Genomic DNA, 72,089 nt, shown 5'->3' with positions numbered 1-72,089 from the left:
TTCTTCAATATCATGACGCACGTCCTAGTTCATCTATTCGACGAGATTGTCATTCTGGGGCCCGTATTTCTACACAATATGTTCCCCTTTGAGAGGTCCATGGGAGTCCTAAAGAAATATGTCCGTAACCGCGCTAGGTTAGAAGGAAGCATCTCCATGGGCCATCAAACAGAGGATGTCATTGGGTTTTGTGTTGACTTCATTCCTGGCCTTAAGAAGATAGGTCTCCCTAAATCGCGGTATGAGGGGAGACTGACTGGAAAAGGCACGCTTGGAGGGGACTCAATAATATGCAGGGACGGATATTCTTGGTCTCAAGCACACTACACAGTTCTACAGAACTCTACCTTGGTGACCCCATATGTCGATGAACACAAGAACAGTCTGCGCTCCAAACACCCGGAGCAGTGTGACGACTGGATTACATGTGAACACATCAGGACTTTCAGCAGTTGGTTGGAAACACGTCTCAGAGGTGACAGCACTGTTTGTGATGAGTTGTACTCGTTGTCCAGGGGACCATCTTCGACTGTATTGACTTACAAAGGATACGAGATAAATGGGAATACATTTTACACGGTCGCCCAAGATCAAAAGAGCACCAACCAAAACAGTGGTGTCCGCTTTGATGCAGCAACCGAGAGGGGAAATGACACATATTATGGTTACATAATGGACATATGGGAACTTGACTACGGACATGATTTTAAGGTCCCTTTGTTTAAGCAAAAATAATTTTCATAAAGAACTTTTTTTTTAGAAACTTTAATAGCAAAAAGAATTATCATAAAGTAAAATAAATAAGTAATTAGAAACAAAATAAAATAAAATAAATAAGTTTTTTGTTGTAAGTAGAAACAAAACAAAATAAATAAAGCAAAAAAGAAAACAAAAAAACATGCAAAAAATTAAAATTATGCCACCTATTGGGCCACCACGGCCTGAATACGACTAGAAACCCATCCATGGGCCAGGATTCAGGCCCGCAGAAGGCCCAGAAGACCCACAGGCATGTACACAGAGGTTAGGCCCGTAAGCCTGCTTTAGAGAGTAGCTCGACAGCTCAGGCGCACCGCACCTTATAAACAGGTGCGGCTCTCTCTCAGCTAGCGAGGTGGGACTAAACTCCCACCACCACACCGCTGTGCAAGGCCATTGGTCCCGGTTGGTGGCACGAACCGGGACCAATGCCACCCTTTGGTCCCGGTTCGTGGCACCAACCGGGACCAATGCCCCCCTTTAGTCCCGGTTGGTGCCACGAACCAGGACCAATGCTCTCAGTATATAAGAAAGCACATAGCGTTTTTCAGATTCATCTCTGCATCAGTTCCCCCGCCCCGACGATGCCGCCAGGCTGCCCGAGCTCGCACCGTCGACTCCGCCGCCGTCCTCTGCTGCCTCGTCGACGCGCAGCCGCACCTTCCCCGAGCACGCCGCCGGCGGCCCGCCCCGACGACGCCGCGCGCCCCTGCCTCGACCACGTCGTCGTCGCCCCAGCTGCCCCGACCACGCCGCCGTCGCCTCTACCTCGCCCTGCCCCGACCACGCCGCCGTCGCCTCTGCCCCTGCCCCGACCACGCCGCCGTCGCCTCTGCCCCTGCCCCGACGCGCCGCCGTCGCCTTGGTCAGGGCCGGCACTACCCCCTTCCTCCCTGTTTTTTCTGCACATATATATGATTTTTTTTCCTGATTATATGTATATGTATGAGTATATGTATGTGTGTATATCTATTTATATGTCCTTTTTAGATCTTTTTTTTTGCATTTTTATAAAAATGTATATATGTGTATATATATGTTCATGTATATATGCAAAAGATAGATTTTTAGAAAAGTTAGGATTTTTTTCTGTTCATAGATTTTTTGGTGATATTAATTATTGTAGAATATGCAAATGTTTGTATATTCATATGAACAATGCATTAGGCAAAACCTTTACTTTTTTCGAAATTTTCTATTTGGACATTTTTTTTATGAATGAGAGGAAAAAGGAAAATAAGAAGAGGAAGAAAGGAGAAGAAGAGGAGAAATAAATAAGAAGAGGAAAAAAGAAGAAAAAGAAGAGGAGAAGAAGAAAGGAATAGAAGAGAAGAAGAAAAAATAGAAAAAATTCTATTTTTTCTTCTTCTCTCCTCTATTCCTTTCTTCTTCTCCTCTTTTTTTCTTCTTTTTTTTCTTCGATCTTCTCCTCTATTCCTTTCTTCTTCTCCTCTTTTTTTTCTTCTTCGTTTTCTTATGTTTTATCGGGTCTGTCGTCGTCGATATACCCCTCTCCCGATAACTTCAACACGAGGGGGGGTCGATATACCCCCTCCCCGATAATATTATTTTCCCATGTACGTATGTCGTCGTTGTCGATATAACCCCCTCCCGATAACTTCAACACGTGGGGGGGGGGGTCGATATACCCCCTCCCCGATAACATTATTTTCCCATGTATGTATGTCGTCGTTGTCGATATATATAACTCCCTCCCAGATAACTTCGACATGATGGACGGTCGATATTTATACCCCCTCTCGACTGTGATAACTTATACCACGGGAGCACCCCCCGGCCCTCTCGCTCGACCAAAACTCTCGAGGACACCCAAACCCTAGAAAAAAACGATGTCGGTCTCCTACCCCCTCCCGCCGCGCCCCTACCCTTGAAGTGTTGCCGAGGCCACCCCAAACCCGGAATAAGCTAGGTCTACGTTTGCACTAATGTATCCACCTGCTGTCATGTTTGTGTAATAATTGCCATGTTGTAATATTTGCAGAAACAATGGAGTACGGACGAGACGAGCAAGCAGAAGAGGTGTTGGGGGACATAATCTTAGCCGGAGGTGATATCTTGTCGTATCTTAACGACAATGATGGTCTGGAAGAACAGGGTGAAGAAGCAGGCTACGGTGATCGAAGAGTGGAGGACGAAAGACATGATTATGATGGCTCCGGTGACCCAATGCTGGTGCAAGAAGGAGCCCGTGGTGACGGCTCCGGTGACCGAACAGAGTCCGGCCAGGTAAATATATTAGTTAAGCCTGTGCTGACTAGCTAATTGATGCATTCATTCTTTTGGTATGTACACATATTAATTTAACTCGTCTTTCTTCTTTTTTCTAGCCCTCCAGATCGAGCACAACTTTGGTAAAGAGACGAGGCCCGAAGAGAAAGTTGCGCTCGGATGAAAGGTTTGAGATCACAGCAATCGCGCGCGACGGCCAACCGATTGAACCCATCCGGACAAAGGATGCATTTGCCAATGGTATAAGCCTAAGAAGGAAGACCCTGAGGTGTCTTATGTCAATGATATGCAGAAAGATGATCTTTGGACTGAGCTGAAGGCAAATTTCACCCTACCGCCAAAGGAGGATCCGGAGAAGCCAGTTAAAGAGCAATTGATCAAGTCTCATGCTCTTAAGAAGATGGCAGACCTATTCAGGAGGTGGAAGAATGAGCTGAAAACGTTTGTCGACAAAGAAGAGACCAGAATTCATCGTCCGGTATGAGAAGATCAGAGATCACTGGCCCGCATTTGTGGCCCACAAGACATCGGAAAAGAGTAAGAAGATGTCAGCGACAAACAAGAAGAATGCTGCGAAGAAGAAGCTTCACCATCGCACGGGGTCAGGTGGCTACCTCAAAGCCCGGCCTAAGTGGGCCAAGGCTGAGAATGATCTGCTTGAAAAAGGGATCGAACCACAGACAATGAACTGGACAGACCATTGCCGGACTTGGTTCTTCAGCGCTGGCGGAACCTTGGACCCTGTATCAGGGAGGTGCGTTTAGACGAACGAGCTTTTGAGAATACCAGTCAAGAAGATTCAGCAATATATCGATGCAGCGCAGGAAGGGACGTTTGTTCCAGACAGAGAGAACGACGAGCTCACAATGGCCTCAGGAATCCTGAGCACCCTGGACGGACACGAGGCACGCCAGGCTCCGTTCCGTGGAAGGCTGGTTTTCCGGACGCAGGAGGTTACAAAAGCCAGGAGAGGAGGAAAAAAATGGAGCAGACCCAAATTCAGAAGCTGCACGAAAGGGTTCAAGCGCTAGAGGAACGAGACGGCAATCGACATGCCGAAACTACCACCGAAGCTACCCCACCATCTCAGCGGAGAAGCAGCGTGGCTTCCACCGAGCTGCTTCAGCCGGAGCATGTCTTGACGGTTCCGTCTAGCTACCCCGTGGATGCTATCACGGAGTCTCAACATTGCCACCTTATGGCGCAATGGCAGAACTTCAAAGTCAAGGCGGCTGTTGGCTCTGTTTTACCTCCTGAACCCGGCGCAACCTACCACTTCCGGCCAATTCCAGAAGGATATGCTAGGGTGATGGTGGATGAAATAACGGAGGGATTTGAGGACCTCCAGCTTGACCACCCTACCGGTGAAGGGGAGACTCGGCTGGGTTTAGCTTTGAAGACTCCGTGCCTATGGCAGAAGGAGCTCATTAACCTTCCGAACTGGACGCCTCCGGCGAGTAAGGGCACTCCGCCGCCGCCTCCTCCTCCGGCGAGTGATCAGGGCACTCAGCCTCCTTCTTCGGCGCGTGGCGGCACTCCGCCTCCTCCTCCGCCTCCTCCTCCGGCGAGTGATCTGGGCACTCAGCCTCCTTCTCCGGTGCGTGGCGGCACTCCGCCTCCTTCTCCGCCTGCGCCGGCGTGCCAGAGCACCCAGCCTCCTCCTTCTCCGCCTCGTCAGCAAGGGCGGAAGAGACTCGCCGCCGCTGCGGCTGCTCCGGCGCGTCATAGTCCTTCTCCTCCGCCTCGTAAGCAAGGAAAGAAGACAGCCGCAGCCGCTCCATCTGCTCTGCCGATGTCTAGCAGTACAGCTGCCAGAGGCGGGAGGCAATACAGATTCGGTCCTTCTCTGAAGACTCCAGAGAAGTTACCATACGAGAGGACCGAGGAGGAGAACGCGAAGATCGTGCGAGCCGAAGTGAAGAACTTCTTTGAAGGGGTGAAAGGAAAGAAACATCCACCTCCGGAGGAGAAGGTAGATCCGGTGAAAGCGAAGCGCACTCTGGATGCCTTGACAAAACCACCAAAGTCTCCGCCGAAAGGCAACTATGAGCGCATTATTGCAAAGACATTTGTCGAAGCGGAGCGGTCGGGAAGTACTGTCAGTGATCAAAGGTTAAAAGAACGACGAGCTGGGAAAAAAATTGCCTAGCTCGGCGAACAAGCGAACCAATCGTGCCCCCCGCTCAAGGTGTCTAAAGACATCGTCGCTAATGATCCGAGGATGGTGGCCGGTTATAGCAATCTTGGAGATTACCTGCCCGACGATGTACATTATGAAATCATGGAGGTGGACGAACACAAATACCATTACGGGAAGCCTCTCGTCAAAGATGAAAGATCTCTAACAACGATGATGCGAAGATTACATGATTGGTACATGAAAACCTGCAGAGAGTCTGATGGGATGAATACTTTGACGCTGAGAGTTAAACCGGAGCATGACCTCGTTGGAATTGAACTGCTGAATGTTCCATTTGAGGAGTTCTTCCAGTTTTTCAATCAAAAGGCCCTCGATAAATCAACGATCACTTGCTACTGTCTGTAAGTAGTACTACTTCTGTCATTAAGTCTCTCTATATAGGTCAGCTCTTTCATTGCATGTATTTATAATTATCCTCACTATATTATGCAGATTGAAGATCGCCGAATTGAAGAAAAGACAAATCGGTGATATTGGGTTCATTAACACAAATCTCATAGATGCATATACGGTTGAAAAACATGCCAATGAAGCCGAGGCCAACTTGCTACGATCGTTGGTATTAAATCAAAACAAAGATATAATACTCTTTCCTTACAACTTCAAGTGAGTGTTACTGTCTTGTGCATATTCGGTTTCCCTTATTAGTCCAGGTTATGGCAATGTAATTGATGACTTATGCATGCATGCGCAGCTTCCACTATATTCTCCTAGAGATTAAGCTTGAGCAGGGAGTAGAAACCGTCTTAGACTCGAGACGAAAAGATCCCCAGGACTATGCGGACATGACTCAAATGCTCGAGAAGTAAGTTAAATCGATCATTATCCACCATATCAGCAACTTTGTTCATTTCCTGATATCAAGTAATTGTTTTCTTTGTCTGGCAGGGTTTGGAGAAAATTCACCACAAAAGCTCCGGGACTGCCGAAGAAGCTGCAATTTAGACACCCGAAAGTAAGTACTATAGTAGCATGTTCCGCACATCTCCTAGTGATTCAAGCGCTAGTTTCATCAATACCATTTAGCATGCTTGCTTATCAGTTAGATTGACCTCTATTTCTTGTAAAGTGGTTGTCGCAGGAACAAGGGAATGATTTCTGTGGATACTACGTTTGCGAGTCTATCCGCCACACGACCTGTGAGCGGGGCTACTCTGACGAACAATATGAAGTGTGTAAGCAATAATATTCACAATTTTATTTTATTACCATCATTTGTGTCGAGTTTCATTTATTCATATATATATGTATTGACCCCCTTCTTCAAATTAGATGTTTTGGACGCGGGATAAACTCCTAGCACTAGATCGTATGCGAGCAATTCAAGAGGAATTGGCGGCATTCTTCCTTGACCACGTGATCGCTGAAAACGGAGAATACTATGTGGACCCTGTGCTCTTACAGTTTAGTTAGGAGATTATATTGTAAGAGATAATTATTGTATATATGTAGCCGGTAGTGTCAGATAGATATACGAGAACTTTTTGTTCGACCAATCTCTCGGAGAGGTGGTCAATATCACTTCTCTCTGTATGCATATGTTCATGACGATCTTCTGTTTCCTTCATTTGCTTACTAGCTAGCGTGTCTAGTCCTCTCCATACGTATATAGTACGTAGCGTCGACCAAGCACGGAGATAAGAGAGGACACTTCTCTCTATTAATTAGCTAGCTAACACAATATATGAAACACCTAAATTAACCACCCAAAACCCCCCCAATGCATGGATGCCTATTGGTCCCGGTTGGTGAGACCAACCGGGACAAAAGGCCCTGCCTATTGGTCCCGGTTGGTGGCACCAACCGGGACCAAAGGCCCCCCTGCCTGGGCTGGCAGCAGCGGCCACGTGGAGGACCTTCTGTCCCGGTTCGTGTAAGAACCGGGACTAAAGGGTTAGGGCTTTAGTAACGACCCTTTAGTCCCGGTTCGAAAACCGGGACAAAAGGCCCTTACCAACCGGGGTAAAAGCCCCTTTTTCTACTAGTGGTTGCAACTGCCTTTTGTTACCATACTACCTGCAACTTGCTGAGACCTCAAAATTTGGAAGCTGGTGAAAAGAATATCAAAACAGCAGTTTTTTATTGCTATTTCATGATATGGTCTTATCATATGAAGGTAGCTGAAAAGGATGTCCCGCGTCAGTTGTAATTGGAAATTTCTTTGTGATGTCTGTTTTCAGGTTTAGCATGCTACAAATTATCTTGTGCTGATTGTAAGCAAACAATGCTTACATCAATTCTTCATCCTAGCTTGGTGCTGGAATATAAATTGTAGGTTCCCACATTTGTTGTCCAGTTTTTGAATGTTGTCTCATCCTGCTGTTTATTCACTCATCGTGCTCATTTATATTGGTATATTAGTGGGAAGAAAAAAATGTTTCTGTTAAATTCCTTCAAGATAACCATACTCACCTTCACATATACTGTTTTCTGAAAATAATTGAATCATGTACTGAACTTGAAATAATTATGTTCGTGTTTGTGTTTCAACCGGAAGCAAAATTCATTTCTGTTAATTCAATGCAAGGTAACCAGACTCACCTTTGCATATGTATTTTAGTTGAAACAAAATTGAACCATATCTACTGGGTACCGACAAGGGCATCTATTGGATCCTTCTGTTACTTTATTCAGTTTCTGTTGGCTGTGTTTCTCAGGAAAATTAATTTATATTGCTTCTCTGTCCAGATTGAGTTGAGCATATATCTACCTACCTCAGCCGGTGAGGTCTCTCTTCCTGCGCTGTATGACACATATTGGTTTCTTTTCCTAGGCTCGTACTTTATCATGTGTGAGTACCATTGCTGCATGTGCCTAATTGTTTATGTTGCTGAAAGCACACACACTCAGACTATGGTGTTGATAGATTGAAGATTCTAAAAGCGCATTGATTCAGAATTAACAAATTTAGGTCTTCCATATGGAAGTATGTATTATGTTGTTGTTGCCAAGATCTATCATTATAATTATTTATCCTTTTCTAGAAAATAAGTTCCCATGGCTATATGCGTTATCACTTCACAGGCCAACAGAATTATGTGTGGTTTCATGGACTCATTACCTTATTGATGGCTTTGTAGGCACCACGCAGAGCCTGAAGAGATGTAGGCCAGTGTGCCACCTCGCTCGCCGTCCAAAGTCACCGTTGAGCTACTTTCTTTGCTTCAGACGGTTCTTGTGTCACTACAGGTTTGTGATTCGTATCTGTCACCCATTGAAGTTTAGCTTTGTGTTCTTGGGTTATTATTTCTTCTCTTATATAATATCTCTTCAAATTTAAGAGGAGCTTGGTCTATTTTGTGTGATGGATTTTCCTTATTAGTAATGCCTTATGAGGATCATAAGAAGATTTGTCTTTGATGGCCTTTCTTTACAAGTAATGTTCTTGGGTTATTTGTCTCTAAGGTTCTATGGTGCATGCAATCTATCTATAAGGAGAGATTATTTCATTAGCCTCGCGTTCTTTTTTACTAAAATAGCAGGGCATTTTGAACTTGCAGTTCTAGGTTGCTTAGATCAAGGTTCTTTTTTTTTACTGAAATAGTAGGGTACGAAAATAAAATAAATAGCATGGTATTCTAACCTGAAGTTCTAGGTTGTGCATAGTGAAAAAATATTTAGTGTAACCAGCTCGTTCATGAGAACATTTAAATAGCTTTATCTATGTGATAGACATTTATTTTATTGAATATGCTTAGTGCATTGTTTCCGAGATTTTGCTACTAAACTGTATTTAGAAATAAATCATGCATTACTAATTCCGTAGTTGAATGGTTAATGGGCTCACTACAGGTTAATTCTACTTTTGTTTCATTGATATTTTATTTATCTTCAGGCACTACCAATATACTACACTATTACTACCACTATCTGGCAAACTTCACGAGTGATTACAAATTGAAGGTTATTACCCGGCAAGCAAATCCACCTCTGCATGTATGCTTGGTAGCTCATTCTGAAGTGACTTGCAATCTTTGCTTACTGAATTCTTGGTGTTAATTCTACTTCTGTTTGAGCATTCTGTGTTTTATTTGAAGCTTTGAATTAATGCAGCATTAGCTTTACTAATAAAAATTTGTTTGTCGGGTGCAGTTTGAACAAGCTTGCAACTAAAGTGTAAAATAAATTACCTACACAAAAGAAGGGTTAAATAAGGATGAAGGTTCACGTATTTGGGTTGCTGATACGTTGAAACTTCTGTTTTTAAGGGATTGTTGTTACTTCCCTTCCAATTTTAAGCTGGCAGTTTCTTATTTTTGCTTTCGTCTAAATATTGGGCTGCCTAGCAAATCAACTCTTTTGTACTCAACAATTTTGAGTTTAACCGTTAAATATGAATATAGTTTAGAAATAGTTTTTTAACTTGGACTATTGGTTTCGTTTCCTTCAGCCTTCGTTTGTGCTCCAATGGCAAATAGGCACATGGGGCGTGCCACCGCGCCGTAAATTTCGGTGGCCACTAAGGGCACTTTCGACATTTCACTTACCCCTATGCAACGTGCCTTCCTTCGATTCGTTGCTCTATCCCCAATCGATGAGACGCTGAGGGCTGCGGTTGCCAGCCCTACTGCTCCCCCTCGCATCTCTAATCTCTCGAGCGCCACCGCCAGCCACCCCAGCCCCCTCCCCTCCCGTCGGCCACCATCCCGCCCCTCTTCTTCTCTTTCCCGTCGGCTTCCTCTTGCCCCTCCCTGCCAGTCTTCCTTCTCTTGCATCTTCCGAAGGGTTGCAGGAGGAGTGGCGGGCCTCTTCTTGCCCTGCCGTAGTTCGTAAGGTGTTGTCCCTTTCGTTTCCGTCTGCCTTTCCAGATTAAGATGTGTGATGTCTCCTGATTCCATCAGTGCAGCAGGCAGCTAGAAAGGGGGGCATGACAGCATCCGGCGACTCCCAACCCTCGTGAGCTCGGACCCTCACCGCCTTCTTTGCTTCTCGGCCCCTCTCATGTTCCTCATTCACTACTAGGAAAAACCTTACCAGTAGCGCTGGCAGACGCGCTACTGCTACGGCGCTACAACTATTTTTTAGCAGTAGCGCTTGTTTGTCCCAGTGCTACTGGTAACTGAAGCTAGCAATAGCGCTCTTCCCTCCCGCGCTACTGATACTTATCTGCAGCGCGTGCAGCCAGCCAGGGAAACTGTTATTTGAGTGCTGCTGGTAAACTTTACCCCCACGCCACTGCTAACTTTTGTAGTTTTTTTTCATGTGTTTTTGCTTTGTACACATTTAAGCAGATCCAGCATTTATACAATAACATGCATATTCATTGAAAAGCAAGTGAGTCATTGATGAGCCAAAGTTAGTAGAAGTCTCGACATGTCTCAAGTATCTCATCATCATCAATCATGGTCGAACACATGTCTCGAAATAGCGTTACAAGTTATTAGAAGTTCCGAATACATGCAACTACATGGTCACATACTCATGTTTCATCATCTATGTAGACTATGATATGACCGCATAGAAGATAAGAGCGATCGCGATGAGCAAAAGCGGTATTATGTAGTAGTTTCTGTGGTGCTGGTTCTGAATCCCCTGTTGCGTTATGAATCTCAAGTAACTAGCTTCGGCTTCCGCATTGGTATCAAACCCTTTCTCGCTTCCGCCCGAGAAGCGGTACACTTGGGCCTGACACTCTGGCCACTCATCGTACACCCCTGGAACATGCCCTACATACACGGCATACCACTTCCTCGCCATCGTTGATCTATATACCTGTCAGAGATGCACATATATATATCATGAAGCTAATTCAACGAAACAGTTATGAAACAGAAGCAACATATATAGTAAACATAGTTAACAAATTTCATCATACCGAAACTAATTAACTAGAGCGCGGCACCATTTACATCTAATAGTTTCGTCGTACTGAGACATGCGAAGTTTCGTTGTACAGAAAGTAACAAGTAACTAAACAGACACATTGTTTTTAAGCAGTGCACTCTTCCCATCTGTCCATATCCGGCAGGGTGGACCAAAGCTTAGTGAAAGGCGTCATGTCCTGACGTTGTAGGGCAATGCGGGTTCGGACATCAGCTCGTGATATTGGGCTGTCGTATAACATCCCATTCTCTTCGAGGACATCTTTCATGATGATGGACGCAATTTCCTGCTGGATCCAGTAGAAATCATTTCGAAATTGATTATCCGGCACGACTCCAAAGGCTTCGGCCCATCTCTGGATATGGGTATCGGATGAATACTTCATGCAAAGTGATTGAACACCCCTTATGTACTCCATCATTAGATGGATGACGTAGAATCCATCATTCTCACTTCTTGCCAGTTGCTGGATGCAACAGAAGTTAGTCTTGTGGCCGAAACACAGCCCGGCCTTATTTGTTTTTTTTGCCATGGATGTAGCCACCCCGCATGCTGAAGCCCAGCATAGCTCTTTCCAGAACATACTTTATGTGTGTGTAATCTTTCTTCTGTATGTTCTTCTACGGGTCCAAATATAGAGCGCGGGAGTAACGCCGGTAAAGAACGATGAGAGCGGCACGACTACACCCCCTGCTGCGAAAATACATGATCAAGCAGTTAGCCTCCATGCGTGCAAAGTAATTATTGAAATGTGCGAAAGGATGTATGTGTTATAGTGGCTATCCGCAGATGACTTACCCAGGATGATAAGGTAGGAGAATCGTTTCTTTGTCCTTATTGCTGACCAAGAATTCTTCGATGTACTCACTCGCATATTGACGGTTGGCTTCGTTGATTGACAAGAAGCCCTCATGCATGTAGTATGGGTCCGCGACCGCAAGACCGGTGACTTTCTCTCTCCTGACGATGTAGTTCATGTGCAGCGCATACAGGCGGACGAACGTATAATCGAGTGTCCTCATTTGAAACATCTGGGAGATGTAATCAAATCACAGGAAGAAGAGGTCCGCGGGGCATGTGTGGACGTACAACTTGCAACTGCTCGGCACATGAACCTTATAGAGTGGGTATCCTGGATCATACGAGGCGACGAGGCTTCTCTCTGTCGAAAGCACATGGTCATGGAGTCTCCTGAGATCCCTTGTTATGGAAGCTAGTGCATTCGCCGGTACCATTGGCTCTCCCGCGACATGGATTAATGGCGCATGTTTCATCGGTACACTGTCAACCTTGGTCGAATGTGGCTGGCTGCTAGAACCCTTGGCAGCTTTATTGGATTCTCTCGCCGCCTGTCTCTTCCTCTGCTTCTTCTTGGTGGGCTCGGGTGCTGGTGGGTCTGTCAGACCCTCCCTGAGAAACACCCCTAGTGTGGTCGGGCTTAGCATTGGATGACTCTGGCTAATTAGTTGAGCTTGGGTGGAACCGGCATCTGGAGGTGTTCCCTGCGAAGATTGCATGAACAAAGACTTCTTGCACTCCCAAGGACGTTCCGGCTCTGGTACATGCATCTCAGATTCATATGGTTGACTCATTGTTACTTCGTTCTCAAAGGAGGTTTGAGATACTAGAGAGGGTCATCGGCCTCCTCCATGTCATGATCCATATCCTCTTCCATGGGGCAGATGGCATCATCCACCGGAACGGTTGGCCCTCCTTCCTCATGTCTCTCGATCTTAGCAAGCAGCACAGAGGATGGTTGTACTTGTGTAGCTGGTGTTTGATAATCCCCAAGTGCAGGGAATCATCGTAGCAATTTCCAAAGCTGGAAGTCATAAGTATGGAGTGTCGAACCCACAAGGAGCTAAAGGTAAGATCAATACTCTCTCAACTCCTATCTTCCACTGATTCGACTCTACGTACACCGAACGTTTGCTTCCAACTAGAAACGAGAAATAAAACTACGTTGTGGGTATTAAGAGAATAATTTTGCATGGTATCGGAGAGCTAAAATATAAAAGTAGGTGTTGTTATCATAAAGTTAGAATATATTACTAAATATTATAGATAGCGAGTGTGGAATAATGATGGATCGGTGTGCGGAATTGTCCTAGGCAATTGTTAACAAGATCGGTAATCACTATTGCAATTTCATATGAGGGAGAGGCATAAGCTAACATACTTTCTCATCTTGGATCATATGCACTTCTGATTGGAACTCTAGCAAGCATCCGCAACTACTAAAGATTATTAAGGTAAAACCCAACCATAGCATTAAAGCATCAAGTCCCCTTTATCCCATACGTCGTGACCCACTTATCCGTGTTTATGCTTCTGTCACTCAAGCAAAGCAGACAATAAGTAAACCATGGACATATTGCAACACCCTATAGCGGGAATCCGTCACCCTTGCGCGACACGGAGGGCACCATAGGACAGCGCCAAAATAAAACATACAACTTCATACCAATCTAGATCATCAATCAACCCAAAGACAAAGGATATCTACTCAAAACATCATAGGATGGCAAGACATCATTGGATCATAATATGTGGCATAAAGCACCATGTTCAAGTAGGGATTACAGCGGGGTGCGGGAGAGTGGACCGCATAAAAGAAATGAGGATGGTGATGATGATGGTGATGTTGATGAAGACGATCACCGCGGCGATGATTCCCCTCCCGATGGCACGCCGGCGCCACCGAGAGAGAGGAGGAGAGGTTCTCCCCCTTGTACTTCCTCCTCCATGGCTCCCCCCTGGATGGGGAGAGGTTCTCCCTCTGGTCCTTGGCCTTCATGGCGATGATGGCCCCTCCGGGATCCTCCTCCATGGCCTCCGGTGATGATGGCCCCCTCCGGCAGGGTCCCGAAGAGGGCCTAGATTGATTTCTCGAGGCTAGAGAGGCTTGCGGCGGCGGAACTTCCGATCTAGGTTCTGTTCTGGGGTTTTCTTGATTTATAGGAGGAGTTGGTGTTGATTTCACGTCAGGGGGGGCCTCGGGGAGTCCATAAGGCAGGGGGGCGCGCCCCCCACTCTCGTGGGGCCCACGGGACTCCCCTCCGGTAGATTTTTGTTCCAGTATTTTTCATATTTTCCAGAAAAAATCTCCGTTGATTTTCATCGCATTCCGAGAACTTTTATTTCTGCACAAAGACAACACCATGGTAGTCCTGCTGAAAACAGAGTCAGTCCGGGTTAGTTCTAACCAAATCATATAAAACTATTGTAAACATGGCATGAATACTTCATAAATTATAGATATGTTGGAGACGTATCAGCATTCCCAAGCTTAATCCCTGCTCGCCCTCGAGTAGGTAAATGATAAACGAAATAATTTATGAAGTGTGAATGCTAGCAAGTGCACAAGTTTGATCAATGATAATTTCAATCACCTTTTCTAGCATCATTATATGTCATAACAGTAGCTGATCTCATAAAACTTTTCATGATCAAGTAACAAGCTATTCACATGTTAAAGTATAGATCATAAATTTTCTTGAAACTAACAAACTATATTCTCATTCATCAAACAATTGCAATTCATCTTATTTTCAGGAAGGTTCTATGTCAGAGCTTTGATTTAGCAAACTCCACATACTCAACTATCATTTATTCTTTCACAATTGACTCATGTGATATTTATGGGTTCAAAGTTTTAATCGGACACAGAGAAATATAGGGGCTTATAGTTTCGCCTCCCAACCTTTTACCTCAAGGGTAATGTCAACAATAATAATTTATGAAAACCTACATCCAAGTGGATATATATATCTGGATCACTCCAACACAAGGTGCTTGCCTAAGGAAAAAGTGTAAAAATAAAGGTGAAAATCACCATGACTCTTGTATAAGGGTAGAAGGTAAAAGTAAAGATAGGCCCTTCGGAGAGGGAAGCAGAGGTTGTCATGCGATTTTAAGGTTGGATGCACAAAATCTTAATGCAAAAGAACGTCACTTTATATTGCCTCTTGTAATAGAGACCTTTATTATGCAGTCCATCGCTTTTATTTCTTTCCTATCACAAGTTCGTATAAAGCTTATTTTCTTCGCACTAATAGATCATACATATTTAGAGAGCAATTTTTATTACATGCACCGATGACAACTTACTTGAAGGATCTTACTCAATCCATAGGTAGTTATGGTGGACTCTCATGGCAAAACTGGTTTAAGGGATGTTTGGAAGCACAAGTAGTATTTCTTTCTTCAATATTCTTTCATGAATTGAGCTAGTCGCTTTCTTTCCCACCTTCAGGCGCTGGCATGCACACAGACATCACCGATTCGCCTAGAGCTAGTCGCTAGAGCCAGACGCGAGTCCACATCGTGGCATGGGCTCATCGCTGAACAATCCAATCCATCCAAGGTACTGTATATTATACTATTCTCTAATCCCTAATCCCTACACGTTTAGTACTAAATTAAGTAATTACTCCTTTGCATACATCGTGCATAGCTGTCCTTTGATGCCATTATTTATTTGTTTCCAACATGGTGGAAGAAGATACAATATGTAGATGAGTTGATACATCAGAGAGGCGCTCTTGATAAAATTATCAAGAGTAATATGCTTCGTTGAGTCCAGATGGTGAATTGGCGATTTTGTGGAGGATGAGGATCAAATTGATGGGAATTTTGAATCCTAACAAGAGGAAAATGTGAGTAATGTTGACATCAATTTAGGTGATAAAAATGTAAGTGGCACTGATAGTAGAATTATTTCAACAGCTAGTTTTGATGAACATCCAATTGTGCTTTTTTGGTTGTGAATTAAAGATTATAAATTCACTTCGTCATATGGTGTACTATGTGATTTTCAAGCATGTGACCAAAGTCATCTTTTATCCTAATGCCTCTATTGCTTATCATCTTATTTACAGCCATATAACTGCCGCAATGGCTAAAAGAAGCTTTGCAAAGATATAATTATTGAAGAACTATTTGAGGCAATGACTCGAGAGAGCTTAAATGGTTTGGCAAAGTTATTCATTCAGAAAAAATATTGGATTAGATTGACGTGGACCCCATCATAAGTAACTTTGCATGGAGAATTGATTTTTTTAAAGGTAACATGTATAATTATTCAAATATATATTGTTTTTGATGCATTTAAGTGTTTATCGTAACATTTGATATATGCATATATCCATTATTATTACTATATTTTTTATACTAAGGGCCCCTAGTTTTGGTTTCGCCCCGGGCCCCCAAAACCTTAGGACCGGCCCTGTCGTCACTCCGACCGGTGAACAGGAATCTTGCGTGCAACCTAGTTAGGAGCAACTTCTTCAAACGTTCATTCTTCCGTATTTTCGTGGTGTTGATATTAGCGGTATCCCGTAGGATGCATGCTAGTTGGTTGCCGTAACACGCTGCCACTTCCCGCGGCTCTGTTAGCTATAGCGTGTCCTGGCAAAACACGCTATAGCTAAGTTAGCTATTGCGCTACCCACCTCAAACAGCACTACTGCTAACTTTTTCTTTTTCTTTTTATTTCATTTCATTTTCCACAAACTTCCTTCCTTTTTCTTTTTCTTTTTCTTTCATTTGATTTTCCACAACTTATTCCTTCCTTTTTCTTTTTCTTTCATTTGCACTTATCTTTTTCTTATCTTTCATTTGCATTTGTACAAGTTTGTATAGCAGGGGTATATATAGCTCTAGCTAGCTAGGGTTTAATTTGGTATGTCGTTGGAGCAATACCACCATTTACCCTCCGGATAATAATTTGTATAATATATATTTCATGATTTGACCGCTAACGGCGGTATACAAAATAGATACACACAAAATTTGTGGATTATTTTTTCAGCTTGGGCGACGATGATGCTTCAGGCTGATCTTCTTCTCTCTTTTGTTCGTTGTCAAATAATTGAGCCCATGGTCGTGACTTTTCCTTTTCCAGGGATTATGATCTTTGGTAGGTAATGTAGTCTTCATTCTTCTTTTGACGTATGTTTCGTCGTCATCAGCATCATCTTCCCTCATGGGATCACCGTACTTGTCGTAGTGTTCCTCGTTGGCGTCTCCATCCATTCCAACAATGCTCCTTTTGCCTGTTCTCATGACAACACGGCTGGGATTGCTCGGGTCGGTTATGAAGAAACATTGTGTCACATGTTTAGCATGTACCCATGGCTCATTTTTGGCCGTGGCGTTGACGGTACCGCTATCGGAGTCGGGTAAACACATGGTAGTGGAATGTCGATTTTCTCTTTGTACGTTCTTAGCCCATCTGACACGAAACATCGTCGCGCTATGCAATCCAGAGTAGTTAAGCTCCCATATCTCTTCGACCCTTCCGTAATATCTTTCAATTACGTTCCCGGTCACGGCTTCCATCGTCACCCCTGAGTTTTGGTTATCACTGTTCATATCTTTGTCCTCCATGTAGAACGTATATCCATTGATATCGTATGCTTGATAAGTCGCGAGGTTGGTCGACGGGCCATGTGCTAAGGCGTATATGAGCATTCCGTCCAAACAGCCCTCTTCCGAGGGATTAGCCAGAACTCGCTCTTTGAACCAACGCAAGAAAGCGGAGTTGTGCTCTCTAATAACTTCAGCGTCCGTCCTGTGCACCCCATGGTCACGGTACTTCTTTGCGATGGTCTCTTTGTGCAGTGTCACGAAATCTTCTATCACATCTAGGTGTTGTAGCACTACTATGTTTGCCTTGTCAAGGTAGTTTTGTCGGCCTGATTGTAACACATTCACATCCCTATAACCGTTGCTGTGTGTCCTTCGCTTTCGAGCCTTCCACAGTGCTTGTTGACGGGAAAACTAACAATAGGGTCTCCGGTGCCTGCTAGATAACTCTCACAGAAAGATATGCACTCTTTGGTCAGATATCCCTGGGCTATGCTTCCATCTGCACGGGACATATTATGAACGAATCCTTTGATGACCCCATTCATCCTCTCGAACGGCATCATGCTATGCAGGAATGTCGGACCTAGGTCAATGATATCGTCCACGATGTGGACACATAGATGTTGGGGAACGTAGTAATTAAAAAATTTCCTACGATCACGCAAGATCTATCTAGGAGAAGCATAACAATGAGACGGGAGAGTGTGTCCACGTACCCTCGTAGACCGAAAGCAGAAGCGTTATGTAACGCGGTTGATGTAGTCGAACGTCTTCACGATCCAACCGATCCAACTACCGAACGTATGGCACCTCCGCGTTCAGCACATGTTCAGCATGATGACGTCCCTTGATCTCTTGATCTAGTAGAGGGTTGAGGTAGAGTTCCGTCAGCATGACGGCATGGCGATGGTGTTGCTGATGTGATCCGCGCAGGGCTTCGCCTAAGCACTACGACAATATGAGCGAGGTGGTAAACTGTGGAGGGGGCACCGCACACGGCTAAGAAACAACTGTTGTGCCTTTGGGGTGCCCCCCGCCCCGTATATAAAGGGGGGGAGGAGGAGGCCGGCGGCCAAGGAGGGCGCGCCAAGGGGGGGTCCTACTTGGACTCCCAGTCCAAGTAGGATTCGGCCCCCCCCCTCCTTCCTTCCAACGTAGGGGGAAAGGGGAAAGAGGTGGAGAGGGAGAAGGAAAGGGGTGCCGCGCCCCCCACACTACTAGGAAAAGGGCTATAGATAATATGGACACTAATGGCGCACCAGACATGCGGTGCGCCACTACTATATAGCAGTGGCGCACCATGTGTTGGTGCGCCATTAGTGTGATAGACACTAATGGCGCACCACAACCATGGTGCGCCACTACTAACAATTTTTTTTCAAAAAATACTAATGGCGCACCAGTCACCCCGTGCGCCAGTACTATCATTTTTTTTGCAAAACTACTAATGGCACACCGCCAGCTGGTGCGCCATTAGTAACCAGGGTTACTAATGGCGCATTTGTGGGTGGTGCGCCATTAGTAACCTGGGACCAGCTAGATATTTTGGACAGCCACCTACACACTCACTTTCCCCACTTCATTCTCTCCACCTCCTCCTCCAAGCTTGTCTCGGCTGCCTCCTCCTCCTCACCTCATTTGCACCATAGATTCATCCAAATTAAGTGGTTAAATTACCTTTTTTTTGATAGGTAAGTAAGGGGAAAGCTTTCTTTATGTTGTAGATCTACTTTTTTCTCCCTCCAACAACGTGCACATGCACTTTTTATGGCCTAGCTAGATCTATGTATGTTTGTGGTGTTGCATATGCTTGTGGTGTCGCATATATGTTTGTGTTTGCAGGTACCGGTATTTGAAATGCGATAGTTGCCAATATTTTGCCGGAATGTTGATTCATTTCCGTTTCGGCGAGAATTTTGGCACTATGCATTCTTTTTGGTCCTATTTTTAGGCAAAGTCATGCCAATTTTTTTTCTTGGTTCTAAAATATCGTTTTGCTCTACCCCGCAGGCAACCATGGTCTGCACGATGACCGAAGGCATCGTGAATAGGTTTTTGAGCTCCGCAAAGGCCGAGATGCTTCAAAAGAACGAGACGGAGATAAGATGTCCGTGTCGAAGATGCAAGCTGAGGAGCCTTATGGACCCGGATTCCGTACAGGTGCGGGACCACCTGCTCTTGCGTGGTTTGATGGATGGCTATCGGTGGCAAGGTGATGAAGATGATTATGAAGTCGTCCATGGGGGCCGGGCAAGAAATGAGGAAGGGCAGCAAGACAACCGTGGCGAGGGCGGGTGAGAAGACGAAGAATCTCCAGGACATGATCACGAAGTAGATGCAGTACAAAGTCATCATGTAGAAGATGCGGGACATGATGATGAGGAAGATGCCGGAGCAGACGAAGGGCATGATCATGAAGATGAAGATGCCGGAGCAGACGACGATGGACCATCGATGGGCTGGGTGTAGGACCCTCATATTGAAGAGCTGCTTCTCAAGCAGACGGATAACGCAAGAGCTGCCGCCCGAGAGAAAGCCAAGCTGGATCAACTGGAGAAAGACGCAGTTACTCCATTGTATGAAGGATGCAGGCCCGAGGATACCCGCCTGAAAGTAACGCTCATGGCTCTGGAGATGAAGGCAAAACACAAAATGACCGACGCATGCTTCGACGAGAACATGTCATTCTGGCACGAACGTCTTCCCAAGGGGAAAAAGTGCCCGACCAGTTTCGAGGAGGCGAAGAAAATCGTGTGTCCTCTGGATTTACCGCACGTGAAATACCATGTGTGCATGAACAATTGCATCATTTATCGGGACGAGCACGCGGAGTCTACCATATGTCCGGTGTGCGGCATCACTCGATACAAGAAGAGGAAGAAAGCTCCTCGAAAAGTGGTGTGGTACTTTCCGATCACTCCTCGTCTGCAGCGGTATTTCGTGGACCCTAAGGTAGCAAAGCTCCTGCGTTGGCACGCGGATAGGGAGGAGAAGAAGCGGGAAGATGACGCAAATGATCCGGAGATAAATAAAAAAGACAAGATGCTGAGTCACCCTAAGGATGGGAGCCAGTGGCAAGCGTTGAACTTCGAACACCCAGAATTTGGGAATGGTCCAAGGAACATCGTGCTGGCGCGAGCACCGATGGAGTCAATCCGTTTGGCAGCCAGAGAAGCACACATAGCACCTGTCCTGTGTTTGTGTGGATGTACAACCTTCCCCCTGGTTGTGCCTGAAGAGGAAGTACATTCACATGAGTATGCTAATTGAAGGGCCGAAACAACCAGGGAACGACATCAATCTGTATCTGGGGCTGCTGAAAGAGGAGCTAGACACGCTGTGGAAAACGCCAGCCAATACGTGGGACGCCGCAGAGAAAGAATATTTCCCTATGAGAGCCGCACTGCTCACGACGGTGCAGGACTATCTCGGTTACGGATATGTCGCGGGGCAGGTGGTCCACGGATTTTCTTGATGCGTTAGGTGCATGGATGACACAACGTATCGCCAGCTAGATAGAGATCCCGGGTCTTCGAAAACCGTGTTCATGGGACATCGAAGGTGGCTTCGCGATGATGACTCATGGAGGAAACGCAAGGATCTGTTCGATGGTGAAACTGAAACCCGAAGACGCCCGCGTATGAGGAGCGGCGAGGAAATAGACGAGCTGTTGAAAAATTGGAAATATTGCCCACTGCCGGGAAAGAAGCAAAAGGCGCCAGAGCCGGGAAAGAAGCGAAAGGCGCCAGAGCCGCTGCTGAAGGTATGGAAAATGAGGTCTGTTTTCTGGGACTTGCCGTACTGGAAGATCCACCGTGTGCCTCACAGCCTTGATGTCATGCATATCACGAAGAACGTGTGCGAGAGTCTGCTTGGTACCCTGCTCAACATGCCAGAGAGGACCAAAGATGGGCCAAAAGCAAGGGCAGACTTGAAATCAATGGGCATCAGGGAGGAGCTTCACGCTAATGATGATGATGATGAGGCGAAGCAGGACACGGAAAGTCGTCGCAAAGGCAAAAAGGCCAAGAAGACCGGAAATGACTTCCCTCCCGCGTGCTTCACTCTAAGTAAGGAGGAGATCGATCAGTTTTTCACCTGCCTCGTAGGAGTAAAACTTCCTTACAGTTACGCGGGGAAGATAAGCAGATACCTAGACTCGGTGAAGCAGAAGTTCAGCGGGATGAAGTCTCACGATTGTCACGTGCTGATGACGCGGATACTTCCAGTTGCAATCCGTGGGATCATGGACGCGCACGTTCGTGAAACGCTATTTGGCCTATGCAACTTTTTCGACGTCATCTCTCGGAAGTCGGTTAGCGTGAGGAAACTCAGAAGGCTACAGGAAGAGATAGCGGTGATACTATGCGAGCTTGAGATGTACTTCCCGCCCGCATTCTTCGACGTTATGGTGCATCTGCTGGTCCATATCGTGGAGGATATCATCCAACTCGGGCCGACGTTCCTGCACAGCATGATGTCGTTCGAAAGGATGAATGGTGTCATCAAAGGATACGTTCGCAACATGTCACGTCCAGAGGGAAGCATAGCCAGGGGCTTTCTGACCGAAGAGTGCATCTCCTATTGCACGAATTATCTAGGCATCGAGAACCCCGTTGGTCTGCCCGTCAACAGGCACCTCGGCAGGCTCGCTGGATGGGGTCACCGTGAGGGTCGCCGCGAAATGCATGTCGACTTCGAGGGTCGACTCGCCGACTTTGAAAGAGCAAACCTAGTCGCGCTACAACACATAGACGTGGTCGATCCTTGGGTGGTAGATCACAAAACCTTTATTGAGAAGACGTACAATGACCGAGGCCAACAGAGGACGGACGGAGATATAATCAAAGAGCACAACTCATGTTTCACGCGTTGGTTCAAGCAGAAGCTTCTGTCGTACCCTTTACATGAGGATTCTTCCGCAGAAGAACAACTCATATTCGCCTTGTCACAGGGCGCCGAGCACAACCTGATGACGTATGAGGTGTACGATATCAACGGCTACACATTCTACACCGAGGGAAAGGACATGAAGAGCGATGGTTATCAGAACTCCGGGGTAACGATGGAATCCTACACCGGTAACGACAAGGACAGATACTACGGAAGGATCGAGGAGATCTGGGAGCTGAGCTACGCTGGAGAGAAGGTCTCGATGTTCCGTGTCAGATGGGCCAAGAGCGTCCTAAAAGAAGACCGGTATTTCACCACCATGGTTATACCCGAAGCCAAATCCAAGACCGCGGGCGCAAATGTCACCGCGAAAAATAAGCCATGAGTACTGGCTTCCCAGGTGGACCAATGCTTCTTCATTACCGACCAGTCAAAGCCCAGTCGTGTTGTCGTGAGGAGAGGCAAAAGGAAGATCATCGGAATGGATGGAGTCGCCAATGAGCAAGACTTCGACAAGTACGGCGTCCCGAAGATGGAACATGACGACGACGATGAAGTACCAGCATACACCACAAGAAGAAGCAGGACCACCCTACCTAAAGGACGTCCGTTCAAGAGAAGAACTCCATTTACGAAAAATAAGGGCAAGAAGATTGTGAACAGATAGCTAGGTAAGATCGATTGTATTTAAATTGTAGCCTTCATTTCTCGATTGTATTTCGACATATTGAAATGATATTTCTTCTGTTCTAGTGTCCTCATGAATATTTATTTATGTTTATTATGGTATTGAATTTCTAACTCACAAAAAGTATTGAATTTGTTAATATTGAATATTCATGAGGACACTCGATCTCGATCCCTCTCCATCTCGATCGCTATCCCCCCTCGCCAGATCCCCCGCACCCTCCCCCGCTCCACCGCCGACGACGACCCCCCGCACCCTCCCCCCGCTCCACCGCCGCCGAGCACCCCCCGCACCCTCCCCCGCTCCACCGCCGCCGACGACCCCCCGCACCCTCCCCCGCTCCACCGCCGCCGATGACCCCCCGCACCCTCCCCTGTCTCCTCGCTTGGTTCCCCTGAACGGAATCGGCTGAGCGCACCACCCACTGCCGAGGGGGTGAAAGGCAACAAAAAATCCTTAAAAAATTACTAATGGCGCACCGCTAGGGGGTGCGCCATTGCTATCCAAAAAAAGATTACTAATGGCGCACCTCTATGGGATGCGCCATTGCTGTACAAAAAAAAGATTACAAATGGCGCACCGCCAGGGGGTGCGCCATTGCGATCAAAAAAATATTACTAATGGCGCACCGCTCGGGGGTGCGCCATTGCTAACCCCCCCCCCCCCACACACAAAAATCCCCAGTCCCCTTTCTATCTTCCCCATCTCTCACCCGCCCACTGCCCCGACCCGTACTGCGCCGCCGCAACCCCCGCCGCCTCCCCCGCTCCGACGACCACCGCGGCCGCTCCGACGAGCAGGGCCAGCGCTAGGGTTCCAGCGCCGCCGCCGGATCAACGCCCCACCTCCGCAAGGAGAGGAGGAGCCCCGCCGCCGCCACCGAGGGGAAGAGGCCACCGCCGCCACCGAGGGGAGGAGCCCCGCCGCCACCGAGAGGAGGAACCTCGCCGCCAGGTCTTCAACGCCCCACCGCCGCGAAAACATCGACGTCCTCCTCCGCCGGTTCGAGGTGATTCCTACCCTCTTCAATTTGATGGTTCAATTCCATTACTACTGGGTTCAAAGGCCTTTTTTGGGTTTGGGGACCGTGGTGACACTGCAGGTTTAGTAGATTCACGGGTCTTGGATCAATCTCCATGGAGCCGCTAGATTGATTTATTCGGAGGATTTGCTTTGTTTTCTGATTAATGTGCTTATGTACATTTTAATAAATTGTTTACTTAGGACAGACCTTTCTAAAAACTTTAGAGTTTAAGCTGCGAATTGTGACTTGTTTGTCGCTCTGAAACAACCAAAATACAAGGGAACAATTTTGCCATGGTACTCTGTTTTTTCTCTCTGTAAACAAATACAGTAAATAAAATAAATCTGTTTTTACATTATGCTTATATTAGTATTTTTTTAAAGAAACTGGATGCTTATATTAGTTGTGAAAGACATTCAGATGAGTGGACTTGCTCGTGTGTGGCAGAAGTTCTATTTTTGGCACTTGTTTTGTTTCGACCTGTTAACTAGTGCTGAAATCAATAAAGATTCAGAAACAAAGGTAGGCCCTTGTTGGTTGGCCACTAGAAGGTGATTATCATCATACCGTAAACCTTGGTATTTTCATGATTTTGTGCAGTATGCTCATTAGCTTAAATCATAGTTCCACTCATGTTGCCTACTTGTATGTTGTCTCCTTGCTTAAGCACAATTGTGGTTGCAGAACTTATTTTACAATCTGCTGCAAAAATATATAAAATAAAACAGCCACGGAAGTAGGAATGTTTTTGTTAAACATAATGCTAATAGGCAAATATTTGATAGACAAATGGCATTATCATAGACTCATAATCCACAAAAGACAGCAGCACTGCATTGCATCCTCTTTTATTCTTTCTTTTGATTGTTGTGGTTGCTCAACAAGTTATCTCTCATTTAGAGTAGATGGAGCTTCTTTCTTTTTCATCTTGTTTAATAAGTGGCTAATCATTTGCTATCACTTGGCAAAAAATGAAAAGAAAGGAAAGAAACGTTGTTTGTAGGCAATGTGATGTGATTTCAATGTGATGTTGACAGTAGTTAATTAAACCTGCTGCTGCTGTTATGCCTGTATTCACTGCTGCTGCTGTTGTACTTGTGATGATGTTGTACTTGTGATGATGCTACTTGTGATCTTCTGAAATGACCCATTGGCAACTTCATTACGCGGGGAAAATGATTTTGCAGGTACCCTGAGAGGCCCTTGAGTTTGCCGGGATGTCGATTAACTTCCGTTCCGGCAAATTCGGGTACTCCATATGTCCTATTTTCAGCAAAGGTCATGCTGAAATTTTCTGTGAATTTAGCATGACTTTGCTAAAAAATAGGACATATGGGGTACTTGCGACTAATGCATGGGCCGAGGTATCTTAGTACTTAATTAAGTAGGATCAATTGCCCCTTTATTCTTGCTGCATTAAACCATAGGTGGCAATAGAGCCAAGTGATTAGGCCCAACTTAGAATTCTCCTTCCCTTTTCTTGATAGGGTATATTATTAGAAGATACCCATATATATCAGTCAACCTAGGGTGCCTCGGCATCGATAAACCCTAAATGATGAAAACTTAACTTAGCATTTAGGGTGCCTCAGCGTCGGCAAACCCTAAATTATAAAACCTTGGCTTTTAGGGTGCCTCGGTGTCGATAAAAACCTAAATGATGAAAGCTTAGGCTTTTAGGGTGCCTCGGCGTCGACAAACCCTAAATGAAAAAAGCTTAGCTTTTAGGATGCCTCGGTGTCGACAAACCCTAAATGATGAGGCCATGATCTTGTTACTTGACAATAACCAACTTTTTGACCAAACTTTTTTCCTATTTAGAGCGAAACATGGCCCACAACGATGAGGCCGGCGGTTCGGGCGGCAAGGCATTCTGGGAGCTGTCCCAGGAGATGGAGGAAGAACCTCACCGCTATGAGGACGCCGCGGAAGACACCGATCCTGACTACACAACCCCTAGTGGCGTCGGGGATGACACCACTGATAGTGCCGCCGAGGATGCCACCACTGATGATGGCAGCGCACGCACAGATGGCAGCCAACCGAAGAGGCAACGGAAGGACCGGCGCCCGAACGTGCTCGGCACCGTCAAGGAGGAATTTACTGAAGTGAACTCCGACGGGCATCCAATGGCGCCCAAAGAATTAGTCAAGGGGTACTCGGTTCAGCTCGGGTGCATTCTCCGGAGCACCGTCTCGATCAACACCGAGAACCTAAGGCATAAGGACCGAGGGAATTTGCGCAACCTCCTCTTCACGAAGCTGCACGAACGATACAAGTTCCCCGCTGACTTTGCAAACACACGCCTCTCAGGGAATAAAGTGAACAGTGCCGCCCTCACGAAGATGAGCACGACCCTGTCTACTTGGAGAAGCGCGGTGAAGAGAATGATTGACAAAGGTGACAGTTATGAGAAGATCAAGGCAAAAAATCCTTCGATCAGCGAAGATGACTACAAGGAGTTCAAGATCAAGTGCGAGAGCAGCGCAACCGTGGAATCAAGTCAGTGGGGGAAAGAAATGCGGGACTTGAACTTAGGGGTCCACCACCTCGGTCCCGGCAGTTACAGAGTAGCGGAGCCTATATGGGACAAGGAGGACGCGGAGCGTGCCGAGCAAGGCCTACAGCCCCGCTTCGAGAAATACCGTGACAAGCAGACCAGGAACTATGTCAGGGCCCGGTACAAGGAGGACCCGGTAACAAAGGAGCTTACCATGGATCCGAAGACCAAGGCGCTTGAGCGTGTTCTGGTAAGGAATACACCCCCGCGTAATTAGCTCCATATGGTTGCATTCTAATTAATGAAGCCAAATTTCTAAATGGTTCACATTCCTTCCGCAGGAGACTGAAAGCAATAGCGCGGGGTCGTCTCAGAGCTTCCCTTGGGACAGCACTCTAAATATGGCGTTGAATGTAATGAAACACAAGGATAAGCTCAGTAAGCCGTCGTCAGCTGGTTGTGTGGCCAGCAAAGGCTTGTCCACAAAATGGTCGTCATACTATAACGCTGGTGGGCGAAAGGAGAAAAAGACCAGCTCGGAAAGCCAGTCGCGCGAGGTTCAAGAACTCGAGGCACAAGTGGCGCGGATTCCGGAGATTGTCCAAGAGCAAGTGCAACAACAACTGGGAACGACGCTCACCGCCATTGTGCCTACCTTGATTCAGGGGCTGCAGACATGGATTGCAGGCGGCCAACAGGGGCCGCCCCCGGTTCCCAGCTTCACGGCCAGCAACTCGCACAACGCACAGGCGGCGCCATTGGTGTCTCCGGCGCCGGCACGGGCATTGGAGCTTAATGCACCCGGGTGTACGCCGGCCGGCACCTCGGCAGCAAGCGGCCCCTCCATCAGTTGCACGCCCGCCATTGGCGGTGCCTCGACATTAGCCGAGCTCGACACTATCACGGTAACTAAGCCTCTCGGCCGATGACTTCATCTCCTTGCCTTTGACTGGGCATCCCTGACGCCCTACATGTTTTCGCAGGGCGCCGCCGACGTTCCATGCACTCTCCTGCACTTCGTGGGCAGCGAGTTGATCGATGTCGCCAAGGGCAGAATCGTTCAACCGGGCAACCCCGTGTTCCACGGTAATCCGATGCCACCCACCGTGTATAGGGTTGAACTGGTTCGGGTGCTGCCAGGCTGCGACGAGTTATTACCTCCGATTTGACCCGCTGGGGCCGACGAAGATGATGTGATGACCCTCAGCGCCTGCGTAAGCTGGCCCCTGCTTTGGCCGAAGAGCCAGATTCGTTTGGCGGCGGGGGACACCACCCCACAGACAACACTGCCAGTCGTGCCGGCGCCAAGCCATGGCAAGACCGCCGCAACGCTACCAGACATGCCGGACATCCCTATGGCACAGGATCCGGACATGCATATGGCACAGGATCCGGACGACGACGACAACGACGACGGTACATTTACCAAGGTCGATAAGTACTTTGCCGAACATGGGTACGGTGACGAATTCTTCGGGCCTCCTTCTCAAGAACCCAACCCTGAAAAAGACGACCGCGATCTAGCTGGTACCGCGGAGAAACCCAATTGCAACAGGCGTCGTCTGGCGTTCAGTTCTCAGGAGACGCCTCCAGCTGCCGCCTTCACCGAGCCTCAGATAGCCGAGGTGTGGAATATTATCAGCCCCAACACACTCAAGAAGGCGGTCTCTGAGCAGAACTCGATCCCATTACAGCAGATGAAGAAGAAGGGACGGAAACGAAAGAATAACAAGGGCGGTGCGAGCCAGCCGGCACCGAGTACGATCCGTGCTCAGGACGGGCCACCTTCACCTAAGGATATCTCGAGGAGGGTGCATGTGGCGGGTAGGGCGATGCTACCGACTAATCTGCTCAATGCTGCAACTGGTGCTATGCGGAGTCTGCATGACAGTGTTCTTTCTTTGGAGAAGCGGCGTCTCTCCAAAAATGATGTGGCATACCCGGTCTTCGTGGCCAAGGTGCCAGAGGGCAAGGGATTTGTGGATAGCGCCATCGGGGGTACGATCGTCCTGCGGTTTGATGACATCTTCGCTATGTTTAACCTTCATCCGCTGCACTACACCTTCGTTCGGCTATTTTCGCTGAGTATGGAGATGCGGATCATTAGAGACAAGACCTTGGACATCGTGATAGTTGACCCCTTCTACATGCGTGCCAAGACCTTGGGCAGCGCTGGGGACCGGCAAGTCGCGAGTTCATACCTCGAAGGCGTCATTCTGGCAAACCCAGATAAGGATAACTTCCTCGTGCCTTACTTTCCCGAGTAAGTCATTCCCTCACCGCCCCGTAACATATGATTTCTTAGATTTCGATCGTTCTTTTTTTTCTAACATTCCGTGTTTTGTGCAGTGACACACATTGCACACTCATCCTCTTAAGCCCGAAATATTCCATGGCCACGTATTTCGACCCGGACCATCAGTCGAAGAAAGACTACACAAATATCAAGAAAGTTCTTGATGAAGCTCTTCCCGGCTACGCCAGATCTGGAGGCACCTTCAGCAGGCCAATTCGTAGGTACGGCAAGCACGTGTTCACCCACAATACGACGTTCCCCTGCGTCAAGCAGCCGCCTGACGGTTAGAAGGATGCCTACTGCGCCCTCCATCACATGCGGGCGATCGTACGGGACCATAATCACCTTCTGCTACCAAATAATCTCAAAGATTGGGCCACACGCTTGTCGGCAATCCAGGACGCGGACATCAGACAAGAATTCTTTCGCATCCAGTCGGAGTTTGCGGAAATCATCCATCAAGATGTCCTTCGTACCTCGGGGCAGTTCTACCTCAGATCTCAACCGTCCAAGAGTGAGATAGAAACAATGCTACAAATGCAGGCTGACAACACCCGCGATTTCATGACCATCACGAAAGACGGCGGCTTGATCCACCCTCCGGTCCCTGAGTCGAGTCGAAAGTAGTGATGCTATGTAGTTCTGAAATGTCGATTGGCTCATGTTGTAATATTAAACTTTAATGAACTTGTATGTCTCTTTGGTTTGGACAGTCTTTCAACTTATATGTAATCGATGCTATTTATTAGTAGGACCATGAATCGTGCTATTAATGTGTTGCTTTTCTCTTCCGATCCTTTTGTTGCATACTTATATATTGCTTATGTATTGTCTGTGAATTGCTACTAACGTTTTGTTTGGCTAGTGCATATATAGAGATGCCGTCGTATGTCGTGTACAAGGGTAAGGTTCCCGGAGTCTACGACAACTGGGAGGAGTGTCGGAGACAGGTTCACCGTTTCAGCGGTAACAGTTACAAAGGGTACACCACTAGGGCGGAGGCGCAAGTTAGATACGCGCGCTATCTAGCGGGAGAGAGGAGGGAGCGTTGGAGGAACCGGATGAAGACCAGTTTCATCGCGATTATGCTCATCGTGATGACCACAGCTCTCTTCATGTGATGGTAGCTTAGATGATCGATATCGACTTGTAATGTGAAGACAAACTCGCCACTCGCGGTCTCGAGACTTGTAATGTTCTAACTTTGTTCGGTATTTTAAATTCGGAGACTAATATGATGAATTGTATTCGGAGACTAATCTTCTATTGTATTCGATAAATCTGTTGTTTATATGTTGTGCTGTCTATATTCTGTGCAGTAATATGTTTTGTAACCTGTGCAAATATCAGAAAAGAAAAAAAATCCCTAATATTCATACTAGTGGCGCACCACCCAGCACTTTAGTGGCGCACTGCAAAATGCACACTAGTGGCGCATCATCAACAAGTGCACCATTAGTAAGCCAGAGCACATGGGTAAATATGGCCCCCTGGGAGGCATACTAATGGCGCACCGTATGATATACTAATGGCGCACTCCCTGGTGCGCCATTAGTATCTGTTATATTAATGGCGCACCAGGGGTGCGCCATTAGTATTAATTACTAATGGCGTGATGCTAGTGGCGCACCTGTAGTGCGCCATTAGTAGCTAAAACAGGTGCGCCACTAGCAGGCCTTTTCCTAGTAGTGCCACCCCTTGTCCAATTCGGATTAGGCCTGGGGGGGCACCTCCTCCTTTGGGTGCCTCCTCCTCTTCACCATGGCCCATGAGGCCCATTAACTTTCCCGGGGTGTTCCGGTAGCCTCCCGGTACTCCGATAAATCCCCGAACCTTATCGGAACCATTCCGGTGTCTGTATATAACCTTCCAATATATCAATATTTACCTCTCGACCATTTCGAGACTCCTCGTCATGTTCGTGTTCTCATCCGGGACTCTGAACAATCTTCGGTCACCAAAACACATAATTCATAATACAAATCGTCATCGAACATTAAGCGTGCGGACCCTACGGGTTCGAGAACTATGTAGACATGAATGAGACACATCTTCGGTCAATAACCAATAGCGGAACCTGGATGCTCATATTGGCTCCTACATAATCTACGAAGATCTTTATCGGTCAAACCGCATAACAACATACGTTATTCCCTTTGTCATCGGTATGTTACTTGCCCGAGATTCGATCATCGGGCTCATCATACCTAGTTCAATCTTGTTATCGGCAAGTCTCTTTACTCGTTCCGTAATACATCATCCCGCAACTAACTCATTAGTCACATTGCTTGCAAGACTTATAGTGAGAGCATTACCGAGAGGGCCCAGAGATACCTCTCCGATACACGGAGTGACAAATCCTAATCTTGATCTATGCCAACTCAACAAACACCTTTGGAGACACCTGTAGAGCATCTTTATAATTACCTAGTTATGTTCTGATGTTTGACAGCACACAAAGTGTTCCTCCGGTATTCGGGAGTTGCATAATCTCATGGTTAGAGGAATATGTATAAGTCATGAAGAAAGCAATAGCAATAAAACTAAACGATCATTATGCTAAGGTAACGGATGGGTCTTGTCCATCACATCATTCTCTAATGATGTGATCCCGTTCATCAAATGACAACACATGTCTATGGTTAGGAAACTTAACCATCTTTGATTAACGAACTAGTCAAGTAGAGGCATACTAGGGACACTCTGTTTGTCTATGTATTCACGCATGTACTATGTTTCCGATTAATACAATTCTAGCATGAATAATAAACATTTATCATGATATAAGGAAATATAAATAACAACTTTATTATTGCCTCTAGGGCATATTTCCTTCAATAGATGCACCATGACATCAAAGAACGCTGGTAGGAAGTACATCTCTAGCTCATTCAGTATGACAACGATCTCTTCCTGCAGCCTATGGAGTTGCTTCACACTGATCGACTTTCGAGAGATAGCATCAGAAAAGTGGCATAGGTCAGTAAGCGACTCACGCACGTGTGTGTCCATAATCCCTCTAAGTGCAACCGGGAGTAATTGCGTCATCATCACATGACAGTCGTGAGACTTCATCCCACTGAACCTTTTTTTCTTATTGTCCAGATATCTGCTTATCTTCCCATAGTATTCGGAACTAACTTTGATTCCGGCAAGGCACTTGAACAATTGATTGACCTCCTTCAGATCTAAGGTGAAGCAAGAGGGGGGGGCAATATTGTTCTTCCTTCTTGTTTACTTTTTTGCCCCTATCTTCCGTCTCCGTCTCCGTCTTGGTCTCCTCTAACGACTTTTTTCTGGGCATTTGTAGATCTTTTCTGATATTCAAAAATTCCAAGTCTTCTCTTTCCTTCGGCCCATCCTTTGTCCTCTCCGGCATGTTCATCAATGTTCTAAGCAAACTCTCGAGGATATTTTTTGTGATATGCATTTGATCATGGCTATGAGGCATGTCGAGTTTGGTCCAGTATTCCAAGTCCCAGAAAACAGATCCCGTCTTCCATACCTTCAGCAGCGGCTCCGACGCCTTTTTCTTCGCCTTTCCTAGCGAGGGGCACTCTTCCCAGTTCTTCAATAACTCATATATTTTTGCACCGCTACACTTACGTGGAGGACCTCGATGCTCAGCCTTACCATTGAATAGATCTCCACACTTTCTACATGGGTCATCCTTCCCGAGCCATCTTCGATGCCCCATGTACACGATTTTTAAAGACCCACCATCTTTTGATAGCTACTGAGAAATTGTATCATCCATGCACCTGGTGCATCCGCAATATCCGTGGCACACCTGGCCGGAGAGATAGCCGTAACCGAGATAGTCCTGCACCGTCGTGATCAGCGCGGCTCTCATATATTTAAATCATTTCTATACGGTTGATTTCACTAAATTGGAAAAATATATTTCACTTAGCTTAATAGAATGATTTCTATCATTTAAAAAAATATTTCACTCATTTCAAAAAGTGATTTCACTCATTTTAACAAACACGTTTCACTCATTCAAAAGACTGGTTTCACTCATTCCAAAAAGTATGTTTCGTTGTGTTCAAAAAACAGATTCCGCTCATTCAAAAAACTTATTTTACTCGTTTCAAAAGTTGGATATAACTTATTTCAAAATGGTTGATTTCAGTAATTCAACAAAATGATTTCACTCAATTTAACAGACATATTTCATTAATTCCAAAATACAGATTTCACTCATTTCAGAAAATGGATTGCACTCGTTTCAAAAGGTGGATTCCACTTGCTTCAAAAACAGATTTCACTGATCAATATATATTGAAATGAGGATATGATTGAAATAACAAAACTCAAACTAGACGAAATATATTCAAGATTGGCCTTGTTTTAAAGATCTGTACGCCAAAAGTTCAAATATATAAATAGTTTCAAAATTAAATTTTTGGTTTAAAAGATATAAATGATTTAAATTAGCAAAGGTAAAATAAAAATGTGGATTTGTTGTGTAAGAGAGGAGAGAGACTGCACATGTACTTTTGCTGCCATGCATGTGTCCTACAGTACGTGAGAGAGAGGAGCATGCATGCATCTGATCAAATGGCGGCCCATGTAATAATTTTGATGGGGTTTATTCACTGTATTTTGTCAGGTATAGATGTTGTATAGCAGAAACTAAAAATAAATGTGTGGCAGCTGCACGAATCTTCACGCACCCAATGGATGATGGATTATTAACCGGTACATCCCGGTTCCGGTAAAAAGAGCTTTGCGGGCAGACCTGGCTATTTCCATCTAGCTAGCCATGCATGCTTCTTAATAGTACTCCAACATCAGGACCGCATGATCCCCGGAACCACTCCTCAACGCCGGTCCTCCGCCACCCCGGCCAACCCTGTAGGGCCCCGCGCTGAGCTTTTTCTCCGGCAAATCCTCACACCACCGCCCCACCACTGCCGTCCGCCACAGCCCCCACCTTGAACCCTAACATAGATACTAGGGTGATGACGGCGAGCACCCTTCCTTCGGTAAAGGTCCTCTATAGGTCGAGCTATATGGAACCTCTTATCTTCAGCCCTTCAACATTGCTTTGAGATCCGTACTCTCCAAATAACTTGCAACAAGAAGATTTCTCTTTTTTGTTTCTCTCAAATGAAAGAACATATGGACTTCAAACTTTGCAGATCAAACAAACTTTACAACTTCAATGTGTGACAAAACTTTCAGATTTTTTGGACCAACATAAATATACAAAATGAGGATATGTTTGATTAAGAAATATATTTTAGCATTTCAAATGCATGAAAAAATCTGAAATTATTTCCCACGTAGTAATTAGAATATTTTGTTGTCCTGCAAAGTTTGAAGTTTATACGTTGTTTCGTTTGAGAGAAGCAAAAATGACAAATGTGCCTGCACGGATCTTGATGCAAAAATGGATGGCTAAGATAAGGGGTACCATGTAGCTCAAGCTACACAAAACCACACTCTCCTTCCTTCTCTACGGCGAGGCCCTCCCTTCTCCTTCCCTCTCCTTCCTTCATTCAAAAATCGACTGACGACGAATTCGTGGAAAATCAACTGACTGATGTGTAGCTAAACTGTTTGTCGGACGCTCTCAACAAGGTGTGAAACGATTGGCGTTTGACTCAATCGACTTGTGCCCACATCCTTTCTCCTCATCCCCCTCGCATCGGCCGCCCCCGCCACAGCTCATGTTGGCTGGCTTTCACCACAGCTCACGCGGGCCGCCTTCGAACCACTCTCAAGCATGGTGGTGCCATTGTCGGTGGCCACCATGCCATACCCATCCAATTGGATCGGGTCCCTTGAGGCTGAAGTTCCGATTTCGTGTGGTTGGCTCAATGGAGCCATGGGCGTGCAGGCTACAGGAGCTGGATGGCAAATTTTTTTAAGGGGAATATATTAATATCGCGAAGATACCAATTACACCAAGCCTCTGCACCTAACTGGATGGCAAATAGCAACGAGATGAGAAGGAGAAGGGCTAGCCGTGTGGGGTGAAGGTTCTCGCAGCGGTGACCTGCCCAGCTTTCGGCATGCATCCTCACAGAACTGCGGCGCCGACAACAACTACTGCGCGCCCGCGGTGTGACTACAAAAGACGCATCAAAGACGTCCACCGGCCGTTGAACGACGAGGATGCCCTTTGGCTTGATAACGTGCAAAGCAAAGCAGATGCTTGATCCTCACAGCCGCTGTATCTCCGAGCAGAAGCAGAAGAAGCAGCAAACGAATTGGTTGATTTGTAACCACACAATGGATAAACAATAAATAATTTTATCTATTTCGTTCCTTTATATTTTTCTCCTATGTTTCTAATGAATGTATGCGTCTCTTTTTCATATACATTGACATTCACATTTTAGTTGGTACCCTTAGTAGTTGTAGTTACACAAACAATAGTCCTTAGTTGGATATTAGATACGAAAATTAGAAAGTTGCATAACACAACAATACTAAGATGGTTAGATGATGTCTCGCGCTTGCATTGTTAATATAGCTAGACATGCGATGTTGTAAGCTTCACCAACTAGTGCTGGCAAAGTGGAAGCATGTCGCACACGCACGACTATAAAGTTGCACACTCTTGTTGGCATAGGTGTCCACTCTCGTAGGCTGTGCGAGTTGGCTTGATTTTCTTTCTTTATTAGTACTTGGTGTGATACAAGGATTCAGGAAGATTGCGTCGGACCGGTGGGCAATGCCGACGTCAGTGGGAGTGTGTGTCCTTGTTAACTAGGCGGGCAGGGGAGAATGGGAGGGGTGGGGAAGAAAGCGATGGACAGTGCCGCCGCGCGATGTATGGCACACTGATTTTTTTGTGGTACTTGTTGTCATGATGAGCACGCACAACTACCGGCCGACAACATTGGTTTGCAACGGTATAATCGTACATGTGTGACCACGAAGTTGCGCACTCTCGTTTGCATAGTCACACAAGCACGGGCGTGGAGTTGCTGACTCTCCTCGGCATAGTCGCATATGTGCGGCGGCGGAATTGCACACTCTCGCCCGCATAGCCGCATATGCACGGCTCTGGGAGGTACCCACGCACAGTTGTGGAGTTGCACACTCCCACAGGCATAGTCGCACATACGTGACCACGGCGTTGCACACTCTCATTGGTATATTCACACATGCGTGGTCGCGTAGTTTCACACTCTCGTTTGCATTGTCGCATAGTCACACACGCACAATTATGGAGTTGCACACTCTCGTCGGCATAGTTGCACATGCCTGGCCACGGAGTTGAACAAGCTCACCGGCATAGTCGCTCACACACGGGTGCGGGAGATGCTCACGCAGGGCCATGGAGTTGCAGACTCTCACCGGCATAGTCCCACATGCGTGTCCATGGGGTTGCACACTCTCATCCGCATAGTCCCACATGAACGGCTGCGGGAGGTTCTCACGCACGGTTTCGGAGTTGCAGACTCTCATAGGCATAATCGCACATGAGTGATCGCGGAGTTGCACACTCTCATCGATATAACCCCTTGGGATATTCGTTCTGAGATATTTGTCATGGGATGTCATTGGTCTTTCCATTGCTTTGCTACTAAGTACTCCCTCCATTTTTATTTACTTCGCATATTAACGTAGTCTCAGGTTAAACTTTCTAAACTTTGACAAAGTTCTTAAAAAACATAGCATCCAGGATACCAAGTCAATACCATTAGAATCATCATTCAATATATTTTCATACCATATATGTTATATTGTGAAAATTTAGATTGATTTCGATAAACTTGATCAAACTTTATAAAGTTTGACTTAGGTCAAAGCTAATATGCGAAGTAAATAAAAACGAAGGGAGTATGAAGATATATATATATATATATATCCACAAATTAATGCACTTAATTTCTACTATTAATTTGGCGAAGCTTATCCCGTCTTCTTCTTTGGTGATATTTACAGATTATAGTAATGAGCATTAATATCACATCCAGTATAAAAAGACTTGCCCTCTCATTTTCTTTCCCGGTAACTCATACTCCAACAATCAATCTTGGGTGAGAATTCTTCTTAACACCACATCTAAGCTAACATGAGGATTGCTCTAGCGCTTCTCCTGACCCTTACCGTCCTCTTCCTAGCATCAGGTACCATTCACCTTGTTCATGCACAATGTTGCCCCATCGGCAAGACCAACAAATTATATGTGTGCATCATGTGTGTTTTTTCTTTTGTTATGCTATTTTGTAGATGTGGAAGCAGATTGTACGACATCAGTTATCAACCGTCCAAATAAGTGTACAAACGCTATTTGCGAGCAGTCCTGCGACGCAAGGCGCCAGTCCGTCTGCGGCGATCAATGTCGTCTTCAGAAGGCCAGTTGTGTTGGAAAGTTGTGCGGATGTACCTGGTGCAATTAGTTGTACTTCCTTCGTTAATTGAGGTCCCAGTAAAGGGAAGTATGACCATTATTAGACAAAAATAATTGCAATGCCACACTTCACAGTGCGGCAGCAAGACTTTCACTGGAAAGTTATGTAGAACAAAAATTTAATACTCAACTTGAGTAATATGAAGTTATGAGAATAAAGTGTTCTAAAAATATAGAGGACGCCAGGCGGCATGACAGATTAGCAATCTTGAACCCAGCAGTAAAAAAAAGTATCGAAGACAAACTCACATATTAGGGCTGAGTGGGGACCTAGCAGTCCAATGCGTACATTCTTCCCACCTCTCGACGTTTCTTTCCCATAAAAAAACCAAGGTAGCTCCGTATATTACCGTGAAAAAGAAAAGCAATAGCTCTGTATTTCCATCTCTTCCCATACTTATTTCCAGCCGACCGTCAGGGTACTGAGTTGAAAGAAAAGATAAGAGATTTATCTTTTCAGGGTTATCGTCCTGATAAAAAAATTCATCCTTATGGTAGGCCCAGGTCCTGGTAAAAAAATATAGTGAAATTGTCTTTCCCTTGATCCTACAAAGAAAGATGCACGTTTCTTAAAATATCCCAGTGGCCGGCCTAGTTCTCCTCTCGTCGGCAGACTGAGATCAGTGACTTGCTTCTGCCAAGTCATTCTGTCACTTGCCCCTTCTCATCTGTTCTCCATTCCAGATCTAGTGGCTCATTTGAAGCAAAAAAAAAAAAAAAAAAAAAAAAAAAACAGCCACACTATGCAGTTTTCAGCGATCCAGTCATATGAATAGCAGTAGCGAAGCACTAAAAGTATCCGATTTGCATATTTCGCAAGAGGTGCGAGTACAAAATTACAAGCCAAATAACTGAACCAATTATAAAAGGAAAAACTAAACTTTTGTACTAGCACTTAACATTGAACTTCTCTAGCACTGAAAAATTCTAAACAGAAGTGGATGCACTTATTATAAAGCAAGAAATTTTAAGATGGTCCCAACTATTATGGATCGTTCATTATTTTGTATCCAAGGGCTTAGATTGAACTCGATAACCTATAACCCCCATTAGGTAAAGGTCATCAAGGAGAGGTAATAGGTTACCCACCGCTCATATTTGGTAACTAGATCATTGATGGCGCGCGTTGCAGCGCCCATCTATTTAGAATTTTCTTAAAAATAGAAAGACATGACTCATGATCTTTAATTACATTTGTAAAGATGACCCATATATTTGTTAGCAAAAGAGAGGTGAATGGTGGATATAATTGTTTTGTAAAGAAAGTATTGGGTAGTTTGGCACTACATGTTTCTTTTTGTCTAATGGGCTTCATTGGTGAGAGCGATTGCATAACATAACAACATGTGAAGAGCTGGCCAAAACGAAGTTACTCAACAACCCATTTACATCAACATTTGCATAAAAATCTACATTCTAAGCCTGAGTAATAATACAACAAGAAGCTTCCCAAAAGCATCCACACATAGAACTATACAATGTTATCCGTTTATCCAAAAGAACCAAAAGAAAGACCTTGCAGCCAAAATGATGATTGCATTCCAGATCGTGTAGGGGTGCAATGGGCGTCCTGCTTTATCCGCAAAAGTCATCAATTAGCTTATCACGTATTGGCTGTAAAATTAACATTACGTTGTATTGTGTTATTGTCCGCGTACCTGGCCTGCTTGCATCCGTAGGTTCATGCACATTAAATCAAATTCAAAATGTATAGGATGGATTGCAATGTGTAAAGATAAGAAGAATAAAAGCTCTACTATAAATGCCACGTAACAGTAAAGCCGATGCTACCATTTCTTTCCCAATTTATAACCTTCTACAAAAACATTCCATTGTATGTACCTTTCTTCTATGTCCATCTAATCATGCTAAGCATAAATTCATACTAAGATATTAGTGCATGAATTTATGCAAAAGCTTTGGGCTAGTCGATTCTGGTCATAACCTGATTTTCTGTGGCTTAGGTCTGGTTGCTTTTAGTGCCAGTGTACAGTGTACCGTGTTGTGTTTTGGGCTAGCCGATCAGGAGAAGGAATTTTTGTTCTTTAGGCCACGGAAAAAAGAGTGATAAGGATTAATATGGAATTTGTTTTGAAGGAAGAGCATAGAGCACATCATAAGGTTAGGAAGTGCTGCCATGATCACGTTCGAACACATCGACAACGTTTTCTACCCAGATAGTGACGCAGTGTAGTAGCTGAAATAAATAAATAATTAAAAGCATTATTCCATAGTCCAAGGAGTATCTCTATAAAAAAAAGCAACCAGACCTAGGCCAGAGAAAATCAGGTTATGACCAGGATCTCTGATTTTTATATATGCTAGATTTGTTGAAGCAAGACATACAGATTATACGTGAAGGTGAATGATCTGATTTGCCAACATTTCGGTCCAAATCAGATTCAATCATGAAGCATCAGAGCAAATTGTAGTAAAGAGCAGTGGTGCGCGAGAGATTTTGTCCAATAATATTATGTAGAGGCAGATAACAAGGCATATGAGATTAGATCATGACAAATGAGAGGAGAGTACCTGGATGTCTTTGATGGTCGCACAAAGATCAATGTAGTCCTTTTGGTTGCACCAGCTACTTCAACTTGTTCAACTATGAAGTTATCGATGTGAAAATGCTCAGTTGAATCCATAAACATAGCTCATAGTAATTAAGCAAGTTATCGTTTATTTTAGCGCGGTGTTAAAATTAAAGTTAAAGTTTATGTTAGCACAATGTGAAAATTAAACTTAAAAGTATACTTTTTAACTCGAAAACTAAATTACGTTACATACCTTTCCAATCAGTGTTGGCCAACAATACTATTTACATTGTTTAGAGCGTAGCAAAAGGAGAGATTGCTCCTTAGTTAATTGGGTTATCCAAACAATAAAGGGCACACATACATGTTGGATGTTAATAGAAAAACATCAAGACACAAATAGTCCTAAGAAATTTCCGATGGTACTTGAGGCAATAAATTTGTACCTGAAACATATAATCTACGGTAAGCTTCACAAGAACACCAGTTGCAACGATGGACTATGCAGGTTAATGACACCTACTATAGTAAGTCCATGCTATGCTCCTCACTGACAGGAAAAAAATGCTGATTGTTGAGTACAATGATTCTTCTTGTCCACTGCAAATGACTCCTACAGAATGTTAAACGGTGTGTTCTTTATCTCCGAGGTCCTAGTAATATGAGAAAAACGAGGGTGAGAGTGACTCCATAGTAATTACATTAGAATACAAAAAAACAGAAAAACATTTTCATTGCACAATACAAACAGAAAATTCGTGTACACACATGCAATGTGGACTTACACGTTCAGCAAACAAACTCTCGGTCTTACTAATATTGAAAAGCGCCAGCCGGAATTCTTCCTGCACCATGCCAACGCACAAGCATCACAACTCAGGTTATTCATAAGCCACCATATACACAAAAATGTACCTACAGAGCAACAATATTTTTTCAGTTTTAAATAAGGAGATGGGTGTTTATCTACTAACCTTGTTAACCGTCCCTCCATGTATCACAACATTGTTGATTTCTTCAACAGCTCGTACAATGCTTACCGTGAGCATCTGCATAAAAGCTAGTCCGTAAGAGGATTTAACAGAAATGATAAAGCCCACTAGTTTAGATCCTGTCAGTGTGGAGACAATTGAATAGCCAGCATGCACAGTTCCTACAAACCAAGCATCCAAATTCGTACGTGCCAATGCATCTTCATGCCCAAATCCACAACCACCAAACAACAGAACATGGTGATGTAGATGGCAGTAGCTGTACCGACCATGAATCTGCCGCCGACCCAACTGTTGGTTGCTGGTATCGATGCCGTTGACAGGGAAAAAGGGGGTCAAGGCTTGTGTTAGAATGGTGATGGTCCCATCTTGGATATAAATACATGCAGCTCCAGGTCAGAGGCGAAACAACAACGGCGGTGGTAATTAACAATTCCTGCACCAAAAATGACTATGAAGAGGCGAAAATGTGACATCCTAAAAATAGCTGCATAATGAGTTTATTTACGCATATCATCCAATGTATACTAAATATATAGCTTGTAATTAACTGCAAGCCTTGACGAAAAGCAAAAATAATTGAAAAGTGGTATATGTTGGGAGACATGAGAGTACACTTTTATGCAGGAGCAAATGACTGAAACACATTGATTGGAATTACTTCTTCGCGACTAAAATCAAGCCATACAAAAATACCATGAGTGTATCACATAACAAGACCTTGACAAAATAGCATATCAAGTTGGATAATAAATCCAATCCACGACCAGACTGGGTAGGCTGTGTTACCTGTGTTAGCTTTTGCATCGAGTGCTATAAGATCAGAGGTGTGGACGCCCAGCTCGTAGTAGCTGCACCTTTCACAACCTGTAAGGCCGCCGTTTACAAACCAGGTGAAGGGTACTAGGGTAATGAAAGAAAATTAATGAAGGAGATCAACCACGATCTCTTATTATTTCTAGCTGTTGAGTATCTCAAACTCCGAATCCTGAATGAGATCCCATAGTTCCTTCTTTGACAGCGACGCAGGCTGGGTAGGTTGCGGGAGGCCGGCGGCTGTAGTCAGGGGAGGACGTGGCGGGTTTCCTTCTTACTGAATCACTTCTCACAGAGGAGCTGGCGTACGGGAGGCCTCTCCGATCTTGCAGGAGCGAGTCCATGAAGGAGGAGGGTGTTTGCGCCGCTGCGGCGCTGACCCGCATCGACGCGAAGGGAGAAAGCCGGGGTGTCGTTCCTCATTGTCGCCGCCGCCGCCTGGCAATGGTATGGAGGGGTTGCGCTCGACAGGGGAGGCGGCATGGAACGCAGTAGGCTGGGGAGTTACCTCTCTACCCGATGGGCCGTCCTTCCCCTGACCGCTCTAGAAGGGCTTCCTGGCCCAATCAACCAGAGAAGTCCAAAAAGGCCACCGGAGTAGCTGCCCCCAGGACAGCACGCCCAGGTTGCGGCAACGTTGCCCTAAAGTAGCGTTCCATGTGCATCCAACGGACAGAAACAACCAGATCGCGGAAACGGACGGTCAAGAACGCAAATCGCTGAGAGAGCTCGGTTTAGGTGCGGTTATACTGTCCTTAATTGTTAGAAATATCATAATTGCAAAAATATTATACCATATATGGAGCATCTATGTAAAACAAAATTATTATATTCCTAACCTAATTAAGTGATTGATGCCATCAAATGCCGTAGTGTAAATGGAAATATAAGGAGGCCGGAGAATAACGTGCCATGAAGAATATAGGAATGATTCCATTCTTTACATAATGATATTTTTTCTTGTAAGCCATTAAATGTCATGGGAGAAAAGCGTAGTGAAAACATTGCGAAGTCACATAATATTGTAACACGGGAAATAATAAGATATTAAGCAATGAATTTTTGACATATGTATGATTAAATATGCCAACAAACTTGATGAACCAAACTATATTTTATTTTATTTTCTAAGTAAGGGCATCTCCAATGCCGTCCCCCAAGCAGCCATTAAACACTCGGACCGCATTATTCCGACACTTTGAGCCCTCCAACACCATCCATCAAACCCCGGCGGACCGGTCCAGGCAACCGAATTCCCACAAAACGGAAGCAAACCTGTAGTACGTCTGTGGACGTCCGGACCTCCGCCACGCATGTGTGTGACTGCCTTGGCCCACACAAATTCCCTCGTCATGTGCCCCGCTTCAGAAAAGTCCCCGCTCATTCATGTCGGTCTGCCTGTCCAGAGAGGATGCAACTACAAGGGCATGAATGAAGGTCTAATCGACATGACGTGACTGGATGGCTGGCCGAGGCCACTTCACCGCATGCAGACGTAGAGACCAAGAAGCCTACTTCGTCCGCCGCACATTGAAGTAGCACCGGTCAATTTGGTTGTTCAAGCAGTGTGGCCTCGCCAGAAACCCTATATCCTCAGTCCATGTAACGCCTCCTCTCTTTTTTTTTAATTTTTTTTTTTAGAACGAAGGCTCCAGAAGAGCCCGGCTTTGAATTAACAAAGCCATCAACCGGCCAGGATTACAAACTCGAAACCAACACAAGAAAGCGAAAAAACGACAAGATACAGAGGCGCTGGACAACAGCACACAAGCCTCACACACACCCAGCTAAAGGATCGAACAAGGAAGCTCGCAGCTCGGGGATATGAAGGTCCTCAATCGCGTACAAATCACCAGGGAGAAGGAGAATGTCAGCACAGGAGCAGCATTACGGACGGCGAGGAAGGGCACGCCGTCGCCAAATCGCCAGCGGCCCCGGATTGCCATGTCCTCCCAGCTCCACTGTCACAGAAGACCCCTGTCTCCTCGCCTGGCTCGAAGGCGCCGAACCGTTGACAGTGTAGCAGTTCACCCTAGAACCTGGGAGGAGAGACACCGGCAGGCTGCATTGGCAAGGAACCTAGCTCACCCGACTAGCCACGAAATGATCTCAAGGAGCAGAGCACCACCCAACACCCACGGATTGGACACGGAAGAGGAAGAACTGCCGGGACGGACGGAGGAGCAGTAGCACAGAGTCCCTGCAGGCGTTGAGCCGCGGACGGACTCGTCGCCGACAAAGAAGACCAGCCACTGCCGCCGCTGCACACCCACCACTTCGCCGAGGAGCCCACTGCCCACCTAGCTCCCAAAAACGGCGCCTTCAGGAAGGACGCGACGCCGAGGGCGCCGCCGCCGCCCAACAGAGTTGAGGTTTTCACCCGGGAGACTAGAGGGATGGGGGGACGACGGATCTGACCTGAACGGCGCCTCCAGGGAGGGGAACGGCGCCACGAGCGTCGCCGCCGCCAAGACCGACGAGGCCGGCCTGGAATTTCTCCCGGTTAGCGAATCCTTGCCGCCACCACCCCCACGACGCAAGATCCGGCGGCCCGCAGAGGAGCCGGGCAGATCTGGCCGGGGCGGAGCACTCAAAACAGGGGGGGGGCAGGGGCGGCCAGATCTGGCGCCACCGCGAGCCACCAGGGCTCCCGTCCACCGGGGCACCCGCCATCCACACGGCCAGGAACGCCGGCCCACGCCCGCGCCACCGCCTGCCGCCGGGCCGGTGACGCCTCGCCGACCAGGGCCGCCGCCCTAGGGAACACGGCCCCCCGCAGCAGAGGCAGGGGCGCCAGGGCCCCGCCGCCACCTTCCTCGGCGACACCCCGGGCTTGCCCAGCGGCGGCCTCCGGCGGCGGCAAGGAGGAGGGGAGAAGAAAGGGGAGGCGGCGGAGCTAGGGTTTGGGGCCCCCGGGTCGCCCGAGCAGGGGCGACGCGAGGGGAAGGGAAAAAGTAACGCCTCCTCTCTTCTCATGAGCACTACACTCCCAGTGATGGTGAAGTCCGGCTATGGCTCCCGGTGGTTCACGACACCCACAGGTGGATACCCATGGTCGTCCGGGTTGTGGAGCCCCCACCCATGCTCCACGGCCCCATCGGCGTCAACCACTCCATCGACGGCCATGTGGAAGGAGGAGGTGGTGCTCTACTAGAGACGATGAGGAGTAGCAGCCGCCCCTCCTCACCGAGCGCTCTCACCACGAGAATGGTTCGTCGCCGCCCTTGCCGTTGCACAACCTCCGGGTGTAGGGGGAGCCACCCTCGCCTCTGGCGCAGCGCTTCCGCGACGTCAAAATCGGACGCGGCATGAAGGAGGAGGTCAAGGAGGATCCCCCATCGCAGAGCTTCCACGTAGCACGCTCGAGCAGTCCTTACAGCTGGCGTCCCCACTGCGTAGATTCCCGCGTGAAAAGGAGCCAGTGTCTTTGTCGCTGCACCGTCGGTCCGGGAGCTAGTGGTTCCCGCTAAAGATGAAGAAGGTGCACGGCCTGACTGCTAGTGTGAGAAGCCACCTCCTCCACTACCTCAGCGGTAGCGGCAACGACTTCCCCTCGCACAACATGACAGCTGCTAAAAACGTGCCAGCCGAGCAGACACACCGGGACAGACAAAACGCGGCATGATGGGCCGCATTTTTAAATTTGGATATCGCACTTGAGTGGATCATCGCCGACCACGACCTCGCTTTGGACTGGGCCAAGTACTGATCTCGGACCACCACGCAGACATCCGTCCGACGGGAGGCACCAGATCAGCGGCCAGCTCTCGTCAAAATAGGGATTGTCGACTCCAAGCGGCTACAGTTTGCATATGTGCGCAATGTATTTTCAACAATCACCCCCTACCACACGATGTCTTCACTTCACATTTTGGACGTTGATCCTTCCTCGCATGTCGTGAACTTCTGTTGTTCTCGAGATTTGCTTAGGATATATGTAAGCTAGTCATTGATGCAAATGTAATTTACTTCAATTTTGCTTTCTTCCACGCACTCCCTTCTGTAGTGATATTTCGTATCAATGTGTTTACTCCTCTCATAATGCACTGTAGTGATATTTCGTATCAATGTGTTTACTCCTCTCATAATGCACTGGATTCCTTGTCTGTGAGGCCATCGAGTAGCCTTTCTAGAGACACACACCTTGACATGCCATGATTGCACAATATACTCTGCTTTACACGATGATAATGGGAGCACCTTTTTTTGTGATAGCCAACTCACTATGCTTTCTTCCAAGAAATATGCCACACACGAGATACTTTTACGGTCGTCCACTTCTCCTACCATGTCGTTATCACTATAGGCAACTGGCTCAACCATCTCCTTCTTCTTTTCTCCCAAATAGACACAGCCAAAGTTTGTTGTTCCTTTGATGTACTTGAGTATTAAAACCATTAAGCTATGCAGGAAGGGTGGCCAATCAGCTATGCCACATGGCGCATGCTGGTTGGCCGCGGTGAGAACTCTTTTGAAAAAAAATTAGATGAAGGTGGAGATTATTTTTTTATATGTATTTTTTTCCTTTTTACATGGAGGTGAGGACCTCTGGTATTTTTGAAGTGAAGAGTTATGCAAAGTGGCACTCGCTGGTAGGCTGCGGTGGTAATTTTTTCTTCTTTTTTTTAAATTTTTTAGATGAAAGTGAGGATTTTTTTGAGATGTTTTTCTGGACGGAAGCGAGGATTAAATGAAAACATGCGCACATCTTTCTCTTAAGCGGCGCCACAGGATGGCGCCCCAATCACTAATATGTTTCACAGCTGCCCAATGTTCCGTCGTGAGTGCTTCCATGAAGTGACTCACTATGTGTACATAATAGATCAAGTGCGGTCATGTATTCACAAGATACCTTAAGCTTCCGACCACACTCCTATATTTCGTTGCATGAACGGTGGGTGCTTCACTCCTTTTGTTAAGTTTAAGTAAAGGCTACATTGGAATATAAATTTTCTTGCAGTCATCCATGCTACAGTTTTCAAGTATCTTCTTTGTATATGCCTCCTGGCACAGCATTAGCCCCTATGAATTTTGTTGTACCTCGATCCCAAGATAGTAACTCAAGAGCCCTAAATCACTTATCTTAAATAGCTCCTTTATTTGTAGCTTGAATATAGCAATCTCCTCCTCATTTTCTTCAGTTATCAATAGATCATTAACATAGAGGCCCCTAAGAGATGGTCCTTCTTTTTGCCTCACTTACACATAACATGCTCCAGTGGACTTCTCTCAAAACCAAGACAACCCAATGTACGATCAAGCTTGGTGTTCGAGCCCCGAAGCTTGACAAAGCTCGTATAATGCCTTATGTAGTTTCAACACCTTGTGTTCCTCGACTTCTTTGATGTACCCTGGTGGTTGCTTGACATAAAGTTCTTCTTATCACTCATCATTCAATAACTCCGATTTTACATCCATTTGACGTAGCCTCCAAGATTCTTGAGCCGCGAGAGCTATAACTAGCTACACCAATTCCATCCTTGCAACTAGAGCGAACACTTCTTCAAAACCCACACCTGGCTCTTACACGTATCCTTAACTACGAACCTTGCTTTATGCTTCACCAAATTTTATTTAGCATCATTCTTGACTTTGTACACTTCCTTGACCCCTATGACTTTATGGCAAAATGGAAGATCCATGAGATCGCATGTTTTTTTGTCTCGGGTCATTCCCATCTCTTCGTCCATAGCACGACGCCAACACTCCTCTGTATTTGCGTGTTCAAAAAAATCGATTCCTCGGCGTGCAAACATCACTGCCCTTTACTCTCCATCTTTACCGGATTTATCCGAAACGCTTCTTCTGAATAAACATCCAATATACATGGCATGTTTGAAACGCTTCTTCTGAATAGACATCCAATATACACAGCATGCGTACTGGTGTCATCTCCTGAGTTGTTGGAGACAACACACTTGCTTGTGGACTTGCCAAAGTTGAGTTTCGTCCTCCTCCTGGATATGAGCCTTCTAGCATGCCCCTGCAAAAATCGTCGATGTTGTTCTAAACCCTGATCAGGTAGATGCTCCCCACTGGAGATTATCGCCGGCCCAAAACTGTTGGAGTTGTGTCGAATATAGTGTACAAGGTAGGTTACAGTTGGACTTGTAGTTGTATTGTGTTTATATAGGATATGGAGTCGTGTCCTATTACGACACTTGTATCCTAGGCCTCTCATATATAGCGGGGGTAGACACACGATGTAACCTATGCCAATATAATAGCACAGGCGTGCAAGGGGGAGCCGGCGGCGTGTGCCGGCGCCCGGGTGGCCGGTGTGCGGTATTGTGACGGTGTCACAGGGAGGAGCGCCCGTAGTGAGGCCCCAGGGATGTAGCCATATCGGTGAACCTCGTTAACAAATCTCGGTGTCGTGCTCGTGTGATTGCTTGGTCCTCGGATGATCGACGGTATGCCTCGGATTTATTCTAACAAATGGTATCAGAGCTAGGTTGTTTGGAGGCTGTGAGTTGTTGATCTAGAGGAAGTATCGAGTTTGAGATGCAACCGATTATGGTGTGGTTCTCGGCGAGATTGGAAAAAGGCAAATCATGAGTACAGGCGACGAGACTTGCAGCAGACAGGACGTGCGGCGATCGATCCGCAAGCGTATAGGCAGGCGCGTGCGCGCATGGCAGCGTGAGGCAAGACGTGCGGCGGTCGATACGGTGGATCGATCGGGCGAGCGTCAGGCGACGCACTCGAGTTGCGGCAGCAGCGGCGCGATCTGTGGATGGCCGACCTAGAGAGGCTGGCCGAGCTGGGCTGATGCTAAGGCCCATGGAGCAGCGCGTTGGTTGTGCAGGTCTGTTGTGTACATACATGAGATTTGTTCTGAGAAAAAAAATAGGGATCGAGTCCCTGGAGGCAGTGGCCTCTCGTTGCGACGCGGAAGGAGGCAGACCGAATCGGGAAAGAGGAAATCTATCATGGTTCGTATCCATCAAGGAGAAAACAGGACAAGGCAAAAGCTAGCATTGGAAGTTGTGCCTGGGAGCTAATACACATGAGTACAGGAAGGATTTTTGGTAGGAGTTTGCTGCTCGTGCACCTCGTGTACTTGAGCACGTGTTGGAAGCTCGGATATTTTTCGCAGGATCAGCCGTACAAAGAATGATGGCATCAATGGGTACCATGGTTGAGGTGGAGAAATTCGTTCAAACTAGAAGCTTTGGGTTATGGCAGACAAGGGTGAAAGATTTGTTGGCACAACAGGGATGCTTGAAGGCGTTGCGGGAAGTCATGTCAGCTAAGATGAAATTATCACGTGATGGATAGAAATTCACGGAAGACGATTTGGGAGCCTCGAGCATGTCATACAGTCGAACGAGTTAGGCTGGGTCGGACTAGGCAGTCTGACGGATCGACGCGAGTCGGTTGGAATAGAAGACGGTGGTGGAATCAGTGACGACGACATATGAGCGTGATGCTGATGGTGACCGACTTCTGGGGCGTGGAAACACGTGGCGCAGGCCCGAGGGCTTGTGTGGCTTTGACAAGACTATGGCGCGGGGTTGATTCAAGGTGGTGTACACACGAAGCTTGAAGTCGACGGGGCGTGAGGGTGGACTGATCATCTACCATGGAGTCTTGTTGAAGGTGGAGCTGGATTGAGGGGCTATGGTGTAAGGATCCAGAGAATCGAAGCCTATTTCAGCTGGGGGAAAAAGCGAGTGACACGTAGTTCGGACTGGAGCCCGGTGGTCTGATGGAAGCGTGAAACTCGTCATCGGTCGGTGATGATCGGTGGTACTCTGCAGTGGGGATTGAGTGGTGTGGGTCCGCGGCCCTTGAGACTCGACCGGGACAGCGGAGGCTCGACGCGGTATTAGCGGCGAGGCGTGCAGTACGCACGGTGCATGGAGACGGACCAGGGCTCTGGTGGTCATACATGTGGTGAGACAACTGCGGATTTGACTCGGGATGACTACAAGCAACGGTGAAATTCCTTCATGTTTCAGACAGGCGGTCAAGAAAGGAGCGGTGATGTTGAGTTCAGATAACTCTTATGTGTGACACCCAATATGTGAGTTGTTCACTTTCACGCAGGTCAGTAATCAGTGTGTGATGGCGTTGGCGGTTACTCTGGAAGTTGGGAGCACACATTGAGTAACAAGAAACTTAATTTTGCTCGAGTGTTGACTGTGGTTAAGAAAAGAAGGGACTACAAGTTGCAGGTGGAGTCATATGGAGTCTTCCGAGTAGCAGCGATACTCATGAGACAAGCTCAAGTCCAATGTACATGGAAGTTTGACGCATGGACAAATCCAGGGTGATGGAGTATATTCGCCAAGGTGGAGTTTGTTGGAGTTGTGTCGAATATAGTGTACAAGGTAGGTTACAGTTGGACTTGTAGCTGTATTGTGTTTATATAGGATATGGAGTCGTGTCCTATTAGGATACTTGTATCCTAGGCCTCTCATATATAGCGGGGATAGACACACGATGTAACCTATGCCAACATAATAGCACAGGCGCGCAAGGGGGAGCCGGCGGCGTGTGCCGGCGCCCGGGTGGCCGGTGTGCGGCATTGTGACGGTGTTACAGGAAGGAGCGCCCATAGTCAGGCCCCGGGGATGTAGCCATATCGATGAACCTTGTTAACGAATCTCGGTGTCGTGCTCGTGTGATTGCTTGGTCCTCGGATTATTGACGGTATGCCTTGGATTTATTCTAACATAAACTACACCGCCTGCGCTTACAATTCTATGGGGCGGTTCCGACGGACATTACCAACATCATTTGGAGCGGCTGGGCTTCTGAAAAATGCCGCTTCTTTTTGTGGACGGCTGCTCTTGGTCGAATCCTCACGAACAATGCGTCGTGGTTAGACAAACGATTATGTTTGTCTAGTCTGTCGCCGAAGCCTCGAAACATCCTTACACATTCTCACTCAGTGTCCTTGGTACAGGGAAAGCATGGGAATTTGTGGCCGAGAAGAGAGGCTCTCCTTCGCTTCGACCAGATCAATGGGATGGTCTGAATTCGCTTCGACCAGATACAATGCAGAATCGAACTTTTGACCTGTTGCCCATGGCGTATTAACACATTCGTACTAGCAATTACAGAGGGAAGGTTAGTTGTGACAATTTTAGACGTTTTAATTTTTATCAGGTGGGGTGGCGTGATTTGTTTTTCAGGAAGTAAAATATAAAGTGAGACATGCAGAGTCGAACTTGTGTTGCTCGTGGTGTATTAGCAAATTTGTACTAGCCATTGGGGCGGGAGGGTGAGTGGTGACAAATTTTAGGCATTTCGATTTTCATCCGTGGGGCAGCCTCCATTTAGTTTCTACTTTCTTCCACGCCGGGTCACGATATTTCTGTTGCGTGACACGCCCGGTGCGTGGGACGGTTCAACATGACCGGCCGACAATCACGGCTGCACCCCTGCCGCCTATCGCTGTCGTCTCGCCAGCCGTGCCACTTTTGTTGCCGCATGCTGCCTCGCCCGCCCCGCCATTAAGTCGTCGCGTTGCCTTCCACACCCCCACCCACCACCACCCCCCCCCCCCCCCCCCCCCCGCGCATCCCCCGGCTATCAGAAGCCGGGGCCAGCCAGCAGTCACACGCCGCCCCACCTCCTCGTTCTCAGACCCCCGTCGCCCCTACTCTTCTCGATGGCGAGCTCCGGATCCGACAGCCGATCTTGTCCGTCGACTCTGTCGTGGCCGCATGCGGAGTTGAGCCGCTTCGGACTACTCGTTCCACCGTCTGGCGCGGCTGCTGAAGGAGTGGCACATCGTTGCCGACGGATATGCAACGTTGGGCCTGGCGCAACACCGGAGCAGCTCCACTCTCACACAAAAATGAATGAATTCGGACACCGAACATGTTGCTGTTGGGAAACGTAGTAATAATTCCAAATTTTCCTACGTGTCACCAAGATCAATCTAGGAGATGCTAGCAACGAGAGAGAGGGAGTGCATCTTCATACCCTTGAAGATCGCTAAGCGGAAGCGTTACAAGAACGCGGTTGATGGAGTCGTACTCGCAGCGACTCAAATCGCGGAAGATCCGATCTAGCGCCGAACGGACGGCGCCTCCGCGTTCAACACACGTACAGCCCGGGGACGTCTCCTCCTTTTTGATCCAGCAAGGGGAGAGGAGAAGTTGAGGGAGAACTCCAGCAGCACGACGGCGTGGTGGCAATGGAGCTCGTGGTTCTCCGGCAGAGCTTCGCTAAGCACTACGGAGGAGGAGGAGGAGTTGGAGGAGGAGAGGGCTGCGCCTTGGGAAAGGTACGGCTGCCCTCCCACCCCTCCACTATATATAGGGGCAAGGGGAGAGGGGAAGGTGCCCTAGGGTTTCCCCTAGGGGGCGGCGGCCAAGCAGATTGGATCTCCCTAGGGAAAATCCTAGGGAGACTTGCCCCCCAAGCCAAGCAGGTGGAGGTTTGCCTCCCAAGCCAGGTGGAGGCGCCCCACCTCCCCAAGTAACGTGGGAAAGGGTGTGGGGGCCGCACCACCCCTTAGTGGGCTGGTTTACCCCTTCCCCTTTGGCCCATGAGGCCCTCCAACACTTGTCGGGGCTCCCGAAACACCTTTCGGTCATGCTGGCCATAGCCTGGTACCCCGGGAACACTTCCGGACTCCAACACCCTTCGTCCAATATATCGATCTTCACCGCCGGACCATTCCGGAACTGCTCATGACGTCCGGGATCACATCCGGGACTCCGAACTACCTTCAGTAACCACATACTATTTCCCATAACAACTCTAGCGTCACCGAACCTTAAGTGTGTAGACCCTACGGGTTCGGGAACCATGCAGACATGATCGAGACACCTCTCCGGCCAATAACCAATAGCGGGATCTGGATACCCATATCGGCTCCCACATGTTCCACGATGATCTCATCGGATGAACCACAATGTCGGGGATTCAATCAATCCCGTATACAATTCCCTTTGTCCATCGGTATGTTACTTGCTCGAGATTCGATCGTCGGTATCCCAATACCTCGTTCAATCTCGTTACCGGCAAGTCTCTTTACTCATTCCGTAACGCATGATCCCGTGGCTAACTCCTTAGTCACATTGAGCTCATTATGATGATGCATTACTGAGTGGGCCCAGAGATATCTCTCCATCATACGGAGTGACAAATCCCAGTCTCTATTCGTGCCAACCCAACAGACACTTTCGGAGATACCCTGTAGTGCACCTTTATAGTCACCCAGTTACGTTGTGACGTTTGGTACACCCAAAGCATTCCTACGGTATCCGGGAGTTGCACAATCTCATGGTCTAAGGAAATGATACTTGACATTAGAAAAGCTCTTAGCAAACAAACTACACGATCTTGTGCTATGCTTAGGATTGGGTCTTGTCCATCACATCATTCTCCTAATGATGTGATCCCGTTATCAATGACATCCAATGTCCATGGTCAGGAAACCATAACCATCTATTGATCAACGAGCTAGTCAACTAGAGGCTTACTAGGGACATGTTGTGGTCTATGTATTCACACATGTATTACAGTTTCCAGTTAATACAATTATAGCATGAACAATAGACAATTATCATGAACAAGGAAATACAATAATAACCATTTTATTATTGCCTCTAGGGCATATTTTCAACAGTTGCGGCACATTCGGCCTGTGTTTTATGGTTTATTTACCAAAAAACCCTTAGAAAATGCATAGAATGTCATAAATGAACGAAACTTAACATGCATGCTGCCCATGGTGATGCCATTATGTGGAAAAGATTCGGATACATTTTGTGGAGGTGAAAAAAAAGTGCTTCGAGACTTGCTCTACCAGCAGACCCGAATGGTCACGGTTCAACATGGTGTATTTGTTGGGATGCACGGAATGATGTCAAATTTTCCCAGCGTGTCGGCACGTTCATGGCCGTCCCCCACGCAAAAATTGAATGAATTTAGACACCAAACACACGTCGCGCCACGTTCGTCCTGTGTTTTAGGGGTTTTTCATTGGGAAAACCGTAGAAAATGCATAGAATGCCAGAAATGAAAGAAATTTGGCATGCACGTTGGCCATGGCGATGCCATTGTGTGGAAAAAATTTGGGTATGTGTGGCGGAGTTGAAAAAAGAAGTGCTTCGAGACTTGCCCTACCGGCAGACCCGGACGGTCCCGGTTGAACATGGTGTATTCGTTGCCATGCACAAAATGATACCATTTTTTCTCTTCATGTGGGCATGCCCATGGCAGTCCCCCTCGCAAAAAATCAACAAATTCAGACACCGAACGCACGTTGCGTCACGTGTGACTTATGTTTTAGAATGCCAGAAAAGAACAGAACTTGGCATGCGTACTGGCCATGGTGATGCCATTGTGTGAAAAAAAATGGGTACATTTGGTGAAGGTGAAAAAAAGTTCTTCAAGATTTGCCTTACCGACAAACCTAAACGGTCCCGGTTGAAAATGGTGTATTTGGTGAAAAATAATTGTTCAAGACTTGCCCTTTCGGCCTAACCGAACGTGCCAGGTTGTACACGGTGTGTTTGATTGCAAGCATGAAATGACACCAAATGTTGCGAGCGGTTGGGCATGCCAAAGGTTGCCCCCCACGCAAAACTTGAACGAATTCAGACATCAAACGCACGTTGTGTCACGTTCGGCATGTGTTTATGGGTTTTTTCACCGGGGAAACTCTAGAAAAAGCATAGAATGTCTGGTACCTACGAAACTTGGCATACATGCTGGCCATGGTGATGCCAAGGTGTGAAAAAAAATTAGTTGCGTTTGGAGGAAGTGAAATAAAAAGTGGTTTGAGACTTGCCCTTCTGGCCTACCAAAACGTACAAGATTGTACACTGTGTGTTTGGTTGCAAGTATGAAATCATACTAAATTTTGCCAGAGGTTGGGCATGTCTAAGGTTGTCCCCCATGCAAAATTTGAATGAATTCGGACACCGATCGCATGTTACGTCACGTCCGGCATGTATTTTAGTGTTTTTTCATCGGAAAAGCCTAGAAAAAATATAGTATGTCAGAACCAATGAAACTTGGCATGCATGTTGGTCCTGGTGATGCCAAGGTGTGGAAATTTTTTGGGTGCGTTTGGAGGAGGTGAAAAGAAAAATGGTTCGAGACTTGTCCTTCCGGCCTACCCGAACGTACCAGGGTGTACACCGTGTGTTTGGTTGCAAGCATGAAATGACACCAAATTTTGTCAGCGGTTGGACATTCCCAAGGTTGTCCCTCACGCAAAATTTGATCGAATTCGGACAGCGAATGCACGTTGCGTCACGTCCGACCTGTGTATTAGGTGTTTTTCAGTGGGAAAACCTAGAAAATGAACAAAATGTCGGAACCAATGAAACTTGGCCTATATGCTGGCATGGTGATGCCAAGGTGCGGGAAAAATTTGGGTACGTCCAGAGGAGGTGAAAAAATATGGTTCGAGACATGCACTTCCGGCCTACCCGAACATAATAGGTCGTACACGGTGTGTTTGGTTGCAAGCATGAAAGCACTGAAAAAAGTTCCATGTGCTCATGAATTTAAAAATACAGTCACAAATTTGAAATAAAACCATAGACTAAAAAAAGTTCATGAATTTGAAATAAAAACCACAGACTAAAAAAATCATGAATTTGAAAAAAGTTCATGAGTTTGGAAAAAGCTCATTAGAAAAAACAAATCATAAATCTATACGCCTATATAGTGTGCGAATAACTTTGAAAGTTGGTCGTTGGATGAAGCCAATCCGACGGTACAGAGATGGCAAATCTGAGCACTACTGGCCGTTGGATATCATCTACATTCCACCAGATTCTGCCACATGCATGTACAATTTAAAAGACTCCATGGTTGAATTTAAGCATAATGCACAAACCTCAAACACACAAGCTTTTTTCTCTAGAACCTTCCATATCTTAATTGCCCAAACTTTTTTTCTAAATAAATTGTCACTTTTTGTTTTTACCTTTACAACGCACAATTCCATGAATCTTAAAATAGATTTAGATTTTTTTATAAAACTAATTGATTTTGGATGAGATGAACTATAAAAATTAAACGAACATCTACATCATGCATATATGACTCAAAGCTTACATGCTATAGTGTGGTATTTATTCATAATTTGATTACCAAATCTCATGTGTGCAATGCACGTGTACCTTACTAGTTTGAAATAGTTAATGAATTTTTAAAAATGACTACAAATTAAGAAAAGAAAACAAAAATTGAAAGAAATATGGAAAAATGAAAATTGAAAAAAAATCCAAAGAGAAAGGCCAAACTGAAAAAAAAAATCAGATCTGAAACGGATGTTTTTTAATTAGCGTTATATTTCAATAATGTGGAGGAAAGAAGTATTATGTCATAACTATTAACTTACCACAGTGGTTAGCGGCTTCTCTACTAGAGGTGGATCCTGTGGGTTCGATTCCCACAAAGCACACTCCTTGCTCGCCAGATTCAGTCGATTTAAGCTTGTTTATGAAAGGTTAGACACGTTGAATAGGGTAACGTGGCACGACCTAACGAATCACAAAATAAACAGAATAGCAAAGACTAAAGTGTAAAAAAGCCTAAGAGGAGTCATCTTTTTTCAAATAAAGTGAAGACAAAGGTGGAGGAGCCGGTGCGCTTGAACTCCACCCCCACGCCACCTCCACAAAGAAACAAACTTCACCCCCAGAGAGACCGAAGCTATATGGGCATTGGTGGCGCGGTGGCCGGAGATGGTATGGGCGGCTCCGACGCGGGGTGTGGCATTGGGTGTTTGTGCTCGTGATTGGGAGGCTTGCTCCCCAGGCAAACTTGTCGGCTTGTGCGCAGCGCGACGACGGCTCGACCTCGGCCCCCGCTTGTCGGCAGCGCTGCTCGAGCAGGTCCAGGGCGAGACACGCATGGGGTAGAGGATCTCCTCTGTGCGCCTACGGTTGCTGCCCACTGTGGACGGACGAGCATCGGAGCAAGCGGACGCACGGCAGCGGCAACGCATGGGCGCGAGCATGCGGCGGAGGACACGAGCAGGCAGTGGCAGACGCTAGCAGGCGCAGCACGGGCACGAGCAGGCGGCGGCATACGTGAGCAGTCGCAGCACGGAAGCAAGCGGCGGCGGGTTCGACCGCGCACCGGAGCAATCCCACCGGACTGGTGGGGATGGGTGTCCCAATTGCTTTCTTTTGAGTGCCAAGGACCCAGTTGCTTTTTCCAGGGGTCTTTTTGTAAAATAAAATTTTATCCGGATGTAATAGGCTTCATTTTTGGCATGTCACCCTGTCTAGCGGGACCCACATGCAAGCCCACATGTCATAATTGTGCTCAAAACGGCCAAAGCCACTGAAGTGGTGATTTTTGGCATAATTCCATAAAAGTGTGGTTTCTGTAACCCTAGCCTTCAGTGTCTATGGTTTTTGCAATTCACTCCCTCGGTGGTGGTGCAGCCTCGTCGTCCGTGTCGGGGAAGTTCTTATTTTTTGCGAGAAACCTTCCATTCTATTCATCTTCAATCATCGCAATACAACGAACACTAGAAATAATAAAAATTGCATCTAGATCCGTAAACCACCTAGCGACGACTACAAGCACTGAAGCTTGCCGAAGGCGCGCCGCCGTCACTGCCCCTCCCTCGCCAGAGCCGGGCAAATTTAATATAGTAAACAGTTGAGAAGTTGTCGTGGTAAGGCCTCATAGGACCATCGCAGCAGAACAACAACCGCCGCCGATGAAGAGTAGCGTAGATCAGAAGGATCCAACGTGAAAATACATGAACGTAGATGAACTACGACCAGATCCAAGCAAATTCCCTAAAGACAGATCCACCGGAGACACACCTCTACACGCCCACTGATGATGGTACACACCGTCGGGACGAGGCTAGGCAGAGAGGACCTTATTCCATCTTCAGGGAACTGCCGCCGCCTCGTTTCGTCAAGGAAGTTCTTTCTCGTCGAACATTGCTTCCCCTTCTTCTTGATGTTGCTCGTGGTGATCTTAATTAATGTCTCTTTGTACTAGAAAAGATAATTTTTATTCCTTCTGGTGTATTTTTCCTTCATCAGTTTATTGATGTTTCTCCTTTTCTTCAACCAAGAGACTTGGGTCGTTCCTGAAATATTGTGCCTCATTTCTTGGAGTGGGAAATTGGGTGAGCGCGAGGAGCGACTTTCTTGTTGCTTTCCTGCTGCATACTGTAGCAACATAGCCAATCGCCCCTTGGGAAAGCCATACATTGTATGCTCTTATTTTATTTATCTTTTTCATGTGAAAACGTCTGGTGAAAGATGCAATCTCATAATTTCGTTTCCTTGCCCTTCTAGAAAGCGTGAGTAAATATCTTATCATAAAGTCCACTTAATTGCTTTTAGTACAACAGAACTTATCCAGCCTTTGCTTTCGTGCTATTTTTGTATTACAATAATGAGCATTAATATCAAACCTACTATAAAAAGGATTGCCCTCTCATTTTGTCTTCCTCAAGGCTCACAAGTAGTAGTCGCTTTCCTATCAACGCCACATACAAGTTAGGATGAAGATTGCAGCTTTGGCGCTACTCCTAACACTCGCCTTTCTCGTGCTAGCATCAAGTACGTTTAATCAGTTCCTCCAAGAATGTTACATCAACCCAATCAACAAAATTGTTCTTTTCATGATTTGTATTTCTTCTTGTTGGTAATATTTTGCAGATGCGGATACGGAACCAACTTGTACGGTCAAATACCTGAAGAAGTTTGGTGGGTATTTGATTGGTGGTTGTCAGGAAGATTGTCACCGAATCCTTACGTGCCCTGAGGACAAGGAATGCAATTTGGAGGCTGATATTGTTGGCAAGAGGTGCAGGTGCACAATGTGCATATACTACTCCAAGGCTCCAATAAAGGAAACTGTGATGTTAAGTAGCTAAGCTAATATCAGTGCAGGTTTGCTAAAACAATAACAATGCCATATCATGGGGTATATTAGCATGACTATTCGCAATAAATCTTTATAGAACATAATTCAACATTACACAGTGCGTGTGTGCACCGCTTCTCTTCGTGACAGTACAATGTACTACGTCCAAAAAACGTTCGCCACAATAGTAGCAGTATTAGTGTGTGATGTATGAGTAAAAAAAAGGTGTGTGACGTCTTTTTTTTAGAAGTTCTGACGGTAGGATGTGAAGAGCATATATGTGTGTGGCGTCTACCTACAGATAGATGGTGGGTGCGAGAGGACTCGGGAGAGTCGCGACTCGTGAGGGTGCGTGTGTGCGTGAGAGAGAGGGGCAACGTATCAATGCAATGCATGTATCCATAAATCATATCTGACAAACGTTCGCCACAAGCCGTTTCCTGGCGAACCTTATAAAACTTTATAAGATCATCAAGCACGGTTGATATTGGCTGGAAGAAAAACTGAATTTTCAAGATACAAATTTGGTTGTCTCGAACAAATAAATCCCGCATAATACTTCTGATTTGTAATCTATATCAAATATTATCCTAACTTAGGTTTGGATCTCCAATAATACAATAAGGTCCCATCATTCGGAGGCTAATACTGGGGCGAGATCAGCTTGAATTGCATGTTAGGATACCCCTCTGCACTCGCCAGGATCCATCAATGTGGAGATCGATTTATGGAGCCTAGCACTGAGATGGATGTTGCTTCCAACTTTGCCTCCGACTCTGACAACTCTTTCATTCTAATGATCTGCATGGTGGAACTCATCAACATAACGCTCAAAATACACCTCATGACTTAAAAGTGGCAGAGTCCGTTAGTATATATATTCATTCACCGTATGACAAGTAAGGGCATGTCCAACACTGACTAAAAGAGTAGAGGGGGCCATGCATGTGAAGAGAGGAGGACCATGATGTGATCCGTGAATATTATGCCGGAGAGAATCATCCAACACTATTCACAAATTAATCCAGTTGGATGAAGAGAGAGTAGAGGGGGGCCATGCATGTGAAAAGAGGAGAACCACGCGGAGGTTTGTGTTGGTCAAATGCATGTCCCGTCTCCGGCAAAGCTCCCCCAAGTTTGTACTTATGATACTGGAATTCCAGGGCATGTCACACTTATGTTAATGGGTGTCTGCATGTGACGACTGATGGTTGCGTCTATATTATTTTCATCTGGTTGTGTCTTTCTTTTATTTTCATCTGGTTGCGTCTTTATTTTATTTCATCGCGGGCATATGCGGAACTGCCTCAAGTGTGGTGACATTGTGCAAAACCAAACCGTAAAGCAAAAACTGAAAAAACCAAGCATTTTTTTTTTGTTTTTTCAGGTTCTTCTTTCAGTTCCCACATCTGAAAACCAAATAACATTTGGTTTTTTCTGTTAGAAAAAAACTGTTTTCTGTTAAACTGAAAAAGAACTCCATCAGTAGGTACCCATCCGTATGCAAAAGCTTCAACATATGTATTATTAGAATCAAAAGCTTGGACATATATCTTCAGGCATACTGCAATGTTGATGGTCCACACAAGCAATATCAGCCCAAGTCCGTGCCAAGTTATAAACCCTAACTAAGTCCCATGGAGCACCACAAAAGAAAAACTCCCGCGTATTTCATTCGTACTGGCGGCAATCCCAATTGCAAATAAACGCCCATTAAAATCAGAATGAGAGGAAAGAAAATATCGATAACCATGAATGCACACCTCTGAAAAATTTCACGAGAAAAAACAACATATTTCTCATCTTATTCAGAGAGAGAGAGAGAGGCCTAATGACTGACCATATTCAAACATGTTTTTGTTGTGTGAGCACTGAGGCCACTGTCAGCAACACAAATACGATGCCATGTGAAAATAAAGGACGTGGACCTATTAAGGTCTTGAGTCATGGTTATTGGGTTAAGTGGTTATTTTCTATCCCGGGCTCTTTTGCTAGTTTTGATAATGAGGATAATCCCAAACCTCATAATGCTCTAAAAAACGATGCACCAGACATGGAGAGGAGCTTGCTAATGAAACATGTGCCCTTTTGTGCATGGCCTAAGCCATATGATGATATAGAAGGTGAAAAAACACAAATCTCTCATAATTTAGTTGATTAATACTGGTAAACCACCATTAAGTACAATTATACATGTCATCTGTGTAAACAAGTTGTCTATGTATTTCTCACATATGGGGTATTAACTATTTAAAGGACAAATCACATATTCCTTCAGGCTTCAATAATAATTGGACCTATATACGTAGCGATACGCACGGAGATGCGGACATCGCTCGGTAGTATTGCTGTTGTCCATCGCCCCTCCATGCATCACAGGACATGGTTACGAACGTCTAACGTTGACTTTGCTCGCGGGACATCCCTGCTTCTTTTTCTGCTGACTGTACAACAGAGTCTTTTTGTTATTTTGTGCTCTCTGTTGTAAACGATCTTGATCTGGTCGAAAGAAACATATATTGTAGTTCATCAAATTTCATAAGTGATCAAACATCCTAATAGTATTGACGATTTTCAATGCTAAACATACTTTTGCTCTGTTTGAAATTAAATATCTAGAAAGCATGCAGTGAAACTTTTTTTATAGTAATAAGTACTACTTCCTCCATTCACTTTTGTAAGATATTTAGAGATTTAAGACAACTGCCAAAACAGTTCAATTTCAGCTGTCTAGAACCTCTTACAAAAGTGAACAGAGGGAGTAGTAACTTGATACGGCTGAGATGCATACCCTTGAGTGAAGCCCGATGCAGAAGATGGATAGCTCGACGGCAGTGAGTGCGACAGAGAAGGAGAGTTGGAAGGAGAAGAAGGGTGGTACGGCCTCGGCGGCATGGCCAGCTCGTCGATGCTCCTCTCCAGCATCTCCAGCACCTTGGCCATCGACGGCCGGTTCGCCGGAACGGTCTGTATGCACCACAGCCCGACCAACGCCATTTTCCTCGCGATGGTCTCCTCCTCGGCGTCGCCTCCACCCTCCTGTCGCGCGACCAGCACGCCGCCGTCGCCAAGCAGGTGGTCGTAGATCCAGAGCGGGAAGAACATGTCGGTCTCCTTGGCGGCGGCGTAGGCCTTGACGTTGCTCCGGCCCCCGACCATCTCCAGCAGCAGCATCCCGTAGCTGTACACGTCGGACTTGGCGGACACAACCCCAAACCCCCGGGAGAAGACCTCCGGCGCGATGAACCCCACGGTGCCCCTGGCGTCGGCCATGGAGAGGATGCTCTCCATGGGGTCGCACAGCTTGGCCATGCCGAAGTCGGCCACCTTGGGCCGGAACGCTTCATCCAGCAGCACGTTGTGCGGCTTCACGTCGAAGTGGATGATGCGCGTGTTGCACCCCTCATGCAGGTACTCCAGCCCCCGTGCCACCCCCGCCGCAATCTCCTGAAGCGTCTCCCACTCGAGTCTTGTCACCGGGGACTCCGGCTTCGACGCCGGTGATGAGTAGATGTACCTGTCGAGGGAGCCATTGGGCATGTGCTCGTAGACGAGGGCGCGCTTGGAGCCCTCGAGGCAGAACCCGAGCAAGGTGACGATGTTGACGTGGGACGTCCGGCCAATGCTGATCACCTCGTTGAGGAAATCCTCGCCGTTGGGCCTGGAGTGGTGCAGGAACTTGACGGCAACCGCCCTTCGATCACCCAGAGTACCGAGGAACACCGCACCGTAGCCGCCTTCGCCGAGCTTCTGCTTGAAATTGCTGGTTATCTTCTTAAGCTCCGAGTACCTGTACCTCCGGGGAGCCAGGGAGCCGTACTTCTTGAGCAGCTTCTCAACGTTTGCATTGTCAGCTTTGATGTTTTTGTCCATGATGTTGGATACAAAACTCATGCTGCGGATTTGTCGATGAAATTTCAAGGCCATGACGAGGCACACCAGCAGGATCAAGCAAGTTGTGGCGGACAGTGATGCTGAAATTATGACAAAATTAAACTTGAGTATATGTACTATGCAAACTAACCAAAAATTATTACTAATTCCCAGCACAATATGATAAGGCCCTTCCTGGTGTCAAGACTGTGTCAAGTAGGCAAATTGACGTGACAAGGTAATCAAGAATAGAGAGAAGTTTGATGACCCCGAGAAGAAACTATGTTAGATGCTAGAAACGTCATAAGTTACAGTCTATAACTAATTAAATGAGATACACATTGAAGAGTTTAGTTGCTAAGACTCCATCTATACATTGCAAGAGGTCTGAGACCGATGTTACAAATATGATGTGGTAGTAGTTGATGGTTGTTCAAGCACATGCTTTCTTGCTTACACACACTTGAAGCTACTCCCTCCGTTCCAAATTACTCGTCACGGAAATGGATGTATCTAAAACTAAAATACATCTAGATACATCCATACCTATAACAAGTAATTCGGAACGGAGGGAGTAGGTACGTACCTATCAGGATGACCTTGTTGCTGGATTTCTTCCCATCTGCATACAAGGAAAAAGTCAATATACATGAGCATGCACAATGCCATCAAGGCATGAACAAAGCAAGTGACCAAATTATATAAGTATTTGCCAGACTAATCAATGAAGTAGGTCCCGATGGGAGACTAATTAATCTGATAGTGATACATTTGTACTGTGCTAAGGACATACATGCATTTGTCGGACTACTTGGCAGGCCTAGCTGCGTCACCGATTAGGTAAGAACTGTTAAACGACGACTGGCTAGTTGAATGGATCGGTTCGACAAGAAATCTTACCGGCCGGGACAAGAAATCGGACGGTAGATCGAACGCGCTAAGCTTGATTAGTTGCCGTTCTGTTCACACGACACGTAGGCATGCATGACGAAACGACCACAATATTCAAAGCATGCAAGTCACGGTCATACTCCAGACACGTGCGTGTGGTTAGTTGAGTTCAACCCTGTGCATGTACTTTACGATGCATGCTCGGTGCACGCAGACAAACGCTAGTTTTATGTAAAGCATTGCATCTTTATGAATACATACACGCATACACTATCTCAATGAACACATTCGAAAGACTGAACCAGCAAATCTCAAATTTGACGAAGTCATCAAGGACGTCGCGATGTGGATGGGCACACCATACGAGCAATGCTTGCTAGACTTATGTATAATTAGCTACGTAATTTATGTACTAACGAACGTGGGTAAATTTTTTCTGAAAAATCCATCATAAATGTACCAAAATGTGATCACCATGCTAAGTCTAGTAGCCCTTAAACCCCGGCGAACAGGTTGGACCACAAGAAAGTTAACCATATGAGCTAGATTGATTAGTTGTCCTTGAGTTCACACGACACATAGGCATGCACCAAGAAACGACGGTCACAATATTCGAAACAAATCACGGTCATCTTTCCGGACACATGCTAGCTGCCGAGGAGGAGGACGTGGAGTTCATATTCGAAGCGTACGTCGTTAGTTGAGTTGATTGACTTGAACCTTATGTACGTACGTATGTACTTTGCGATGCATGCTCGGAGCATGTAGACACATGCTAGCTGCCGAGGAGGAGGACGTGGAGTTCCGGCTACTTGCGGCTAGAGTATACTTACGGTTTTAGGTAGGACCTAACACGGAACCCATTGGCTGTTTGGCCAGAATACTGTTTTTGTGTTTTAGATCAGCACGTCGTTTCGGTAGCACGGCTACTGTTGCTGGTCAACCGGAGGAACCTTGTCCTAAAAGTTTAGCCAGCTACCAATTGCACGTGACAAGTTGACTCGCTCAAATGTTTTTTATCTGGGAGGGTCTAAATGGAGCAAGAAATCTTCATTTTCTATATTGATAATCTTGATTCGGTTTTTTTGTCCAGTAACAATTTATTTGTTATGCAACTTAGAAATTATATATGTGTAATTATTGACTTAGACATAGAAAATGGTGTTTCCTTTTTCAGTTCAAACTCCATGCTAATGCATAAACTATACTCCGCAGGACTCCGCGGTAATTTGGTGTTCTAAAAAAACTTGATGTTTTAGATACAACCATTAGACTAACTAGTAGGACCCACATGTAAGCATCCTATGCCCATGTTGATGCCCACCCATGGGGTTGTTGAAGTGGCAATGGTAGGATGAGAGCGTCTACCGGCAATATCTAAACGGTGGAGTTTTGGTTGTGACGTAGACTCAAACATAGAATAAAAGGCTATTTTTAAAATATGAAGCTTTTGCCATAACTTGTGCAAATTATGTGGAATTTATGAAAAAAAAACTCTCATCTTTCAGGGTCCTTTGATAGCAAGTCATCCGTGATTACTGCATCGTCCATCTAGATGTGTCTGCAATTATAAAATCACAAAGTGGGAGCGTGTATTTCTGGTGCTGCGCGTTCATGCGTGCATCTATGTTATACTCGGATCAAACACCCTTCAAAGTTCAGAGAATACCACATAGGTTTTGCAATTCGTGACAATTATGATCTTCAAAATGAAACTAATTCACACAAAATTTAAACCTTTTACTTCTAGTTACTCTCGAACTAGAATCTTGGCAGATCTATCTACATGTTTCTCTTCATCAAGACGACAAAATTTATTCCTTTTACTTCTAGTTAACCTCGTTTACACGGTTGGCAGATCTACATGTTTCTCTATATCAAGCCGAGAAGCTAGTTGAGAGAGTACTTATTGTGAAAATAAATATCACTTCCTCCTATCCAAATTAATTGACATAACCTTTATACAATGTCCAATACCATTGTTTCAAACTATGAGGTGTAGTTTGACTATCGAAATTCTTACTTTTACTAATAATTATTTCTTAATATAGTTTATGCTGCATAAAAAGGTCATTACATTCATATTTAAAAGAACCTCAGTATTATTAGATTTAGTAATATATAGTATATATTTGATAAAAAATCGTAAACTCGGACAAAATAGCCGTGGACAATCAGATTTATAGTAACATATAGTTTGTATTTAGTAATTTTTTCTATAAAACTGGTCAAACTTTAGAAAATACTAGTATGAATTAAAATAAAACTAGAATTTTTGAAGGTTTCTTTTTAGGGTAAATTTTTGAAGGTTGCACTAGACGTTATTTTGTTATATATAAGTCGGGAGGGCGTGTGCTTACCGCATCTGGCCGGGCGGGATGATCCGTCGGCGCAAACGCACGCGAACGCCTCGGCGTCGGAGTCGTACCCGCACTGGCCGCCGCTGGCGCCGCACGCGCCGCAGTCCCCGGCCGACGCCCTCCACTGCAGCAGGTACCCTTCCCTCAGCAGGCGCGGGTACTCCACCCCGGCGCTGGCGCCCGGCGACGTCGACCCGGCCACCGGCACCACCGCATAGTCACACCCACCAGCCACGGCCCTCGCGTCGGTGGTGTTGTACCGCGCGTCGAGTCGCACCACGGCCGCCGTCCCGGGGCACGTGACGTCGACGAACCCTGCCGCGGCGGGACGCGTGCAGTTGAAGAGGAAGAGGAGCTGGCGGTTGGCGGCGCTGGCGGAGAAGGGCGCGAGACTGAGGCTGGCGGAGACGTCGATCTTGGGCACGGGGCAGCCGGCGTCGTCCGTCTGGACGTTGTCGTTGGCCACGACCACGGTGCGGTCGGCGTAGGAGACGCGGAGGAGCTTGTAGCCGCCGCGGAAGGAGCGGGCCAGCGAGGCGCGGCCGGCGCGGCAGTCCACCTGGAACGCCGACGGGCCGCAGGGCGCCGGCTGGGCGGCGTCCGTGAGCCAGAACGGGTACTGGATCGTCACGTTCCCGCACGCCTTGGGCGCGCACGTCGCCACGGCCGCCGACGCGGGCGCCGTCAATTGGTGCAGCACCAAGCATGTTGCTGCTAGGACGGAGAGGAGTGCTCGTTGATGCATCGCGACGTAGGATGGATGGATCCGTGGGTGGCCCTACGTGGTGTTGTTGCGTGGAAGAAGTAGAACGTATTGTTGCGTGGAAGAAGTAGAACGTACATAGCTAGGGTGTGTTGGTATATAGGGGATGGAGAAGAAGTAAACGGGGATGTGTATTTGACTGGTGTTTCCTAATGTGGTGTCGCGTTTGTCACTTTATTTCGTGGACTTGTCTATGCTTCCGTGTGTGAGACGATTGAGTTAATTGGTTTCACTTCGTGCGTGCCGATTATTAACGCCATGCTTTACGTGATGCTTGCGTCGAGAGATTGGGACTGGCAACGGTAGGTGAGCGCGCACCTTCGTCAAAGTCGCCTTGAAAAAATTGGAGCGGAAATGGGTAATCGCGATTCGACGAACCTGCACGAATGGTGCTATCTTATCAAGTTTATATATTGGAACGACGAACCAATGTGTGGTTGGATGGTTAGAAGGACAATGATATCCCTTGCCCACCACAGTTTAAATACATCATGTTGGTGCTAGCATGGATTTTGCCTGCATTGCATGTGTGTCTTGGTTGGGTCTGGTTGAGAAGAGTAAATTGCATAAAACCCCCACTTTGAGGGCTAGGTTTGCGAAAAACACTAGGATACAGATTCGCTTCAGAAAGCACCACGTCTAGCGTAATTGTTTTGCAAAAATCACTGATCGGCGGATTTGGCTCAGTTAAATGTGTTTATGACAGATGGGGCCCGCTTTTCGCTGACGTGGCGTAACGTTTTCTCAAAAAGAGCGCTAGATGGGTCAAAAAGGCAAGAACACCCCCAACATCTTTTCCCCATACCACCCAGGCTCTTCCCCGTCTCCTCGCTCCCGCAGCCGTCCGAGGAGAGGATCCCGCACGCTGCCGCAAGTGGTAGCTCGTCGGAGCAAATGAAGCCGGCGAACTACTGAGGAGGGCGCACCACGGTCCATTTCATGGACTTGAAGTCGAACACCCACAACGCGTGCCCGCCGCAGCGTTCCTCGAACTCGATGGCGCCGGTCGCCACCACGCGCCTGCCGCAGCCGCCGCTCTCGAATCCGCACGCTATGCCGGCCTCGAGACCAGGCGGGTAAGGGCCCACCTCGAGCCAGCCCCGGCGCTCCCCGCTCCACTCCACCACGGTGGTGGTGCCCTCGATGCACCACACACGGTCGCACACCACCACGCGAGCCGCCGACGTCAGTGCGTGCACGTGCTCCAGGCGCCGCCACCTCCGGCGAGGGATGCCGTGTTGTCGCCCCGATTTGGCCCCCAGCACGGCCACCTCGTCCGGATCCGGCGAGGGATGCCGCGTCGCAGCCCTGATTTGGGCTCCCGCGCGAGGAGACGCCCATTGCGAGCTGCCGGACCCGGCGAGGGATGATGCGCCGCAACCCCGATTTGCCCTCCAGCGCGAGGAGCCGCCCAACACCGGCTACCGGATCCGGCAAGGGGTGCCGCCCCCTCCCCCCGATTTGGCCTACTGCACGAGGAGGCGCCCGACGCTGGCTGCGTTGACCGCCCCAACCAGTTGCGAGGATGAACGTGGGCTGATTGCTTTTTCCTTTTTGATTTAGGGGTGTCTTTGTAAAATTTGTGGACGAGTTTGTAAAATTATATTAAAATTGACCTGGCACTAAATGTTACGCCACGTAGGCAAAAAAGGGCCCCATCTGTCATAAACGCGCTTAACCGAGCCAAATCCGCCGCAGTGGTTTTTGCAAAACAATTACGCTAGACGTGGTGCTTTCTGCAGCGAATCTGTATCCTAGTGTTTTTCGCAAACCTAGCCCTCAAAGTGGTGGTTTTATGCAATTTACTCGGTTGAGAAAAAACAAGCTAAATACCAATATCAGTATGTTGTTTGGTTGCTCACATTCCCTCTAGCTTGGCTGGGGCGAAACGAAAGGCAGACAATTTAGTGGCCGGCTTGTTTAGGAGAAAAGAGAAGCCATGGTGTTTGGTTACATGTAACCCATGTTGTCTGATAATCTTCTCATGGAGGTGGTGAGATTACCAGCACACTAGCAGTAAGCGTTCTTGTGGGACCTAGAAGCACTCTGTTTAGTCCATTTTCGGTCATTTTTTCCATCCCGGTTTGGTTTTTCTCCTTGTTTATTATTTTTATATATTCTTTAGTAACTTTATGAACTATAAAAGAATTATATATGTGGTGAACATTATTTCACAATACACACTGAACATATTCTGAGCATACGATGGACATTTTAGTAACACATGATGAACTTTTTAGTATTGTACGGTGAATTTTTTTTAATATACAATGAACATTTAAAAACTATTAATATATGCGTTAGACAATTATTCAGCATACGCAATGAACATTCTGTAATATACGCTGAACAATATTCGAATAGACACTGAACATTTGTGTAATGTAACGTCGAACAATTTCTAATTTACAATGAACCTTTGATAACACATGGTGAACTTTTTGTACTATACCGCGAATATTTTCTTAATATAAAATGAACATTTTTGTAACACACTGAACTTTTTATAATACATGAAAAAATAAAGATAAAGTAAAAAATTGAAACGGAAAAGAAAAGAAAAGAAATAAAAACAGATAAAAAAGAAAAGAAAAAAAGAAGCATAATAGAGAAGAAACAACGTATGACTGTGGGCTGGCCCAAACTGGGGCATCGGGTGGCTGACGTACAGCGAAGCCACAACGTTTTGACGTTCACGAACATCAAATAGGTCTGCCCAAGCCAAGGGAGCAACTAATCAAAGATCATTCCTTCGGAAGCCTCCCCAAGCGTCACTTGGGGTGGGTTGAGAGCGGGCTAGTTGGCGCGCTCTAGGCGCTCCCTCCTGATTTTGTTTTATCTTCTGCACGCGTTTTCGGCTTTTAGATGTTTCTTTTTTGGTTTTTTCGTCTTTTCTTAGGTTTTGGACCCAAAAACGATATCAAAATAATAAAAATTTTACACGAAAAAACATAGATTTTTTGGGTTTTTTTGTCTTTTCTTAGGTTTGGACCCAAGCCTAAGAGAGGCATGCATTTACTTTTTGTGGAAGCATGGTCGTGCCTCTCAGAAAAGGAAAAAAACACATTTTCCTTTCTTCCCTATGATGAGAGGCACGGATTTGCTTTTGCAAGAAGCACGGCCGTGCCTCTCAGAAAGGAAAAAACATATTTTTTTCTTTTAGGAGAGGCACGAATTTACTTCACGTCGGGGCACGGATTTGCTTACGCGAGATGCATAGCCATGCCTCCCGCAAAAGGAAAAAAAACACGTTTCCTTTCTTTCTACCACGAGAGGCATGGATTTACTTCACATAGAGGCATGGATTTGCTTCTGCGAGAGGCACGCCCGTGCCTCTCGGAAAAAACACATTTAATTTTTTTTCTTCCGCGATATGCTCGGACTTACTTCTCGTGAGGCCACAGATTTGCTTACTCGAGAGGCATGGCGGTGCCTCTCGCAAAAGAGAAAAATATGTGTTTTCTATTTTTTTCTACCAGGAGAGGCACGGATTTGCTTCCGCGAGGGGCACAGCCATGCCTCTCGGAAAGGGAAAAAGTGCTCCTGGTTCGAGTTTTTTCGTCTAGTTTTTTTCGTGTAAAAAAAGTTCATTGAAACCTATCAACACGGGATCTAGTTTTGAAGATCTCGACATGAGAAATCCAATGGTGAAAACGATTCGAGATTTGGACGCATTGTTTAAGAGATAAATAATTCTAAATGAATGTATCTACCTAAAAAGGGAAAACTACTAGGTTGCGACAAGTGATGTATATGCAGTGTGACACTTGTCGCAACCTGGAAAGGTGATAGTGGCCATGGGGAGGGGTTAGAATCGCATGGCTCAGGCTCGATCCACGAAAAAACATTGAACATCCTATATATCGTTATAACGTGGCGCAACTCAGTAACATGTTTCTTTTTTTTTGTAACTTGTTCTATTTTTTCAATTTTAATTCCAATATTTTTACTTCCACTTTATGCTTAATATATTAAAACTTATTATTTTCAAAAAAATAATTATGGAAAATGGGAGAATATTCACCTAGATATGTACTTCCTCCTTCCCAAAATATAAGGTAGACTTAACTTTTTCTGGTCTTCATCGCACAACTTTGACTATGATTTTCTCTTATTATAGATCTACAAAATTAGTATAAAGACATGTGAAATAAAATTGTTTTGAAGACAAATGTGGCAATACCATTTATACATGTTCAATCTGAAGGAAATATGCCCTAGAGGCAATAATAAAGATATTATTTATATTTCCTTATATCATGATAAATGTTTATTATTCATGCTAGAATTGTATTAACCGGAAACTTGATACATGTGTGAATACATAGACAAAACAAAGTGTCCCTAGTATACCTCTACTTGACTAGCTCGTTAATCAAAGATTAAGTTCCCTGACCATAGACATGTGTTGTCATTTGATGAACAGGATCACATCATTAGGAGAATGATGTGATGGACAAGACCCATTCGTTAGCTTAGCATTATGATCGTTACAGTTTCATTGCTACTGCTTTCTTCATGACTTATACATGTTCCTCAGACTATGAGATTATGCAACACCTGAATACCGGAGGAACACTTTGTGTGCTATCAAATGTCACAGCGTAAATGGGTGATTATAAAGATGCTGTACAGGTGTCTCCAAATGTATTTGTTGGGTTGGCATAGATCGATATTAGGATTTGTCACTCCGAGTTTCGGAGAGGTATCTCTGGGCCCTCTCGGTAATGCTCATCACTATAAGCCTTGCAAGCAATGTGTCTAATGAGTTAGTTACAGGATGAAGTAATACGGAATGAGTAAAGAGACTTGCCGGTAACGAGAATGAACTAGGTATGATGATACCGACGATCGAATCTCGGGTAAGTAACATACCGATGACAAAGGGAACAACGTATGTTGTTATGCGGTTTGACCGATAAAGATCTTCGTAGAATATGTAGGAACCAATATGAGCATCCAGGTTCCGCTATTGGTTATTGACCGAAAGTGAGTCTCGGTCATGTCTACATAGTTCTCGAACCCGTAGGGTCCGCACGCTTAACGTTCGGTGACGATCGGTATTATGAGTTTATGTGTTTTGATGTACCGAAGGTAGTTCGGAGTCCCAGATATGATCACGTACATGACGAGGAGTCTCGAAATGGTCGAGACATAAAGATCGATATATTGGAAGGCTATGTTTGGACATCGGAATGGTTTCGGGTGAGTTCGGGCATTTACCGGAGTACCGGGGGGTTACCGGAACCCCCCGGGGAGTTAATGGGCCTTATTGGGCCTTAGTGAGAGAGAGAAGGAGGCAGCCAAGGTGGAGGGCGCCCCCCCCCCCCCAAGCCCAATCCGAATTGGGTGGGGGGCCGGGGCCCCTTTCCTTCCCTCTCTCCCCCTTCCTTTCTCTCCTACTCCAACTAGGGAAGGGGAATCCTGCTCCCACCGGGAGTAGGACTCCCCCCTTGGGCGCGCCATGAGAGGGCCGGCCCTCCCCCTCCTCCATTCCTTTATATACGGGGGAGGGGGCACAACATAGACACACAAGTTGATTGTTTAGCCGTGTGCGGTGCCCCCCTCCACAGATTTCCACCTCGGTCATATCGTTGCAGTGCTTAGGCGAAGCCCTGCTCCGGTAGCTTCATCATCATCGTCATCACACCGTCGTGCTGACGAAACTCTCCCTCGACCTCAGCTGGATCTAGAGTTCGTGGGACGTCACCGAGCTGTACGTGTGCAGATCGCGGAGGTGTCGTACCTTCGGTGCTAGGATCGGTCAGATCGTGAAGACGTACGACTACATCAACCGCGTTGTCATAACGCTTCCGCTTTCGGTCTACGAGGGTACGTAGACAACACT

At 46.3% G+C, this 72,089-nt stretch overlaps 1 protein-coding gene and 2 long non-coding RNA genes across 4 annotated transcripts; 2 read left to right on the top strand and 1 right to left on the bottom strand.

Moving 5' to 3' along the window:
- Positions 1 to 36,690: 36,690 nt before the first annotated feature.
- On the top strand, positions 36,691 to 37,341 carry LOC120975284 (uncharacterized). Its single transcript, XR_005771067.3, has 2 exons — positions 36,691 to 36,898; positions 37,002 to 37,341. It is a non-coding gene; the product is annotated as an uncharacterized lncRNA (long non-coding RNA).
- A 20,594-nt stretch (positions 37,342 to 57,935) lies between these two features.
- On the top strand, positions 57,936 to 58,468 carry LOC120976373 (uncharacterized). Its single transcript, XR_005771700.2, has 2 exons — positions 57,936 to 58,047; positions 58,147 to 58,468. It is a non-coding gene; the product is annotated as an uncharacterized lncRNA (long non-coding RNA).
- A 1,114-nt stretch (positions 58,469 to 59,582) lies between these two features.
- Positions 59,583 to 66,429, bottom strand: LOC109768902 (LEAF RUST 10 DISEASE-RESISTANCE LOCUS RECEPTOR-LIKE PROTEIN KINASE-like 2.4). Of its 2 annotated transcripts, XM_020327636.4 has the most exons (4): positions 65,479 to 66,421; positions 62,814 to 62,849; positions 61,146 to 62,328; positions 59,583 to 60,853 (listed from the first exon to the last, which is right to left on the bottom strand). In XM_020327636.4, the coding sequence occupies exons 1-4, from the start codon at positions 66,221 to 66,223 to the stop codon at positions 60,820 to 60,822; spliced, it is 1,998 nt and encodes a 665-aa protein (XP_020183225.1). In that variant the 5' UTR covers positions 66,224 to 66,421; the 3' UTR covers positions 59,583 to 60,819. The 2 variants fall into 2 exon arrangements, with proteins under 2 accessions (XP_020183225.1, XP_073365964.1); XM_073509863.1 differs by lacking the exon at positions 59,583 to 60,853 and having other exon boundaries at positions 60,863 to 62,328; positions 65,479 to 66,429.
- Positions 66,430 to 72,089: the final 5,660 nt, after the last annotated feature.

This window comes from Aegilops tauschii, chromosome 3 (genome assembly GCF_002575655.3).
Source record: "Aegilops tauschii subsp. strangulata cultivar AL8/78 chromosome 3, Aet v6.0, whole genome shotgun sequence".
Taxonomy (NCBI): Eukaryota; Viridiplantae; Streptophyta; class Magnoliopsida; order Poales; family Poaceae; genus Aegilops; species Aegilops tauschii.
Note: the sequence above shows the minus strand (reverse complement) of the source record. Positions and strands in the feature narration are given on the sequence as shown.

Bases quoted from the DNA above. Each gene is read 5' to 3' on its own strand.
- LOC109768902 (XM_073509863.1), bottom strand. From the start codon at position 66,223: ATGCATCAACGAGCACTCCTCTCCGTCCTAGCAGCAACATGCTTGGTG. The intron at 62,850-65,478 runs GTAAGCACACGC...CCTTGTATGCAG, and splicing joins ATCCCGCCCGGCCAGATGCG to ATGGGAAGAAATCCAGCAAC. The intron at 62,329-62,813 runs GTACGTACCTAC...TCATAATTTCAG, and splicing joins CAACAAGGTCATCCTGATAG to CATCACTGTCCGCCACAACT.